Source organism: Coregonus clupeaformis, chromosome 33 (assembly GCF_020615455.1).
Source record: "Coregonus clupeaformis isolate EN_2021a chromosome 33, ASM2061545v1, whole genome shotgun sequence".
In the NCBI taxonomy this organism is placed as follows: Eukaryota; Metazoa; Chordata; class Actinopteri; order Salmoniformes; family Salmonidae; genus Coregonus; species Coregonus clupeaformis.
The window spans coordinates 30,957,561-31,029,649 of NC_059224.1; the positions used below are offsets into that span (position 1 = coordinate 30,957,561).

General features: G+C 43.2%; 1 protein-coding gene across 1 annotated transcript; it reads left to right on the plus strand.

Annotated features, from left to right (window-relative positions):
* Positions 1-934: 934 nt before the first annotated feature.
* On the plus strand, positions 935-23,515 carry LOC121549013 (tyrosine-protein kinase SRK2). Its single transcript, XM_041860782.2, has 8 exons — positions 935-2,082; positions 5,459-5,580; positions 7,568-7,731; positions 8,082-8,250; positions 15,448-15,606; positions 22,123-22,304; positions 22,524-22,689; positions 22,979-23,515. Exons 1-8 carry the CDS (start codon positions 1,706-1,708, stop codon positions 23,188-23,190), a joined length of 1,551 nt encoding a protein of 516 aa, XP_041716716.1. The 5' UTR covers positions 935-1,705; the 3' UTR covers positions 23,191-23,515.
* Positions 23,516-72,089: the final 48,574 nt, after the last annotated feature.

Genomic DNA, 72,089 nt, shown 5'->3' on the forward strand with positions numbered 1-72,089 from the left:
TTGCTTCATCGAACTGTAAGGCAAAACGTTTGTCTTTGAGTTTATCTACCAGCTGTTCTTTAAGATCGTTAGCAATGTCATTTATACACGTCTGGCGACAGTGTCATTGGACAGAGGGATAGTTTTTATTTTTGCAGCACTTGCGTCATCCAGCATGACAGAGACCATGTCTAATGCTGCAGGCAGTATCAGCTCCTCTGCTATGGAGTGTTTTTTTGTTGTTGCACTGAGCAATTTGGTACGCCACCTTATATGATGCTAACAGTGCTCGCTGGTTTACTGAAGTAGCATTCACAAAGCGGGACGATTGTTGGCAATATTCGGCACGTTTTCGCTGAAAAAACTCAAGTGGCTTATCAGCGTGATTGGGGTGTAATGTCTTTAAGTGACGCCTTAATTTATTTGGCTTCATGCTGTCCGCTGCCAACATTTTTAGACACAGAAAACATACCGGTCTTTCCTCTTCTCCCACCGTAGTCACAGTGAAGCCAAGCGCTACATACGCTTCGTCATATTTCCTCGTCTTAGCTTTCGGGAGACTTACGTTTTGTCTCATTATCTCCGTCTCTCTCCGCCTTTCTTTTCATCCCTGTTAAATATGTTTCCATGGTGTCTCTTAAGGGTTTGTTATCTGCACTTCATATCTCCTGCTCTGTGCTCTTGTTCGGTGCAACAAAAAAAAACTACTCCCTGCGGCTAAAAAAAGCATGTTTCCCGGGGTCACACGAGCCCCCCCAGGGGGGCGCGCCCCACTATTTGAGAAGGACTGGTTTAGCTCAAAGCTTTTTTTGTCAAGGGAGGCAACGCTCGCTGGCTTACCTTGCCTTCAATGCTACTGGCGGCAACAATGTCATACTCGTTTGGACCAGACAGCATCAGATAGATGGCCTACACGTAGAGAGACAGAGGGCGCTGTTTCGCTTGCTCGGATGCTTTCTCGTGTGAGATACATTCTTGCAAATTGATGGAAAATTAGAGACGATAGATGCATCATTTTATGTTTATATATATTTTTTCTTGGTCAATTTTTTGGGGAAGCCTGGCTTCCCTTGGAATCCATGAATACACGCCACTGGTTGTAACATGTAGGTATGGCCATGTGGGAACACTAACTAAAGGCGTGTAGTATTTTAACCTTACGTTTTTTTAAAATTATTTATCGCCGATATGAAAGGTAGCCCACATTCCTTATGATTCCAAACCGTACCGCAAGCGCGTGTTTGTGTTCAGACCGAGCTCCGGAGCTCTTAACAAAAGTCCCCGGGAAGAAGATACCTTCGGCAATATAGACCCAAAAGGTAGTTGTCGTCTATGAATGGGGTAGGAATGATACAGGTATGCTATTATTGCCCTGCAGGCGGTACAATAAAGTAAACACCCCTGGGTAGCGCTCAAAGTGCACACAGGTCTCCCCAGCAGCAAATTAACGATCATTTAAAGTAGGCTAACCAGGAAACATGGTGACAGTTGGCATCGGGCAATACATCACTTTATTTTACTGCTGGTCAGGGTGTTTTTGTGCTATTCCAGTCCAAAGACCAGGTTTGACAAGACGTTTCGGGAATGAGTGAAACTTTCTAGGATCCAATCCATGATGTGAAATTCGTTCTAACCGAAGTGGAAAATAAACGCCAAAAGAGACCGCTTACATTTTATTTTTTTTATCACAAAATGGTTTAGTGTGATAAACCTGGGAGTATTCACAATGGAAATTCGAGGTAAGTGCTTGTGGTGTTGTCAGACTGTTTTCCCGTGTTTTAATAAACCGCCGTCAGATTCAGATCCGGGGAAGGAGAAGCGAGAAATCGTGGTGATCAAAAACATTCATGCGGAGGAGCCCACCAACAGGGCTTTGCCACCAATACCCCTTGAGAAACCGGGATACGTTTACATCGCTCTCTACGATTATACCGCCCGAACCGTGGAGGACTTGAGTTTCAATGCTGGGGACAAGTTAGACGCTCTAGACAAAAGTGCTGGCGATTGGTGGTATGCAAATGCACTCACTGGAATTTCAGCTGACAAGAAGGGTTACATTCCAGCCAATTATGTGGCACCTGTGGAGAGCCTGGATGCGGAACCGTAAGTAGCCTACCTTCACCATTTATATCAATTCAAAATTAAGTGCTGGATGAATTATTCTATTGAAGTAGTTGACATAGGCTACTGTATAGACTAGAACAGCACCAGGTCAGGTTTGAATAATGTTTCTGTGGCTTCATTCAATGAGGTGAAGAACAGAATGGGCTACAGAAAATTACTTATTTAATAAATCTTCCATTTATAGGGTAGCCTATTAAAATTCAGTCTACATCCTTTAAAACCTTTACTTATTCTTGGGCTACTTGAGGCCAGAGTAAAGCATTAAAGACTCACACACACTTGAGGCATGTTCCAGAGCTGCTTTACCCCTGATCCCACTGATCACCTAACCATCATTTTAGAATGGGACACTAGCTATCTGACACTCTTCTGTTGTGCTTATTTGATTAACCATCATAACTGACCTGTTGGTATCCCTACACCACTGGACCATTCCAAGAAGATTTGGCAAATATTTGTATACATTCACAGTTTATGAGAATGAGCATGCTCTATATAGCCTTGGTGCATTCTGTTGTGTAATGTTTATTGTGCCAATCGAAAGATTAGCTAAATTCAGAGTTGCACATTGACTCAGTGTTGTGGAATATGATGAGTCACAATACTGTAAGTGCTTTATTTATTCCCTGCACTTCCTCATAACCTAGTCCTTGATGTGGCCTCAGATTTGAGTGACTGCTCTCTAACAAACACATGACACATGACTAACCAACAGTTGACATAGGCTACAGTAATGTCATTATTTTGTTTAGTTTAATGCATGCCAACTTTGGATATTGTGAACAGATTTAATCAATAGGTAAATGCTAAGTGGTTGGTCAAACTAGTTAATGATTGTCAATGATGAGGAAGCACAATGGATTAGTTAATAATTATCCAGATCAGAGGAAAATATATCTGTAAAAACCAAGTGGTTCAACCCTAAAGAGATTCAATGTACATGTAAATTTTTTGTTTAGTTTTACAGTAGCTGTATTTACAGTTGAAGTCGGAAGTTTACATACACTTAGGTTGGAGTCATTAAAACTCGTTTTTCAACCACTCCAGAAATGTCTTGTTAACAAACTATGGTTTTGGCAAGTCGGTTAGGACATCTACTTTGTGCATGACACAAGTCATTTTTACAACAATTGTTTACAGACAGATTATTTCACTTATAATTCACTGTATCACAATTCCAGTGGGTCAGAAGTTTACATACACTAAGTTGACTGTGCCTTTAAACAGCTTGGAAAATTCCAGAAAATGATGTCATGGCTTTAGAAGCTTCTGATAGGCTAATTGACATCATTTGAGTCAATTGGAGGTGTACCTGTGGATGTATTTCAAGGCCTACCTTCAAACTCAATGCCGCTTTGCTTGCCATCATGGGGAAATCAAAAGAAATCAGCCAAGACCTCAGAAAAAAATGTGTAGACCTCCACAAGTCTGGTTCATCCTTGGGAGCAATTTCCAAATGCCTGAAGGTACCACGTTCATCTGTACAAACAATAGTACGCAAGTATAAACACCATGGGACCACGCAGCCGTCATACTGCTCAGGAAGGAGACACGTTCTGTCTCCTAGAGATGAACGTACTTTGGTGCGAAAAGTGCAAATCAATCCCAGAACAACAGCAAAGGACCTTGTGAAGATGCTGGAGGAAACGGGTACAAAAGTATCTATATCCACAGTAAAACGAGTCCTATATCGACATAACCTGAAAGGCCACTCAGCAAGGAAGAAGCCACTGCTCCAAAACCGCCATAAAAAAGCCAGACTACGGTTTGCAACTGCACATGGGGACAAATATCTTACTTTTTGGAGAAATGTTCTCTGGTCTGATGAAAAAAAAACAGAACTGTTTGGCCATGATGACCATCGTTATGTTTGGAGGAAAAAGGGGGCTGCTTGCAAGCCGAAGAACACCATCCCAACCGTGAAGCACGGCGGTGGCAGAATCATGCTGTGGGGGTGCTTTGCTGCAGGAGGGACTGGTGCACTTCAGAAAATAGATGGCATCATGAGGAAGGAAAATTATGTGGATATATTGAAGCAACATCTCAAGACATCAGTCAGGAAGTTAAAGCTTGGTCGCAAATGGGTCTTCCAAATGGACAATGACCCCAAGCATACTTCCAAAGTCGTGGCAAAATGGCTTAAGGACAACAAAGTCAAGGTATTGTAGTGGCCATCACAAAGTCCTGACCTCCATCCTATAGAACATTTGTGGGCAGAACTGAAAAAGCGTGTGCAAGCAAGGAGGCCAACAAACCTGACTCCGTTACACCAACTCTGTCTGGAGGAATGGGCCAAAATTCACCCAACTTATTGTGGGAAGCTTGTGGAAGGCTACCCAAAACGTTTGACCCAAGTTAAACAATTTTAAAGGCAATGCTACCAAATACTAATTGAGTGCATGTAAACTTCTGACCCACTGGAAATGTGATGAAAGAAATAAAAGCTGAAATAAATCACTCTCTACTATTATTCTGACATTTCACATTCTTAAAATAAAGTGGTGATCCTAACTGACCTAAAACGGGGAATTTTTACTAGGATTAAATGTCAGGAATTGTGAAAAACTGAGTTTAAATGTATTTGGCTAAGGTGTATGTAAACTTCCGACTTCAACTGTACATATTGACAACCTTTTGTAGCGTCAACACACACACAAGTGCACTGGCTATATATAGAAAGAAACTGGTTAAGCAAGGCAATTGCACTTGGCATGACATGACGGAGAGTAAAACTTAACTTTGACAACCAAACAGACCTGGGTTTCTTGGTCAAAAGTAATGTTGGGGTAATGGTTTGAAATAATGGAACAGGTACCATTCATAAATGAGCTGTTCAAGAATGATGGAAATATTGAATCTTATCATATCCTATGAAAAACAACTAACCACACCTTTTTATTCAATGTATCAATGCCATTGAGACATACAATTAAAAGTAAAGGGTTTCATATGTAATGAGGGGTCCATCTTCTGAACAAAGTCAGTCATATTATCTTGGGTGTGACTCAAGAGTATTGTCCTGGTGATCATCCCCTGAAACTGGTTTTAGTTAAGCTGCAGTCCTAGTTTTTGCCTTTAACAACACACTGTCTGTGGGAACCTTGAGAGGGTTTTGTCTTGGTAATCAGGACTTGTTTCACGGTCTCATAGTGTACATAACCTGATTTAACTTGATTAGTGGATGGATATAGTATAGTATCAATCATATTGATCTGTTTGATGTATTGGTAAAAACCCTAAGCTAGGCAAACACCTTAATGTACCTACCCACCAACTCAATATCACTGTGCAGTGCAAGTGAATATCTATGATGATGCTGGTGTTGACAGTTGTTTCCTCCTGTTCTGCTATACAGATGGTACTTTGCGGACACCAAGAGACTGGATGCTGAGAAGCTGCTTCTGTCTGAGGGGAACCAGCATGGAGCCTTCCTCATCAGACACTGTGAGAGTCAGAAAGGAGAGCTCTCACTCTCAGGTAAATCTCAGCGTCATGTTCTTGAACTTGTTGCATCTGCAAGAGACTAAAGCTCAGATCTGTATCCCACCAAATATGTACTCTCACAGTATGCTCACATTACTGGTAACAGGTTTTGAATTACTTTGTGATGTTTGACACATTTTGTGACTTCGCTTTATTGTTCAGGATTGTATTTTGTGGTTTTATTGTTCGATCAATCTATTTCCTTGTGCTCCCGGTATGAGGAGGGAACTCGATGCACAAAGAACACAAGTTGTTTCTTCATTCCTGAACAATCCCCACTTTGCTCTGGGTAAATCACAGTCTCCCATAGTGCACTGAAATGTTTGAAGGTTCAAGGTCATAAAATTAAACAAATAGGGAGACCTCTCTTCTTATAAAGAGACTGTGATAACATCACTTAAGGCCACATGATTCTGGCTGGCCATTTCTGTCGGAAGGAAAAAGTCCCTTGCTTATACATTTACAGTGGTCTATTAACTTAGTCACGACAGATGCAATAATCTCATAGTAACATGATTACAGGAAAGTTCAACGGTGTTGCTATCTGCCTATGTATTGTTCATGTTTATAATAGTACATTAGTCATAGTAGTCACAAACCAAAGTTGGGTCACCTGCTACTGTCCTCCCTTCCACTGTTTTCTTTCTCTTTCTGTGGTGTGGTGGTCAAAGCAAAAGTGTGAAAACAGTCTGGAAAACGTATCTCGCCCCCTGACGGTTATAATATAATAATAATATAATATGCCATTTAGAAGACGCTTTTATCCAAAGCGACTTACAGTCATGCGTGCATACATTTTTGTGTATGGGTGGTCCCGGGGCTCGAACCCACTACCCTGGCGTTACAAGCGCCGTGCTCTACCAGCTGAGCTTACTGACACTTACCCATGAGCCCCCTCTCTTCCCATTTTACAAAACATTTTCTGTAACCAGCCTTCTCACCCACTGGACACCGACACCGACATCGGACATCCATGGATGTTGAAAAGTAGTTGAAATTTGGTCAGTCCAAATCTGAACCAATCATAAGTGTCTGTTTTTCAACTTTCGGCAGCACAGTACAGAAAAGTAGAGTATAGGTCAGTACAGTAGTGTTTAGTACAAGAGTAGAGTACAGTATAATTTACTGAACTGTACTTTACTGGACTATACTCTATTGTGCTGTACTCTATTGTACCTTACTGTACTCTACTATGCTATACTGTGATGTCCAAACTTGTGAAAGATAGACGTCTATGATTGGTACAGATTTGTTCCGGTCCAGACCAACCAAATTTGGTCTTGTTTGAGCTCATTAGAATAATAGCCAGTGTTTAGAATAATACCCAAACATGCAAAAGAGGATATTACATTTTTCTACCTTTGTGTCCTCGGGGTTACATCACCATGGAAGAGAATTCATAATGATGCATTTCTGTTTAGTACAGATCAGGGACCCACGATTTCATTCTGTTAGCGGGTGTTAATCCACTTCACTTACTGTAGTTAAATAACCAAAAAGAACCCATAGCTTTTTTTTTTTTTGTGTGTGTCATGTCATAACTGACACCCCATTCTTTCTGCAGACATTTTTGAATCTTAATTCGGAGTAGATATTTAAGAGTTTTTGGAAAACGTGGTCACGTAGAAAAAACTGAGGGAGATTTTCCTGTCATTCTGTTACCAAAATTTACATCTGCGCTGTTCTTCGAGTAAATACGTTTTTGTTAACTTTTCAGTAAAAATTGTTAAAAGTAGTCCTTGTGCATAGAGTTGTATGGTTTGTTTAACTTGGCAATCAATATTTTTTGTTTAGCATTGAGTCTGTGTCCTTCTGTTACCATGGACTTGGCCTTATGTAATTTCTGAATGACAGATTTTAACATGGTACTTTCCCAATTTTTTTACTCTTCGGCGCACATTTTCATGGCCATGGTTGATTTTACTGTCTTTATTCACACTTTTTTAGTATTGTGCCCTTATGCTTTGTATGTATCTTTCAGTACTGGACCAGTGCAAAGTGAAGCACTACAAAGTAAGGAAGCTGGACACTGGAGGCTACTACGTGGCAAGGTCGAAGAACTTCCTAACTCTGAGGGAGTTGGTGGAACATTACTCAAAACTGGAGGATGGGCTCTGTGTGCGGCTGCTTGAACCATGTAAAAAGGTATGGTGTTCCATTTACTTTCTTTATTAACTATCATGTGATTGCGATAAAGCAGATTTGTTTAGTGGCCCTTTTGATCTGAATTCATGTACACACACTTTATGGAACAAATGTGCCTGGCAAATTTGCTAAAGATTATCCAGATCACAGAAACCCTGTTCAAATATTGGGCCTAATGCATTAGCCTGATAATGTTCCATGTCAACCATGTATAGCACCATTAACCGCTCACAAAGGACAATAGAACAACTGTCATGTGGTTTTCCTGAACAGTAGAGAGGACAGTGTGTCAGGTTCTACTTTGGGCCAGTTCCTCTGTCTCGGCTGATGCTGTATCTCTCTCCTGTCAGATGGAGGTGCCTCAGACCCATGGTCTGTCCTACAACACTGCCGACCATTGGGAGATTGACCGGACGTCTGTGAAACTGCTGAATAAACTGGGCGCTGGGCAATTTGGAGAAGTTTATGAAGGCCTCTGGAACGAGACCACTGCAGTAGCAGTGAAGACCCTCAAACCTGGTAAATAGCCTGTTCCACACAAACACAGGATTCAAACCCATAAAATCACTTTATTTTCAAATCCTTGATTTTGTTATACAGTGGGGGAAAAAAGTATTTAGTCAGCCACCAATTGTGCAAGTTCTCCCACTTAAAAAGATGAGAGAGGCCTGTAATTTTCATCATAGGTACTGTTAAGTTGCGTCAATTCAAATCTGGTATTAGGAACAAAAGAGGTCAATACACGTCTTCTAAATAGACTAGTATTTTAATTAATGCAAAACCTTCAATGGTAAATATGATGTTCGTATATACGGGTCCACTGAAATACCACGCAGGGCATTCAGAGAACTAATCCATTGTTACAGGCTCCACCGTTGCACACTGTTGCCAGTCATAAGTTCTTATCATAACAACCTGTAGAGCCAGCTCCCATAGACACCATTTCTACGTCCAAGGACGGTTCACAGATCACAAAGAAGCAGTGTAGTCTAGTATTTGGAGACACAAATTCTTATCTTCCCCTACTCCCTAAAACAGCTCCTCACATTAATCACAGCATGTTAGGTGAAACAATTTATATCAGTACAGTACAGACCTTTTTATGCTTTAATCATTAATGCATTCTTTCTAAGTTAGTCATCCCATCCATTTATGAGAATAATAAATCCCCACAATCCCCCTTTTCACACCCACTGGGTGTGAACCCAAAATAAGAAAACACAGGGTTTCACTCATTAAAATACAATACAAACAAAAATAATCACACTTTTATTAATAGGCAATAATGATACTGAAAAATAACAACCCTCAGGCCTTCCATCTACACCTAACTTGTACTGAGTTGGCTACAAGTCACCCAGGAACTTCAAACCTTCACATAAGGAAAGACAAACATTCACAATGGTTAACTTGATTAATAAAGCATAAAACACAGGATTAATAGAACACAAAACACAAGATTATTAAAACACAAACAGGGAAGTACATTTTGGCCCCCTTTAGACACCCTCTAGGGTGTCACTCCACCAAGCCTGGTAGGTCATATCCTTCATTCCTTAGGTCGGAGTCCGGGATTGGGCCGTATCTCACCATCTGTTGGGAAACCACCTTCTCCATCTCCTTTTCTCACCAACCCTCAGACACAGGAAATAAGACAACATCCACAAAGAACAAGTATACCCATAGAAGCTATAACTTCACCCAGAATAGTTACAACAATAGTTTTCCATTTACCAAATATGTTATCAAACCAACCGTTTATGGAGCTATCAATACCAGAGTTCTCAGCCAGTTCGTTCGCCAACGTGGTGAGTCCCTGAAGCGCTTTGGTCACGGACCCGTCCGGTGCTATATTGTTTGAGGATGAAAGTACAGCACATAGATCCAAACAGAACACAAACTCCGCCCCGCTCAGCCAAAAGCATATCTAAAGCTATTGTATTCTGCCATGTCATTAAGCTAGTTGCCGCTGTCTGCTCAGCTAATCCCTTTATTGCATCACGAGTGTGGTTTATAAATCTTTGCTGGTTATAGTAAATATAATTAATCCAATCTACGTTTTTATTAATTGTTGACCACCAGAAAAGACTTGATTCAAACCCAGCTGCGATCTGATTCCTAGCTTTGAATTCTATTGGAACCCCTCGAGGTACTGCTATCCCATCAATATATATCCTTTCATCAAAGGATCCCGGGAGGAGGTCCTACTTTCTACGTGACAACTCACCAGTCTCTGACACGTTTGATTGTTTGCGTATGTAGGTGAGTTCACAATCTGTTATCACCACACAACCATCAGATGTCAGCACGGGCCTGGTTTTGGTTCCTAAAATCCTCTGGCTGCAACAAAGAGGAGAGATTAGTCATGGTCTCTTTAGTTGTGATATTCTCTGTGTGGGAGCAGGAGCTAAGATGCCCTACCCTGTATCCTTTCTTACTAGTCCTAGAAAAACAATAAGAATCCCCTGTGACTTCAAACAGAGGCAACCTAGGTCGGGATGACTTTGTTATCGGGGGATACAGATAGTGCAAGTTACTACAAGACTCTTTCACCACATTCCCAGGTGGCTTGCATGGAGGATAAACCTGACAGAGAGTCAAAGCCTGTCAAGGGGAACGGAGTAGTTGTTAACCTTGGTTTGGCTGTCCCACAGGCATAACAGTCCTCTTTAGACATAGTTCTTGCCGTATACTGAATCCATTCCAACCACAGGTCAAGATATCTACACCCCGTCTCCACCTGTCCTACTTCCTTCAGGTCTATAGTTTGCACTATCTTCACCACAGCCCCGGTCTCACTACCTCCCTCAGAGAGGTTTACTCTATAGGGTGCCCCAGTTGAAGAGGATATCTCACTTGTCAGGTCTGTAACCTGTTTTAGCGTAATTCAGACTTTCAGACAGTACCTACCCTTATATGGGTCGCACTGCCTTTTCTGGTAATTCCCTACTTTCACAATACTACACCTGTCCCTAAACTGTGTATGGAGATTGACATATCCCCCCCCCGCTCGGTATGAGCAACTACATAGTCCCAGGATGTACATGGTGACATACATATGGTGATGTCCTTCCCTAAAGTCCCTAGTACGTCCCCTTTCCCTACGTCTAGCTGTCTCCTATGCCTTTGTAGACTGTGCTCAGGTATTATTTTATCAACTTGTGTTAGGTTAACTACTACTTCTGGCTGATCAGGAGGGTTTGAGTGTGCTAGGAATATGGCCCCCACAATCAGACAGCTACCTACCGTCGGGAGACCTGTGAATCCCCACCCTCGCCCTGAGAACATGTCAGACGCCAGAGGCCAACCCATTGCTTTACCTTTTATCGAACTCACACAGGGATGATCAGACAGGGTAAGGGAATCTTCGTTAAGGAGCCAACCCCAGAGCCCTAGTGGTGATCGGTTCTTTCTCCTAACTCTGTGTTTGTTCGTCAGGTGTAACTGGGTTTACCTTTTTGCCGTGTGTGACATGCACCCAGGTGGATCTAATTGGACTTGGTAGGGCCCTTCCCAACAGGCCTGCTTCCAGTTTTTCTTCTTTTAGGGACTGGATCCACACCCAGTCTCCTGGTTAGATAGAGTGGGTTACCTTCTCCTTTAGTTCACCTGTGGGGCACAAAACCTCTGACATACGGGTGTGGTTAATAAACTATCTTCACACATACATGTTCAGCTCTCAATTTCTAATCTTTTGTTTTTTTTTGTTGTTTTTTTAAAAGTATTTTGTCCTCTCCTTCGTATATATTTATTATTTAATCCTACCATCTCCTACCATACCATCCATCCCCCATTTGACACATGATTTGCCCATGTGTCAATATTACCACCTACCTAAACAATCACTTAGGTAATATTGGTAATTCATTATCCAATTGCCATCCCATAGTATACTAAACATTACCATTATTCTAAATATTTCATAAATGTTAGTTATCCCAAGTGTTCATTAAGTCCTCATGACATTCATTCTCATAAGAAATCATATGTACCCCAAACTCAGCCAAAACCTAAAAAACTCCATAAAATTCACTGTGTGTGCTTCTCTAAGATCTATCACCCTTGACCTGCTGAAAACCCAATTTGAAAAACAACAACCACAAATAGCCAGGCCTCACTTAATTTGGTAGCTCACTTTTATGACCTAAATACTGCCTAACTTCACTACTGCTCCCCTAGCCCTGGGCAACATTCCAACGAGATGAGCTAATCTCTTTCTCCTGGTTATAATCTAAAGATGGTAGTACACACAAAACATGATACAGATATCCCCAGTCCTAACCCTACTATCCTTCTATCATTACTGGATCAATGATAATGACTGTAATAACTATCAATAATAATTGTAATAACTATTTCACATTAAATTGTGCCTTTTTTCTGATAATGTTATAATTGTAGCCTATTCCATCACTTTAGTTTAAAATATAAGTTTGTTTATGTAACAAATCCATAACCCACCACAGGCTGGCGCTATTCCCCCAGCACAACAGCCAATGCCACTTGCTTCCCCGTAACCAAAATAAATTATCGTTCTAAAATGTACCAACTATTTATATTTTCCCGCTAACCCATTTCAGTTGGCTATTCAATTTCTTTAACTGTTCTCTCTGATTACGCCCTAATTAATAAAACAAATACTTGCTATCGTTGATAAGCATACATTTAATTATGTTCCTAACATTTGAACTCTCTCTCACCCTCCCCTTGCTCCTTCGGGGAAAGCGCATGGGGACCTTGTAACATATTTTCATAGACCTTTCTAGAATATTTCTACTTAAGCTATCTAATTCAACCTTTCACATTTCTCAATCCACATAGTAATCTAGGTATATAGCCCCAATACGAAAGCTTTACTCACTGTCCCTACCTTTTTTCGAACCAGGAACCCTCTACATACCATCTGTCACTCCACACCATCTGCGATGCTTTCAAAGCACGCCAAACAACAACAACTTCCATGTCGCACAACCAGCCACGTCATCACTCACCATCTAGCCAGCCCTCTCATCTCAAACACCCTAGTAGGAAAAATAAAACACACTCTCTAACAGCGTTCTGCATTTACTTCTATCATCGGGTTTAAAAACTAACGTAACAACATTAACCATCCTCTATTGCTGTAGTAAAGTCTTGTTTGGTTCAGTTTATTTATTACGGAGTGTCCATAATACTATAATAATACATAATCGAATTCCTCTCATACATACAGATTTCCCCTTATGCCATTGAAATGCCAAATAAACCATAATAGTTCAATGGAGCCCCCTATCGGCTCTCCACTATTGATACATTACTTCCATAACCACATTAGTTATGGTCCGATTACCCATTAAAACCTTATCAAATGATCAAACAACGGCACAACCTTAAACTCATATGGGGCGGCAGGCAGCTTAGTGACCAATAGCGCCGCGCCAACAACCGAGAGGTCGCCGGTTCCAATCCCCGAGCCGACCAGGCGAAAAATCTGCCGATGTGCCCTCGAGCAAGTCACTCAATCCCAATTGCTCCTGCAAGTCGCTCTGGACAAGAGCGTCTGCCAAATTACCAAAAATGCAAATGTAAATATTCTCTACTTTCTCACCCATGATGTACGTCTACGTTCGGGTGAGCAAGCCCATACATATATATCGTTATAAATTTATAGGCACCTCTCAAACAATCGCCCCGTTGTGTTCCCAGCCAACTCCCAGTCTTTCCTGGCTCCAAAAGCCACACTTCCGCTGTCTCCAGCCCCTCCCTTTGCAACTCTCTCTTCCTCTCCTCTGGGAGTAGGCTCTTTTGAGGAGCTGTGTTTTGTTTTAGTGTTTTCAATATTCTGCCGTTAATTAAGGTACTTTAGTCTATTTATTTAAATCAAATCATTCCCTCCTAATTAGTTAAAGTTGGTGCATGTTTATATTTCAACGATAAACCAAATTATTTCAGTCTAATTGTTTAACCAGTATTTTGCAGGGTCAAACATCAAACGTTACATTAAATAATCAACCAAAAAGCCTCAACCCAAGCACCTAAAACCAGTATTATGCTATGTCAAACATCAAACGCCACAGTTCAATCATATCAGCTCAAACGTTTCAGTTCAGTCACACAATTCATCACTTTAGCTTTATGTTCCCAATTGTTATTAACGGGTTATATGGTTTAAGCAACCACAAACCCAACAGTTATCCCCAAATTATACAGTTTGGACAGCCACAGACGTATTTGATTCCCAATTAGTTTTCTATCAATGTATACAGGTTTATCATTCACACGCTCATGCATACGACAACACTCGCACTGTCTAACTTTTTATAGTACCTCCTATGGGTGTCTTTTGTTAACGTTTGCACAATTTAAACTTTATTTCCTAATTGTAATTCTCATTATTTACTGTTTTAAAATATTATTTGTATTCACAGCCAAAAATGGTACACAGTTAAACATAGTATACAGTTATCACACAGCAAAAATAGTACACAGTTATCGCACTCACTCACAATACACAGTCATAATCCTATCACACAGTCAAATATGTCACACAGTCATAAATGACACACTTACACTCCACACACAATCTATTTGGGCACACAGCCTCTTCTATTTGGGCACACAGCCTCCTCTACTATCTTCAAAATACTCCGCTGAACCTAGCCGTACCCTCGAAGTTACGGACCTTGCCAGTCGCTAGTATTTATCAAAAATTTCCCGAACCTAGCCGTACCCTCGTAGTTACGGACCTTGCCGGTGTAATTCTTCGAACCTAGCCGTATCCACGTAGTTACGGACCTTGCCGATAGCAATTACTAAGTCAATTATTCCCTGTATCTTCGAACCTAGCCGTATTCTCGCAGTTATTTTGTGATATCCAATTGCGATCTTGTCTCATCGCTGCAACTCCCCAATGGGCTCGGCCAAGGTCGAGTCATGCGTCCTCAGAAACATGACCTGTCAAACCGCGCTTCTTAACTCCCGCCTGCTTAACGTGGTCCTCTGTAGCTCAATTGGTAGAGCATGGCGCTTGTAACGCCAGGGTAGTGGGTTCGATCCCCGGGACCACCCATACGTAAAACATTTTTTTGATGCAAGCATGACTGTAAGTCGCTTTGGATAAAAGCATCTGTTAAATGGCATATTATTATTATTATTATTATTATTATTATTATTATTATTATTATTATTATTAACCCGTAAGCCAGCCGCATCAATGTGTTGGAGGAAACACAGTACAACTGGCGCCCGGCCCGCCACAAGGAGTCGCTAGAGCACGATGAGCCAAGTAAAGCCCCCCCGGCCAAACCCTCCCCTAATCCAGATGACGCTGGGCCAATTGTGCGCCGCACTATGGGAGTCCCAGTCACGGCCGGTTGTGACACAGCCTGGGATTGAACCCGGGTCTGTAGTGACCCCTCAAGCACTGCCTTAGACCGTTGCGCCACTCGGGAGGCCACCCCTACATTTTTTAAAGGTATCTGTGACCGACAGATGCATATCTGTATTCTCAGTCATGTGAAATCCATAGATTAGGGCCTAATTAATTTATTTCAATTGACTGATTTCCTTATAATCTTTGAAATTGTTGCGTTTATATTTTTATTCAGTATATAAAACACAATCACGTTTTTGACTGCACTGGACATTTAAAAAATGTCTACGTCACAGTGCAGGTTGGATTGAATTCCAGCTAGTGTTAGAGTTCAATACAACGTATACATGTTCTTGTTATCCTAGGCACCATGGACGTAAAGGACTTCCTACAGGAGGCCCAGATCATGAAGAAACTGCGGCACCCCAAACTGATCCAGCTCTACGCTGTGTGTACTGTGGAGGAACCCATCTACATCATCACAGAGCTCATGAAAAACGGCAGTCTGCTGGAGTACCTCCAAAGTAAGAACACACTAGTGTATTGCATTATAACCTACCTACGTACAAGACCACTGCACTTTCCTCAATGGACCAGACCCTGGATGTTGTCGGACGTGTAGATTAGAACACCACCTCAACAATGTGCCAACTGTAACAAGAGTTGAAATACAGTACAGACGTTTCTTTAACTTATGTAACAGAGTGAAGTGAAAGTTTGGCAACAACCAAAAAAAGCTACAGTTTTGCTCCCTCTTCACTTTATGTATAGGTGTGATACAGTTGCCTCTACAAACTATGCAAAATGCATAATACGTGCCAGGCTTCTGTATTTTGAAAGTTACATGCAGTGCATTCGGAAAGTGTCCAGACCCCTACCCTTTTTCCACATTTTGTTATGTTACAGCCTTACTCTAAAATGAATTAAATAAAACAATGTCCTCATCAATCTTCACACAATACCCCATAATGACAAAGTGAAAAAACAAAACAATTGTGCAAATGTATTCCAAATAAAAACAGAAATTCCTTATTTACATAAGTATTCAGACTCTTTGTTATAAGACTCGAAATGGAGCTCAGGTGCATACTTGAGATATTTCTACAACTTGATTGGAGTCCACCTGTAGTAAATTAAATTGATTGGACATTATTTGGAAAGGCACACACCTGTCTATATAAGGTCCCACAGTTGACAGTGCATGTAAGAGCAAAAACCAAGCCATTAGGTTGAAGGAACTGTCCGTAGAGCTCCGAGACAGGATTGTGTTGAGGCACAAAACATTTCTGCAGCACTCCACCAATCAGGCCTTTATGGTAGAGTGGCCAGACTGAAGCCACTCCTCAGTAAAAGGCACATGACAGCCTGCTTAGAGTTTGCCAAAAGACATCTAAAGGACTCTCAGACCATGAGAAACAAGATTCTCTGGTCTGATGAAACCAAGATTGAACTCTTTGGCCTGAATGCCAAGTGTCACATCTGGAGGAAACCTGGCACCATCCCTACGGTGAAGCATGGTGGTGGCAGCATCATGCTGTGGGAATGTTTTTCAGCGGCAGGGACTGGGAGACTAGTCCGGATCGAGGGAAAGATTAACGGAGCAAAGTACAGAGAGATCCTTGATGAAAACCTGCTCCAGAGTGCTCAGTACCTCAGACACCTTCCAACAGGTCAACGACCCTAAGCACACAGCCAAGACAACGCAGGAGTGGCTTCGGGACAAGTCTCTGAATGTCCTTGAGTGGTCCAGTCAGAGCCCAGACTTGAACCCGATCAAACATCTCTGGAGAGACCTGAAAATAGCTGTGCAGTGACGCTCCCCATCCAACCTGACAGAGCTTCAGAGGATCTGCAAAGAATGGGAGAAACTCCCCAAATACAGGTGTGCCTAGCTTGTAGCGTCATAACCAAGAAGACTCAAGGCTGTAATCGCTGCCAAAGGTGCTTCAACAAAGTAATGAGTAAAGGGTCTGAATACTTATGTAAATGTGATATTTCAATTTTGTATTTTTAATAAATTAGCAACATTTTCTAAAAACCTTTTTTTGCTTTGTCATTATGGGGTATTCTGTGTAGATTGATGACAAAATGAAACAATTTCATCAATTTAAGAATAAGGCTGTAACGTAACAAAATGTGGAAAAACTCAAGGGGTCTGAATACTTTCCGAATGCACTTTATTGTAAGAATATTAGAAGATAAATATACACCACAGAGGACTAGAGGTCAAGAGGACTAGAGAATAAGAGGGAATTAAAGATCAATGGAAATAGTTGTTTTGATTCATAGCTACATGTGGCAAGTTCTAATTGGTCCAAATGGTCTATACATTGAACCTGAAACAAGATACTTGGGGGGTTGGCCATTGGCCCAATTTTATTGCAAGGAATTCTAATTGGTCAGCCACATGCTAGGCTTGAGGCTATAAACTACATCCTGTCTCTTTGTTCAGAGGAGAAACATTGAGAACAGGGAAGAATGAACATCTACCATCTACTTCACAGCATAACAACTATGATTTGTTCTCTTTGAATAAATTATATTTTTCTCCCCCTGATTTTCTTTGGGGTCTGTGTTATTGAAGAATAACATCAACTGCTAACAGTATCTTAAAAAATGTATTGCTGACATGCAAGACATTTTGGGACTATATCAACAATGGACTAATGAAACAAATAGCAAACGTTTTTGGGTGGAATTTTCCTTTAAGGGAGAAGGGATCAAAGTCTGACTGAAGGAGAGATCTTAATGTACAGTGGGGGAAAAAAGTATTTAGTCAGCCACCAATTGTGCAAGTTCTCCCACTTAAAAAGATGAGAGAGCCCTGTAATTCTCATCATAAGTACACGTCAACTATGACAGACAAATTGAGAAAATAAAATCCAGAAAATCACATTGTAGGAATTTTTTATGAATTTATTTGCAAAAAATGGTGGAAAATAAGTATTTGGTCACCTACAAACAAGCAAGATTTCTGGCTCTCACAGACCTTTAACTTCTTCTTTAAGAGGCTCCTCTGTCCTCCACTCGTTACCTGTATTAATGGCACCTGTTTGAACTTGATATCAGTATAAAAGACACCTGTCCACAACCTCAAACAGTCACACTCCAAACTCCACTATGGCCAAGATCAAAGAGCTGTCAAAGTCATAATAATAATAATAATATGCCATTTAGCAGACGCTTTTATCCAAAGCGACTTACAGTCATGCGTGCATAATTTTTTTTTGTGTGTGTATGGGTGGTCCCGGGGATCGAACCCACTACCTTGGCGTTACAAGCGCCGTGCTCTACCAGCTGAGCTACTGAGAACCACAAAGGACACCAGAAACAAAATTGTAGACCTGCACCAGGCTGGGAAGACTGAATCTGCAATAGGTAAGCAGCTTGGTTTGAAGAAATCAACTGTGGGAGCAATTATTAGGAAATGGAAGACATACAAGACCACTGATAATCTCCCTCGATCTGGGGCTCCACGCAAGATCTCACCCCGTGGGGTCAAAATGATCACAAGAACGGTGAGCAAAAATCCCAGAACCACACGGGGGGACCTAGTGAATGACCTGCAGAGAGCTGGGACCAAAGTAACAAAGCCTACCATCAGTAACACACTACGCCGCCAGGGACTCAAATCCTGCAGTGCCAGACGTGTCCCCCTGCTTAAGCCAGTACATGTCCAGGCCCGTCTGAAGTTTGCTAGAGTGCATTTGGATGATCCAGAAGAGGATTGGGAGAATGTCATATGGTCAGATGAAACCAAAATAAATATAACTTTTTGGTAAAAACTCAACTCGTCGTGTTTGGAGGAAAAAGAATGCTGAGTTGCATCCAAAGAACACCATACCTACTGTGAAGCATGGGGGTGGAAACATCATGCTTTGGGGCTGTTTTTCTGCAAAGGGACCAGGACGACTGATCCGTGTAAAGGAAAGAATGAATGGGGCCATGTATCGTGAGATTTTGAGTGAAAACCTCCTTCCATCAGCAAGGGCATTGAAGATGAAACGTGGCTGGGTCTTTCAGCATGACAATGATCCCAAACACACCGCCCGGGCAACGAAGGAGTGGCCTAGCCAGTCTCCAGATCTCAACCCCATAGAAAATCTTTGGAGGGGAGTTGAAAGTCTGTGTTGCCCAGCGACAGCCCCAAAACATCACTGCTCTAGAGGAGATCTGCATGGAGGAATGGGCCAAAATACCAGCAACAGTGTGTGAAAACCTTGTGAAGACTTACAGAAAACGTTTGACCTGTGTCATTGCCAACAAAGGGTATATAACAAAGTATTGAGAAACTTTTGTTATTGACCAAATACTTATTTTCCACCATAATTTGCAAATAAATTCATTAAAAAGCCTACAATGTGATTTTCTGGAATTTTTTTCCTAATTTTGTCTGTCATAGTTGACGTGTACCTATGATGAAAATTACAGGCCTCTCTCATCTTTTTAAGTGGGAGAACTTGCACAATTGGTGGCTGACTAAATACTTTTTTTCCCCACTGTACTTGAGGTCAGGCTGACTGTCCTGGAAAAAAAAAAATATATATATATATATAATTATTTACTGCACAGCTCAAGTACAGAGGGATGATGTGGTTTAGGGAGTGGGCTGGAACAAACAACCTCCGGCTTTTATCCCAGAGCTGTTATGACCGCAATAGAACAGCATCATGGAATAACTGTTTAATTTCCTTTATGCCAACCAGATTAATATGACTCATTCTATGAATAATTTTGTGTGTGTACGTGTGTGTGTGTGTGTGTGTGTGTGTGCTCGCTCGCAGCTTGCTCGCATGTGTGTGAACATAATTAAATGTGCCAATGACCATAGAACCATGTATGGCTGACGTGCTATGCCATGGACTAGCAACACGTGTAAAATGGGAAGGAGATCATCCAAGCAACCTGTATTGTACCATCTTTCTTTTTTAGCTATGCTACACCACAAAATGCTTACCTTTTTTAAGCATGATTGTGATTATAATGGTATTCAACACTATTGCTACGTAATCACGTGCATTTCATCATTGCTCTAAATGAGTATATTGAATTTCATCTACAGTGCTTTCAGAAAGTATTCAGACCCCTTGACTTTTTCTACATTTTGTTATGTTACAGCCTTATTTTAAAATGGATTAAATTAATAGATATCTTCATCAATCTACACACAATACCCCATAATGATAAAGCGAAAACAGGTATTTAGAAATTTTTGCAAATTTATAAAAAATGAAAAACAGACTCTTTGCTATGAGACTTGAAATTGAGTTCAGGTGCATCCTGTTTCCATTGATCATCCTTGTGATGTTTCTACAACTTGATTGGAGTCCACCTGTGGTAAATTCAATTGATTGGACATGATTTGGAAAGGCACACACCTGTCTATATAAGGTCCCACAGTTGACAGTGCATGTCAGAGCAAAAACCAAGCCATGAGGTCGAAGGAATTGTCCGTAGAGCTCCGAGACAGGATTGTGTCGATGCACAGATCTGGGGAAGGGTACCAACAAATGTCTGCAGCATTGAAGGTCCCCAAGAACACAGTGGCCTCCATCATTCTTAAATGGAAGAAGTTTGGAACCACCAAGACTCTTCCTAGAGCTTGCCGCCTGGCCAAACTGAGCAATCGGGTGAGAAGGGCCTTGGTCAGGGAGGTGACCAAGAACCCGATGGTCACTCTGAAAGAGCTCCAGAGTTCCTCTGTGGAGATGGGAGAACCTTCCAGAAGGACAACCATCTCTGCAGCACTCCACCAATCAGGTCTTTATGGTAGAGTGGCCAGACGGAAGCCACTCCTTAGTAAAAGGCACATGACAGCCCACTTGGCGTTTGCCAAAAGGCACCTAAAGACTCTCAGACCATGAGAAACAAGATTCGCTGGTCTGATGAAACCAAGATTGAACTCCTTGGCCTGAATGCCAAGTGTCAAATCTGGAGGAAACCTGGCACCATCCCTACGGTGAAGCATGGTGGTGGCAACAACATGCTGTGGGGATGTCTTTCAATGGCAGGGACTGGGAGACTAGTCAGGATCGAGGGAAAGATGAACGGAGCAAAGTACAGAGAGATCCTTGATGACAACCTGCTCAGGATCTCAGACTGAGGCGAAGGTTCACCTTCCAACAGGACAACGACCCTAAGCACACAGCCAAGACAACGCAGGAGTGGCTTTGGGACAAGTCTCTGAATGTCCTTGAGTGGCCCAGCCAGAGCCCGGACATGAACCCAATCGAACATTTTCAGGAGAGACCTGAAAATAGCTGTGCAGTGACGCTCCCCATCCAACCTGACAGCTTGAGAGGATCTGCAGAGAAGAATGGGAGAAACTCCCCAAATACAGGTGTGCCAAGCCTGTAGCGTCATACCCAAGAAGACTCAAGGCTGTAATTGCTGCCAAAGGTGCTTCAACAAAGTACTAAGTAAAGGGTCTGAATACTTATGTAAATGTGATATTTGTTGTTATTCTTTATACATTTGCATAAATAAACTGTTTTTGCTTCATAATTATGGGGTATTGTGTGTAGATTGATGAGGGGGAAAAAAACTATGTAATCAATTTTAGAATAAGGCTGTAACGTAACAATGTGGAAAAAGTCAAGGGGTCTGAATACTTTCTGAATGCTCTGTATATTTAAGATTATCTGATGTTGTCGACTCCCTGGTGACTGCCAGCACTCCTTGAGTTTTACTCCCCATGAGAGATGCTGTGCCATAGTGTGAAATATGCAGTGTCATTGCCTGTTAGAGTGATGGTCACCTCATGGAGCGGCCATGTGAAATTGATGTTGGTTGCCCCGAGACCGCTATATTTCACTAGATGCCCTTATACACTGGCTCAAATTCAGACATTCAGCCATTACTAGCAATTTTTTGGGGGGGGAACTCTAAACTTCAGAAACTTTTACAAGGAATCGCATAGTCATACTTTTGCATGCAGACTGTTATTCTGAAAATTGTACTATAACATTTTACTTAAGCACTCATTAGAATGAAATATCAGTTCTCTCACCATGGTACTTTATTTCTCTCCTCCTCCACAGAGGACAAGGGTACGGAGCTGGTCATCTCAGACCAGCTAGAGATGGCGGCCCAGGTGGCTGCTGGGATGGCTTACCTGGAGCTGCAGAACTACATCCACAGAGACCTGGCGGCCCGGAACGTTCTGGTGGGAGAGAACAACATTTGCAAGGTGGCTGACTTTGGCCTCGCCAGAGTCTTCATGGTGGGTATCTCTTTATCTTTTTGTAAGAAAAACAAGAAAAGAGGATATAGTTGGGACTGTTTGTCAAAATTTCTGCGCCAAGGCCTTTATCAAGACCAGTCTCCATTTCTCTTTCTAAGACATGAAATCAAACTGTTGGAGGCCCACTAAAATTATTTATTCTGCTCTTTAAAGTATTGAGGAGTCAGATTTGATTCCTGTTGTTTTCTGGTGTTTTAGATGGAGAATGAGAATGTGTACGAAGCTAAAGAGGGCACTAAATTCCCTGTGAAATGGACCGCCCCGGAGGCCATCCACAGCAGCAAGTTCACCATCAAGTCTGACGTGTGGTCTTTCGGCATTCTGCTATATGAGATCATGACCTTCGGCGGAATGCCCTATCCAAGTAAGACTTTTACATGCATGTTTAATGTATTACTCTATAGAAAATAAAGCTGGTGTAATCAGTCAGTGTTAATCCTGTTATTTAATACCGTGGAATGTTTGAGTGTATAATAATGTAAGCAGGCGGGGTAGGAATATTGTATGAGTAGCATGCCCTACAGTCAACAGTTAAAAATACACCTGGCACACAAGGGAACATTCATAGTTTATCCACACTAAACGCACAGCAGCAGGTTAGATTGTGTTACTGTGTGAGATCAAAACTATAATCCCCTCTGTTATTGTTCCAGCCATGACCAACTACCAGGTGGTCCAGCGTCTGCCCACAGGCTACAGGATGCCCAACCCACCACGCTGTCCCATGATGATGTATGAGATCATGTCTGACTGCTGGAAGGAGAATGAGATGGACAGACCCACCTTCGAGACCCTACAGTGGAAGCTAGAGGACTTCTTTGACCTGGATGTGACCTCCTACGATGACGGCAACCGTTACCAGTAGTGTACTATATAGAGGGATCAATTATGCTCTGCTCATGGGTCAGCAGAGGAAAGTACGGTATGTCCACTCTGCCACAAGTAATATAATCAAATACCAAAGATAAATGCAATTTTATACTCCCAACAGTTTGTATCTAGCATACCGGTAGCATTGCTTTTAGCATAGTTGAACTGCCCTCTCCCTGATCACATTATGGTTGAATATCTATTTATTAGGATTATATTATGTGGTCGAACATGTGGGACCATAAACGGTTTGATCGGAAAAGTTTGTGGAGGTTTTATTTGGCTGCTCATGTATTGTCATTAAAGAAAGTCCAACATGACTATGACGGGTAATCCTCTGTTGTAACTGTAGTTTGTGAGACTCCCACTAGTTCAAATTTTGTTTGTCAACTTAATGCACTTTTAAATGGGTGATACTGAGGCTGACATCTCAGATCCAGCTAAACTCACTAGATGCTCTTGACGAAGTCACAAACCCAGTCCATGGCCCGGTTGGGCTTGCACAACAACAGCTGTTCTCCGGTAAGCCTGATGGATCTAGATTGGCGAACTAGTTCTGCATTCACTCCGCATAGAAGGCCTTCTTCCACTGCTTGGCTGCCAAGTATTCATCAGGGGTATTTTGTTTGTTTTACTTTATCCACTCTGAAGCATGGTGAGAGAGGGCACTATTATCACTGAACACTCATGAATACATAGGAATGACAGAATAATGTTGATAGAATATTTTCACAGAAAGATATGATTCAACTGGACAGACTTGGATTTGGGGGAGGATTTGGAGAGTAAATCTTATTGTGCATTCACCTAATGTCTATGTATGTCATAGTGGGGATGCTGTTCTTGTGCAATAGGAACTGGAATTGAATAAACGGACAGACTGCTTGCTCTCCACACTGCAGTAGTCTTATATTGATTTAATGATGGATCAGAGGTGTTGGAATGTGCCACCTCCTTTCTCGCTCTGTAACATGCCTCTTTTATGGATCAATGACTGAAACGTTTTGACACTGGAATTATTAGGTGAGACCGGAATTGTACAGGTGCTTGTTGATAATTACTTGTTTTAATCACTTTGTAAAATACACTGCTCAAAAAAATAAAGGTAACACTTAAACAACACAATGTAACTCCAAGTCAATCACACTTCTGTGAAATCAAACTGTCCACTTAGGAAGCAACACTGATTGACAATACATTTCACATGCTGTTGTGCAAATGGAATAGACAACAGGTGGAAATTATAGGCAATTAGCAAGACACCCCCAATAAAGAAGTGGTTCTGCAGGTGGTGACCACAGACCACTTCTCAGTTCCTATGCTTCCTGGCTGATGTTTTGGTCACTTTTGAATGCTGGCGGTGCTTTCACTCTAGTGGTAGCATGAGACGGAGTCTACAACCCACACAAGTGGCTCAGGTAGTGCAGCTCATCCAGGATGGCACATCAATGCGAGCTGTGGCAAGAAGGTTTGCTGTGTCTGTCAGCGTAGTGTCCAGAGCATGGAGGCGCTACCAGGAGACAGGCCAGTACATCAGGAGACATGGAGGAGGCCGTAGGAGGGCAACAACCCAGCAGCAGGACTGCTACCTCCGCCTTTGTGCAAGGAGGAGCAGGAGGAGCACTGCCAGAGCCCTGCAAAATGACCTCCAGCAGGCCACAAATGTGCATGTGTCTGCTCAAATGGTCAGAAATAGACTCCATGAGGGTGGTATGAGGGCCCGACGTCCACAGGTGGGGGTTGTGCTTACAGCCCAACACCGTGCAGGACGTTTGGCATTTGCCAGAGAACACCAAGATTGGCAAATTTGCCACTGGCGCCCTGTGCTCTTCACAGATGAAAGCAGGTTCACACTGAGCACATGTGACAAACGTGACAGAGTCTGGAGACGCCGTGGAGAACGTTCTGCTGCCTGCAACATCCTCCAGCATGACCGGTTTGGCGGTGGGTCAGTCATGGTGTGGGGTGGCATTTCTTTGGGGGGCCGCACAGCCCTCCATGTGCTCGCCAGAGGTAGCCTGACTGCCATTAGGTACCGAGATGAGATCCTCAGACCCCTTGTGAGACCATATGCTGGTGCGGTTGGCCCTGGGTTCCTCCTAATGCAAGACAATGCTAGACCTGATGTGGCTGGAGTGTGTCAGCAGTTCCTGCAAGAGGAAGGCATTGATGCTATGGACTGGCCCGCCCGTTCCCCAGACCTGAATCCAATTGAGCACATCTGGGACATCATGTCTCTCTCCATCCACCAACGCCACGTTGCACCACAGACTGTCCAGGAGTTGGCGGATGCTTTAGTCCAGGTCTGGGAGGAGATCCCTCAGGAGACCATCTGCCACCTCATCAGGAGCATGCCCAGGCGTTGTTGGGAGGTCATACAGGCACGTGGAGGACACACACACTACTGAGCCTAATTTTGACTTGTTTTAAGGACATTACATCAAAGTTGGATCAGCCTGTAGTGTGGTTTTCCACTTTAATTTTGAGGGTGACTCCAAATCCAGACCTCCATGGTTGATACATTTGATTTCCATTGATAATTTTTGTGTGATTTTGTTGTCAGCACATTCAACTATGTAAAGAAAAAAGTATTTAATAAGATCATTCATTCAGATCTAGGATGTGTTATTTTAGTGTTCCCTTTCGTTTTTTGAGCAGTGTATTTTATGTTTAAAAAAATGTCTGATTGTACTTGTAGGTCATAACCTGTATGAAAGTGTACACTTGATCAGAAAAACAAGATTATTTCCTTTAATTTGTTTATTGTAAGGTTAATTGAATGTCATGTTTGATACATATTTCATGTTTTTTATACGTTTGTTTTAATTAATCTGTGGTGAGAATCTACACTGAACAAAAATATAAACGCAACATGTAAAGTGCTGGTCCCATGTTTCATGAGCTGAAATAAAATATCCCAGAAATGTTCCATAAACACAAAGCTTCTCTCAAATTTTCTGCACAAATTTGTTTACATCCCTGTTAGAGAGCATTTCTCCTTTGCCAAGATGATCCATCCACCTGACAGGTGTGACATATCAAGAAGCTGATTAAACAGCATGGTCATTACACAGGTGCAACTTGTGCTGGGGACAATAAAAGGCCACTAAAATGTGCAGTTTTGTCACAACACAATGCCACAGATGTCTCAAGTTTTGAGGGAGTATGCAATTGTCATGCTGACTGCAGGAATGTCCACCAGACCTGTTTCCAGATAATTGAATATTTATTTCTCTACCATAAGCCGCCTCCAATGTCGTTTTAGAGAATTTGACAGTACGTCCAACCTACCTCACTACTGCAGACCAAGTGTAACCGCGCCAGACCAGGACCTCCACATCCGGCTTCTTCACCTTCGGGATCGTCTGAGACCAGCCACCTGGACAGCTGATGAAATTGAGGAGTATTTCTGTCTGTAATAAAGCCCTTTTGTGGGGAAAAACTAATTCTGATTGGCTGGGCCTGGCTCCCAAGTGGGTGGGCCTCCACTCAGTATACATAATATGAATATACAGTAACATTGTGTGCCATCCCTTGTTTTGAATAGCTAATTTTAATTATCATTTTGAATTATTTGATAACATGTTACCAACAGTTTTGGTCAAGAGACACTAAATCCTCTGATATATTCTGTTTTCTAATAAATTGTTTTAAAGAGCCACTGAACACTCCGATTGGCACGTTTTTTCTGTTGCTCATTAGAAAAACGCGATTTCAACGGGCCTCCCGAGTGGCGCAGCGGTCTAAGTGCTTGAGGTGTCACTACAGATCTGGGTTCGATCCCGGGCTGTGTCGCAGCCGGCCGCGACCGGGAGACCCATGAGGCGACACATAATTGCCCCAGCGTCCGGGTTAGGCCGGCCGGGATGGCCTTGTCTCATCGCGCTCTAGTGACTCCTGTGGCACGGTCGCCAATTGTATGGTGAGGCTGGCTTCCGGGTTAAGAGAGCAGTGTGTCAAGAAGCAGTGCGGCTTGGCAGGGTCATGTTTCGGAGGACGCATGGCTCTCGACCTTTGCCTCTCCAGAGTCCGTACGGGAGTTGCAGTGATGGGACAAGACTGGAACTACCAATATCACGAAAAAGGTGTAAAAAGTAAAAAATTAAAATATATGCGATTTCAGTCTTCCTGACTGATTCCGCGTTTGGTTAATGTTTATCCCCCATGAGACACTAGAAGCGGAAGACTATTTCACTTCCTCAAAATCCCCTGAATGAATCTAAGATAACTCAAGAGATCTAATTCATTTTGACATTTTTGCAAAGGATGTTTTAGTTGCGCAATTTTACATCTAACTAAGGTGTTTGGTGCAGTGTTTCTTAAGTAAAAAAATGTATGAGGTGTTGTCTTATGTAAACAAAGTTGGCCTGCTGGTCAGGTCTGTCTCACTGTGCTATTGGATAGAGAGCAATCAACGCAGCTTTTCATCCCATCCCAGAGGGCAAATGCACATCTTCAAATCAAAACCCAACCTTCATTTACCTGTTGTGACGCACGGATGTTCCAAACTCCGTTTTAGAGAAGACTGACTTTATGACCAAATTAATCATATTTTCAATTTGTAGTCAATTTTGACACTAGAATGACTGTTTGACTCGTATCGGGCCGTTTTCAAAGGGCTTAGTTGGTTTTTAAAGGCAGTTGCTCTTTAAAGTTATAATATTGCAAAGCAATAAGTCATTTCAACCTCATTCTTCCAAGGTGTAACTTACCATCCTTACCACATGATGGTGCTAAAATTCTCTTTGTACTTAGAACTGTTCATAACTCTGCCATTGCCTTGCTATGACATGAAATCAGTTTAAAGCTAGAATCCTTAGGTGCTACATCCATTTTTGGACTAAAATTAATTATATATACCCATTAGAATATAACCTGTAAATGCTTCATGAGCTTAGTTTAACTGTCGTACCCCATCCGAACCCAAAATATAAGCTTGTTTTACTCAAATGTTTGTAAACAAAGTAAATGTAAACAAACACTGTATAGCCTCAAAACATGGATAAAACTATTTTTAAAAATTACATCATGGGATGGTCAGTCCTTGCATCTATAGCCCTATCTATGAATTGAGAGTGGTTACATTTCTCGAGGCCCGTCCTTCAGCTTTTAACCAAAACAGAGGTGGGTAGATGCTTTGTTATTGTTGCAATAAAATATGGAATCAGCAGCGACACTGGCCGCCCTACCAATGTTGTTATTGTTTTGTTGCGGGCAGAGCTGAGGAGCGTTGCGCAGCATGGTAAAACATTTTTGCAGTACATAGTGCCCTTCTATCGCACGTGCACTGATGTCCGAAGGGTAAAAAAAGTGTTTGTTGTCGTAATATCGCAAACGAACATGTCTGTTTCACCATTAAGGATTCCAGCTTTAAGGATTCTAGCTTTAAAGATTCCATATCTGGTGAGTGGTTAACCTAGCTATAACTGAACCAAGACATTAAATAATACTAAATACCTCTCCATAATAACAGGTTTCAGGTAGTCCTAACTGTTGAATAGTTTCCCCAGCGTTCCTGCTGAAATCCCAGCCTGTGTGTATTCAGTTAATCAATGCTGTCACCTAGGTGTGTTCTCTGCATAAAGATTAGGGCTGCCCGAGAGCCTCAAACAAGCTGGATGAGTTCCAAATGGCACCTTATTTCCTATATAGTATACTAGTGTACAAGCTCTGGTCAAAAGTAGTGCACTGTATAGGGGATATGGTGCCATTTGGTTTTTCTTGTTATAAACAAGCTCCCCCACGACGCCAGGACAGCGGAGTCACTGACCACCTTCCGGAGACACTTGAAACCCTACCTCTTTAAGGAATACCTGGAATAGTATAACAGTAATCCTTCTACCCCCCATAAAAAAAGGTTGTCCCACTGGCTATCCTAAGTTGAATGCATCAATTTGTAAGTCGCTCTGGATAAGAGCGTCTGCTAAATGACTTAAATGTAAATGTTATCGAAAACAAAAATGTTGGTTACAAAAACATTGAGTTTTATTGCATATATCTGCTGGTTTTGAGCCACAGATTTGCAGATTGACTGATAGGTCAACTCTTGGCTTGGCTAGCTAGCTAACTGGCTAATGTTTTTGTTTGAAAAAATGCATAACTGAAATGCTAATAATGCACTTTGAGATTATTCTGTATAATGAAAAGTGCTTTACAAATGTAATACATTATTACAAATGCATCTGGAAACAGTACCCAGTTTTTTATTTCACCTGGCTGCCAGTTCCTGATCTTTTGAAAACATAATGTGAGGAGTTGCTTGAAGCGTGAAAGGAATGGGAGATAGAGGAATCCAGCAGTACTGAGGCAGAGGGCTCGTAGAGAGGACCACTGGCTACTATTCGGAACTTTGTGTGGATAGCATTCTGGTGCCCAAAGCTGCTGAGGCATCACCCAAGTGGGTGCTACACAGAGTGGAAGAGGAGAAGTCCAGTGGCTATAAGACTCAGGCTGGTTCCCAGAAAATCATCAGCAGACTCCATCACCATAATTTACCATCCTCTGACCAGCTGCCTCTGCTCAAGCTATGAACTGACCCTCTCCATCTGCAGAGGCATTCAAAGACTTGGCCTCTATTGGATATATTGCTTGTTTGTTTCTGCTTGTGAAGGACTTTGCGTTTTCTATTATGAAAAGTGCTATAGAAGTTTAAATTAATATTTGTTGGGATGCAGACGCTGTCACTGCCACAGTGACCCCTGTGACCTCAATGTCACTCCTTGTGAAAATCCTGTTCCATAGAGCGCAGTTTGTGAAACTAAGAATTCATATGGCTTTTAAAATTAATACCATGTTATAGTATCTTATATTTACAGCAGGTGTAATAAGGTTGCATATTGGAATACAGTCCCTTTCCTGAGGTAGGGGAGCAGAGTCCCTGTCCCATTGTCTTACGTCAGATAGCGCGTTGATCTGTCTTGCATCTCGCAAAGGGTAATGGGATAGCTCGAAAGTAGGTCCAAATATTTTTATAACTAACTGCATGTCTACATCTTCAGGGTCATTTAAACAGGCTAAGCAAGCTTTTTAGGTCAGTGACGGAAGAGGTAGCTAACTAGTTAGCTACACAGCTGATCAACGTCCTTGCACAGAACGTCCTTGCACAGAATCTGTGCAGGAGATGGCTTGTTTTAATTTTCTCACAATTGCAAACTATAAAATCACTAGAGAGCTCAGTGATATAAAAAATTGGTAACTATGTATTCATTTTAGAATGGGGGATGCTCAATAGCAAATTTTTATACTATTTCCACGTCCTACAAGACAGATCGGTCACAGAGTTTCTAAACCCAGAGACAAACCCAGAGGCAACGCTTGCGAAACAGACCAAGCAGACCAGGCCAGGGTTTGGGGTTTGAGAAGTCAATGAGAGAAGTGAACAATTCTTAGTTGTTAAAGGCACAATCTAGATTCAAGCCAATGTCTTTAGTTGAACATGTTATTACTCAAACCTCATGAAAGTGACAAACTGACACGTTTTCATTTGTCAAAGCTTAGCTAGGCAATGTCGCCATGACATCGCCTACAAGTGTGATCTGTGTTTTCTTTTGGAGAAACAGTGGACAGAACAAGCAAGGAGGGGGGCAGAGCCAAGCACGAGCTAGTGAGATCATATTGGCGCATTCTAGCATGTATTTGCATATTTCCGTTAGGGAATGCCTACTCTGAAGTGCGCATGTGCAATAACTCAATTCGCCCTTGCACTCCTTCTAAACGCAATTTTTTAAATCTACAAAACTTTGCCCAATCTATTTGTAACAGATTCTACTGAACAAAAATATAAAACATGCAACAATTTCAAAGATTTTACTGTGTTACAGTTTATATGAGGAAATCAGTCATTTGAAATAAATTCATTAAGCCCTAATCTATGGATTTCACATGAATGGGAATGCAGATATGCATCTGTTGGTCACAGATGGGCCTCAGGACTTCGTCACGGTATTTTTGTGCATTCAAATTGCCATCGATAAAATGCGATTGTGGCAAAATTAACATTAAATTCTCTGGCAACAGCTCTAGTGGACATTCCTGCAGTCAGCATGCCAATTGCATGCTCCCTCAAAACTTGAGACATCTGTAGCTTTGTGTTGTGTGACAAAACTGCACATTTTAGAGTGGCCTTTTATTGTCCCCAGCATAAGGTGCACCTGTAATGATCATGCTGTTTAATCAGCTTCTTGATATGCCACAACTCTCAGGTGGATGGAATATCTTGGCAAAGGAGAAATGTTCACTAACAGGGATGTAAACAAATTTGATTTGTGCACAGAATTTGAGAGAAAAGCTTTTTGTGCGTATGGAAAATTTCTGGGATCATTTATTTCATCTCATGAAACATGGGAAGAACACTTTACATGTTGCATTTATTTTTTTATTCAGTATAGTTTTGGGAACAGAAAACTGTATTGAGATCAAATGTTTCATTGATGAGAAAATTATAATAAAAAATATATACTTAACAAAAATATAAAAATCCAACATGCAACAATTTGAAAGATTTTACAATTCATATAAGAGTTACAATTCATATAAGGAAATCAGTCAATGGAAATACATTCATTAGGCCCTAATCTATGGATTTCACATGACTGGGAATACAGATATGCATCGGTTGGTCACAGATACCTTAAAAAAAGGTAAGGGGGGCCTCCCGAGTGGCGCAACGATCTAAGGCACTGCATCGCAGTGCTTGAGGGGTCACTACAGACCCGGGTTCGATCCCAGGCTGTGTCACAACCGGCCATGACTGGGACTCCCATAGGGCGGCGCACAATTGGCCCAGTGTCGTCCGGGTTAGGGGAGGGTTTGGCCGGGGGGGCTTTAGTTGGCTCATCGCGCTCTAGCGACTCCTTGTGGATTTCACATAGAGTTGATCAGGCTGTTGATTGTGGCCTGTGGAATGTTGTCCCACTCCTCTTCAATGGCTGTGCGAAGTTGCTGGATATTGGCGGGAACTGGAACACGCTGTCGTACATGTTGAACCATAGTATCCCAAACATGCTCAATGGGTGACATGTCTGGTGAGTATGCAGGCCATGGAAGAACTGGGACATTTTCAGCTTCCAGGAATTGTGTACAGATCCTTGCGACATGGGGCTGTGCGTTATCATGCTGAAACATGAGGTGATTGCGGCGGATGAATTGCACGACAATGGGCCTCAGGATCTGGTCCCGGTTTCTCTATGCATTCAAATTGCCATAGATAAAATGCAATTGTATTCGTTGTCCGTAGCTTATGCCTGCCCATACCATAACCCCACCATGGGGCACTATGTTCACAACATTGACATCAGCAAACCGCTTGCCCACACAACGCCATACACGTGGTCTGCGGTTGTGAGGCCGATTGGACGTACTGCCAAATTCTCTAAAACGACGTTGGAGGGAGCTTATGGTAGAGAAATGAACATAACATTCTCTGTCAACAGCTCTGGTGGACATTCCTGCAGTCAACATGTCAATTGCACGCTCCCTCAAAACTTGAGACATCTGTGGCATTGTGTTGTGTGACAAAACTGCACATTTTAGAGTGGCCTTTTACTGGCCCCAGCACAAGGTGCACCTGTGTAATGATCATGCTGTTTAATCAGCTTCTTGATATTCCACTCCTGTCAGGTGGATGGATTATCTTGGCAAAGGAGAAATGCTCACTAACAGGGATGTAAACAAATTTCTGCACAAAATTTGAGATAAGCTTGTTGTGCGTTTCGAACACTTCTGGGATCTTTTATTTCAGCTTATGAAACATGGGACCAACACTTTACATGTTGCGTTTATATTTTTGTTCAGTGTAGTAGAATGTCGGCCAAAAGCCATCTCCTCCGACTGCCGGCCACTGGGCTTCCTCTCATCCCCATATTTGGTAGTGAGTGGAAAGGCCAACTGGATGCTTCACACTTCTACATCCGGGGAAATATCTGGCTCATTGTTCTGTGGTACTGTCTTTATATCGGTTGAGGGACGAGCATCGCAAAGGAGTGACACCATCTGACGTGCGACAATGTCCCTGTCCTTAACACTGTCATGGTTCCAATGCAGTCTCGGTCCAACTCTCTACATGGATAATTTGGAACATTAGGTATTCTCCAAACAGGGTGTTAGTTATCCTAGTCTGACAGGACAAGGCTGTGAGAGGAGAAAAGTTATCTTAAAATCTCCTACTTTGTGGGGCAGCACTCATGTGTTCATCATATGGCACCTTGCGTAAGGATTCCTTGTGATGGTACACAATGTTTCACCCTCGTCTTTCCAGACAACTGTATGTGGTTCTAAAACTAAGGTGCACTAATGCATATAGACTAGTTATGGCTTATTACTAATGGAAAAATATGCCCAGAAGTATTTTAAAACTTTTTTTCCACTTGGTTATAGGTTCAGATGAGACAATGCACTTTAATGTACAGGAGTGATACTGTACATGAACACAGCCTGTCCTTAGGTAATTGTAGGCTGAATATGTCATCCGAAATCCAGACAAAACATAACTGTAGATATGCACAGTCTAAAAACTGTTCGGATTGATAAGCTATTTGCATATTTTGGATATGATTTATCGAGGATGCACAAGTGAGCAACGCACAACAATCAATCTTTTTAGTGTCTCAAAAAAAGGCATAAGGATGGAAATCCAGCATGAAAACTACCTGTCTGTTCCCATTAAAAAGTGTATTTTTCCTCATTTACCATAACACTTCACAATAACACAGAGTATAGGTCTTCCTTAGCATCCCTGTAGAACCATGGTGGATTTGACTGTGGTCATAAATTACAAGCAGACAAGGGGTGATTGCTCCTCAAAGGGAAAACAAATGGATGAGACAGGTTTAGTGTTATGATTTACCAGTATTAGAACCCAAATGCAGACAAGTACACCAAGCCAGAGAAGGTTTAACAGGTTTATTTAAAATGTTCAATAGTCCAGGTTTCCAATAATAGGGGAAGAGCAAGTCCAGGTTACAGGGAGGGTAACAGATCCAGGTCAGGGCAGGTGTGGTACCGTAATGTCCTAGTGTCCGTGGTGAGTCCAAAAGAGAGGTCCGGTAGTGGAGAGCAGGATGGTGGTGGCAGGAGTGAAGCGGAGGCAGGAGTTAGGTTCCAAATATATGGTCGTCTTGACTATGATCTGACGATGAGTGGTAAGTTTGACCGGGTCTTAAAGGCTGAGGTGATTATGGTGAATGAGCTGCAGCTGGAACCCTGACTCCCGCACACCAGACTTCACTCCTGCAATCAAGGACAGACAGAGGGGAGGGAGAGAGCAGAGAGAGAGCTACCTAGCAGCAGTAGTCCTAACAGTACCCCCTCTACGGACGCCACCTGGCGGCCGACGGGGTTTATCGGGATGTAACCTATGAAACTCTCGGACCAGAGCAGGATCCACAATGAAGCTCCTGGGCACCCAGGAACGTTCCTCAGGACCATAACCCTCCCAATCCACCAGGTACTGGAAACCACGACCCCGGCGGCGAACATCCAGAAGTCGCCGGACAGTGTAGACCGGACCCCCACCCACGATCCTGGGCGGAGGAGGGGATGAGAGGGCGGGCACAGAGGGCTAACCGACACAGGCTTAATCTGGGAAACATGAAAGGTGGAATGAACCCGTAGGGAGGCAGGAAGCTGTAGCTTAACCGCGCAGGGGTTAACAATAGACAGTATCTTGAACGGTCCTATAAAACGAGGCGCCATCTTCTTAGACTCCACCTTCAATGGAAGGTCCCGTGACTTCAGCCATACCTCTTGACCAGGAGAGTAACCGGGAGCCTGGGACCGGTGACGGTTGGCTTGCCTCTGCATGTACGCCGAAGCTCAGGACAGAGCTACCCTGGCCTTCCTCCAGACCTTGAAGCAGCGGCGCATGTGGGACTGCACCGAGGGTACCGCCAGTTCCCTCTCTTGAGAAGGGAACAGGGGAGGTTGATAACCCAGAGCACACAGAAAAGGAGACAAACCAGAGGAAGCGTTAGTCAAGGTGTTATGAGCATATTCCACCCAGGGGAGCATGGAGCTCCATGACCCAGGGTTAGACCCTGTGACACAGCGAAGAGCGGTCTCCATCTCCTGGTTCGCTCTCTCGGCTTGCCCGTTGGTCTGGGGGTGATATCCAGAGGACAGGCTGGATGTAATGCCCAAAGCTTTACAGAAAGCTTTCCACACCTGGGAGACAAACTGGGGACCCCTGTCAGAGACAATATCCGTGGGTAGACCATGAGAGCGGAACACATGTTCAACCAAAATATCAGCCGTCTCTCTGGCAGTGGGCAGTTTAGGTAGGGCCAAAAAATGAGCGAACTTAGAAAAACGATCAATCACCGTAAGAATTACAGTCTTTCCAGACGAGGGGGAAGTCCAGTGACAAAATCCATAGCGATATGCGACCAGGGCCGGCTGGGTATAGGTAGAGGTCGTAGATGACCAGCGCTGGCCTGGGTGGAGTTCTTACTTCGTGCACATACCGTACAAGCAGCAATGAAGGCTCGAGTGTCCGCCTCCATCGTGGCCCACCAGAACTTCCGTCGCACAAAGTCAAGGGTCCGCGAAACTCCAGGGTGACAGGTAAGGGGGAGACGAGTGAGCCCACTGGAAGTACCTGGGAGCGAGCAGACTCAGGGACAAACATCCGGTTAGGAGGACCCCTCCCAGGGTCAGCTTGATGATGTTGAGCCTGTCTAACAATCCCCTCGATGTCACATGTGACGACCGCAATACTGCAGGTAGGAGGCAAAATGGGTTCAGGGTTACTACCAGTATCAACAGCCGAATGAACACGAGACAGGGCGTCAGGCTTGGCGTTGCGTGACCCAGGACGGTAAGACAGAGAAAAATTGAATCTCCCAAAAAATAGTGCCCACCTGGCTTGACGGGGGTTGAGCTGCTTCGCTGACTGGAGGTAAGCCAGATTCTTATGATCCGTCCAAACGATGAAGGGTTGTTCCGCCCCTCCAACCAATGTCGCCACTCCTCGAGAGCCAGCTTAGCAGCGAGCAGTTCACGATTGCCAACATCATAATTCCTCTCTGCCTGAGAAAGTTTCCTTGAGAGAAAAGCACAGGGATGCAGTTTGTTATCTTCAGGAGAACGCTGTGACAACACCGCACCTACCCCAGTGTCGGATGCATCCACCTCCACGACAAACTGGCGGTCGGGGGTCCGGCTGCATCAGAATGGGAGCCGAGGCGAAGCGATGTTTAAGTTCTTCGAACGCTGATTCGGCCCCTTCATTCCAAGCGAACGGTCGTGAGATGGAGGTGAGAGCGGTGAGTGGCGCGCTAATGCGGCTGTAGTCCTTGATGAACCTCCTATAGAAGTTCGCAAACCCCAGAAATCGTTGAAGTTGTTTTGCGGGTAGAGGGGCTGGCCAGTCCGTGACAGCAGAGATCTTAGCTGGGTCCATCCGCAACTCCCCCTGAGCGATGATGTAACCCAAAAGAGGTCTCAGACACATGAAATTCACATTTCTCCATCTTCACAAACAGTTTGTTCTCCAACAACCTTTGCAACACCTGGCGCACATGCAGTTCATGTTCCTGGGAGGACTCTGAGAAAATCAAGATATCATCCAGATAGACAAAAACAAACCGATTCAACATGTCCCGAAGGACATCATTGACTAGTGCCTGAAAAACAGCAGGGGCATTAGACAACCCAAAAGGCATAACCAGATACTCAAAATGTCCCAAGGGTGTGTTGAAGGCAGTCTTCCATTCATCACCTTTACGAATGCGCACCAGGTGATACGCATTTCGTAGATCCAGTTTCGTAAAGATGGTAGCACCATGAAGGAGGGGAAAAGCAGAATTAATCAAAGGCAGAGAATACTTGTTCTTAATGGTGATGTTGTTAAGTCCACGGTAATCAATACAGGGTCTGAGGGTCTTATCCTTCTTAGCAACAAAAAGAATCCCGCTCCTACAGGTGACGAGGAAGGACGCATAATACCTGCCGCCAAGGAGTCCCGAATGTAGTTCTCAACAGCCTCCGTCTCCGGCCGGGAGAGATTGTACAGGCGACTGCTGGGGAGCGGGGCTCCTGGCTGGAGGTCAATGGCACAGTCGTAAGGGGCCGGTGAGGAGGAAGAGAAGTAGCTCTGTGTTTGCAGAAAACGGATGCCAGGTCATGATACACGTCAGGAACATTAGAAAGATCCATGGACTCCAGTGGAGGTCGAGGCACAGTACTGGCAGGAGTCAGAGCAGAACACAAACAATTCACATGACAAAATGTGCTCCATGAAACAATTCTACCTGTCACCCAATCAATGTGTGGATTGTGTCTTATGAGCCAGGGGATACCAAGGACCAGAGGGGGTCTGTGGGCAGTCGATAATATGGAATTGAATGTTCTCCTGATGATTTCCCGACACTCTAAGACAAACAGGAACAGTCTGATGGGTAATATGGGTCAACAATTGTCCATTCAGACCCTTAGCCTGCAGCGGACAGTCCATAGGAACAGTCTCCAAATCCATTTGTTGAGCCCACTCTCTATCCAAAAGCTTTCGTCTGCACCAGAGTCAATCAGCGCACTAACAGAGAGATTCTGGAACTGCCACTGGAGGGATGCCTGGAGCAGAATGCGGGAGAGAAGAGGAAGAATCCGCTGCTCGGCTCACCAAAACTTCTCCCATTAATGATGAGCCGGCCCCTTTTTCCCGGACGAACTGGGCAGGAAGGAACGAAATGACCAGCTTCTCCACAATACAGGCAGACCCGAGCCTGAATGCGACGTGCACGCTCCTCTGAGGACAACCGTGCACGACCCACCTCCATGGCTTCGGGTTCAGTGCTCCTCGTATCGACTCGGGAAGACACGGCTTTCTCCGTAGGGGAAGATGCGGGGAGGAGTTTGTTGATGACAGACAGGTTGCTTGGAACTAACACTCCTCTCCGGCGGCGCTCCCGAATCCGATTATCCAACCTGATGGTGAGTGAAATAAGATTATCCAGCGTAGGCGATTCATCATATGACACCAATTCATCTTTTAAAGTCTCAGACAAAGCATTGATGAACACTCCTTGTAATGCCTCGTCATTCCAACCACTCACTGCTGCTAAAGTCCGAAACTCCACTGCCATCTCCGCCACACTGCGAGCCCCCTGCCGAGAGAAAACAACCGTTTCGCAGCCTCCTTGCCTCGTGCGGGGTGGTCAAAAACCTTCCTCATCTCAGTGGTGAAGGCAACGTAAAGCGTTGCAAATGTCCGACTGACTCTCCCAGACCGCGGATCCCCAGGCACGAGCGGAACCGCTAGTAGAGTTGATAAGGTAGGCAATACGGGCTCTTTCTGAGGCGTAGGTGAGGGGGCTGTTGTTCAAACACTAACGAGCATTGAGTCAAAAAATCGCCACAGGTTCCCATGTTCCCGTCATAGCGCTCTGGAGCAGGAACAAAAGGCTCTCTGATCTGGGCTGAAGGGGTAGTAAGGGCAGACACTTGATTGGTGAGTAATTGAACCTGATTAAGCAGCACCTGACTGTCCTCAGCAATCGTCTTAAACAGGGTATCATGTTGGCCAAGTAAAATGCCCTGATTGGCTATGGCAGTCCAAATTTGAGTGCACTCTGGGGTGGTATCCAAGCTACTGTCTGCTGGGTTCATCGTTTGGTCAGATCATACTGTTATGATTTACCAGTATTAGAACCCAAATGCAGACAAGTACACCAAGCCAGAGAAGGTTTAACAGGTTTATTTAAAATGTTCAATAGTCCAGGTTTCCAATAATAGGGGAAGAGCAAGTCCAGGTTACAGGGAGGGTAACAGATCCAGGTCAGGGCAGGTGTGGTACCGTAATGTCCTAGTGTCCGTGGTGAGTCCAAAAGAGAGGTCCGGTAGTGGAGAGCAGGATGGTGGTGGCAGGAGTGAAGCGGAGGCAGGAGTCAGGTTCCAAATATATGGTCGTCTTGACTATGATCTGACGATGAGTGGTAAGTTTGACCGGGTCTTAAAGGCTGAGGTGATTATGGTGAATGAGCTGCAGCTGGAACCCTGACTCCCGCACACCAGACTTCACTCCTGCAATCAAGGACAGACAGAGGGGAGGGAGAGAGCAGAGAGAGAGCTACCTAGCAGCAGTAGGCCTAACATTTAGGGAGAGTTATCCAAATGAATTGCTCTTGTTTGCATGGAGAAAGAGGATTGTAAAAAATTGGGCTCCATATTTACAGTGCCTTCAGAAAGTATTCATACCTGTTAAGGCAGGTTGCCTATTTTAAATGCACTGGGTGAAGGTAGGAGATGATACAGGTGCCCTGGTTAAAGGACAAGGATAGGGATAGGGAGAGAGAGGCTTGAGGTCCCATTTATTTTCTCCAATCAAACATAATCCATCTTAATTTCATTGATTTATGTGCTACAAATAAACAGAAACAAATACATTAGGATATTTTACAACATAATAATATTCCTTGTCATACACTTTAACACAATCTCAGTGTCTCCTCCCGTTGCTCCCCTTCGGTGCTCTGATTCGCCGGTCTACTGAGCCACCGGTCTGAGCGCACCACCTCGTCAACACTGGAATGGAAACCCGACGCACCCTAATCACCTCCAGCGCACCTGCACCTCATCATCTCACCACCACCCCTATTTAGCCCTGGACTGTTCTGGATGATGTTGTGTGTGATTGTTTAGCTTCGTGTCGTTTACTCTCTTTGTTATTTGTCTTTGTCATTGTTAAGTAAACCTTGACCTTGTTAATTCCTGCGTCTGCGTCCTGCCTCTTCGTATAATCAGTACTCGTCACACAGAGAGCCAGTAGCCAAACCATAATTATAATTCTCTCCGAAGCATTTACAAAATATATTAAGGCATATCCAACATTACTACCCATACACAGTGACATCAAAACATTCTACCACTAATAAACAGTGCATCTAAATGCACATAAATTAAAACATGAAAAATAAAGTACAATGCAGACAATATTTTGGGTTACCTACATTTGGGTATTGGATGAACAGATATCAGAAATAAAATGGATAATGATGGAGAGGTTCTTCTTGCTAAAGTTTTATGGCAGACTACACCTGTTGGGATAATACAAAAATAAATCAAAACAACCAACCCACTCCTTCGGTCACATTCGAACCAAATCCCTACACAAGCTCAGGTGCCTGTGAGGACAGAGCATTCATCGACAGGATTCCTTGTAATGCCTCTGTAGAAAAGTTCCTGAGTCCCAGAAAATGCTCAGCTGCACTCACAATGATGCCTATTTTCTCAGATTTCCTCTCCGTTTGCGCTGTGCAGTTAATAACAAAATTAATAAACGCTACAAAGTCCACTTTATTAACATGCAACATGATCCCTCTGTTGACAAGGAACATAATCTTGTGTTTCTACTCCTACTACCATTACTTCTTCAACTTCACACCTTTCTTCCACTCTTCTCAACGCCACCTCTGGATAGGAGACATTCTGGACAGCCCTTATTCTTGCCAGCTCCGTCTCCTTTACCCTAACAGGACACTTCAGAAATGCTGGAGAGGTTATTTACAACTGCCTGGATTGTTTGGCACTGAACTGAAAGACAAAGTAACTCAGGTATTTAACAAGTGAATGGGTGGCAGGTGCGCTCAGAGCATAGCAATGTATAACATGGCCAGCACCATTGTGGACTGATATGGTGTGCTCTCTATACATCTCTATGGCTCAGAGATGCCTGCAATTAAAGGGACAGTTAACTAAAAAGTGTCTGAAAAATTAGAGCCTTTTCTACAGTTGCCACCAAAAGCAGTCTCTGCTGGTTTTGCTATTGCTCCACAAAGGCTCTCCCAGTGGCCTGGTTTAATTTGTGTTATCCTTGACCTCAGGTAAGTGAATCAGACGGGCCCCCGGTCTGAGGTAAGTTTTGAAGTTGGCCCAGAAGTTGTCAGCCGTGATTGGCTATGGCACCAGTGCCGTCAACCAACAAGATCACTGTCAGCATAGATAGCTTGGGGCAGAGAGCTGTCACGCTGCCCCATGAGGAGCAATTTGGGAGTGACTGGGTCTGCTCAGGTAGGAAAATGATGAAGGGGAGTGGTACTGCCCCCCCATGGAGCACCATGGGTGGTGGTTCTTGAGGAGGGCGGCGTGCCTGAATTGCAGTTGGAGGAAGGGGGTACGGTTTGCCATCTGTCGGAACAATACAATGAGGATCTGACCCCTCTGTCCCTTGAGGAGGAGGGGGAGTTGGTTTGAACGCCACAGAAAATGGCCTTGCAGGGTCCTCTTCCCTAGGAGCCAGGTTTAACTCAGGTGAGAGGGTGAGATGACTGTTTGGAGACAGATGTGGCCTTGGGAGTCCTGGGTACGGAGATAAGCTAAGGCCCCATAGGCTCGCTCTGATGAGTTACAGAAATTGTGCAGTTCACGTTCTACCATCTGATTGTCTGCCCTTTGGGGCACATAGCATCTGGGCATGGTTATGGTGGAGAGGTCTGAGAGCTCACTTTCACATGTCTTCCATCTGTCCATCAGGCAGTCAGGCAGTATGGGGTCATCTCAGCCCCTCTTGATGCACCAGAGGTCCTGTACAAGAACCTTCGCCCGGGTTGTGAAAGGGAGGATGTAGCCTAAGGGATCATATTGGCTGGCCAGCACTCTGTAAATGACCCTCAGGGTCAGTTCTTCTTCTCTCCGAACAGGTCCATGTTTGTAGCCAAGGGTGTCTGGCTGACAGCTCCAGTGCAGGCCCAGAGTTGGTTATTGTGGATCAATGGTGGTCTGGGAGAGCCATAGCTCACTGCTCTCTGACCTCGCTTCTGGAAGAAGGTGTTCCACAACAGAGGGTATGTTACTAACCCATTACCTGACCTCGAACCCCCCAGCTATGAGGCAGCAGCGCAGCCTGTCCACCAATGTCCTTGCTTCTGTCTTCTTGGGTAGACTTTGAAGACAGTTGTCAACATAGAAGGCGTGCTTGACCAACTCCTGAACATCCGTGTTGCCATCGTAGTGGTCCCGAGCATGTCTCTGGAGGGCATAGATGGCACAGCAGGGACTATACATCGTTTCAAAGGGTAGGATCTGTCATTCATAGGTGCTGGGCTCTGCTTCTCGGTCGAAAACCCTCCAAATGAACCTGAGGAGTGACCTGTCGGAGGGGAGAAGGGAAACCTGGTGAAACATGTATTTGATATCGTGGCTTATAGCCACTGTGTGTTGCCTTAACCTGAGGAGCACTCTGATCAGGGAAGGGCCAAGGGTTGGTCCTGGTAGCAGGCATTCATTCAAGATCTGACCGTTGTGCTGATAAGAGCAGTTGAACACTAGTCTGCATTTGCCGCTGTGTTGCTCAACGAGGTGGTGTAGCAGGTACTCTGACCCACCAGGGCACTGAAACCCCTCACGGTATGCAGGTGGCAGTTTACCCAGCAACCTGTCCACATGTGAACCACACTTGAGCACAGTGCCCTGGTCACCTTCCAATGTCCACAGCATGCCTATCAAGGATTGGATGGAGAGAGTGAATTCTTGGAAGGCTGTGTCATCTTCTACCCTCACATGTAACACATTGAGGATGTTGCCAATTTCACTCTGCATGAGCTGATGGGGCTGTCCATACTTGGCATTCAGGGCATTGAGAGCTGAGGTGTATGGCCTGGTGTTGTACATGTATAACTTCGCCAGTTTCTGTGCACTTGGCAGTTTCAGATGATCCAGGAGCACTTGAACCTTGTACTGCTCTGAGAGGTGACCATGGTTACCTAGGAGGCTGTCTAGGACCATCTTCAAGAGGATGAAATCGCTCTCTTTCCCACTTTTGAAATAAGGCAACTTAGGTCTTGGTATACCATCAGCGTAGGCAACAAGGAGCTCCATCATGTTGGCCCCATTGTCTGGCTGTGGCAGTGATAGTGAGAGAAAGGGGTCAGGGTGCTCCACCTCTGTCAGTTGCTGAGTGGAAGGCCGGGAGGATAGCTGTGCTGGTGGATCAGAGCTAGGGCCAGACTGGGCCCCCTGGCCTTCTTCTGGTGGGCGTGGCCCAGAAGGTTGATGTGGGTTTCGAACCCAGCTAAGCAGGGTAGGTCACCAATTTGGACCCCACTGGTTATCATTGGAGTCTGAGATGAGTCCGGAACCTTGCTTGGAAGCACCGGCTGAGGTGGGGTTTGAGTTTGGACCCCAATGGTCTGCGGAAGCTGAGGAGGTTTTGGAGCAGGGCATGGCGTAAGAGAAGGTGGGGTTTGGGTTTGAACCCCACTAGTCTGTGGACGAGGAGGTGGTTTCGGGCCAGTGTAGGAAGAGGCCTATAAGGTGATGGTGAGGGAGATTGTGGGGATGGTGACTGATCCTGCGCTCCATCCAGATCTTGAACCCCCAACTCATCCTGATCCTGATCTCAATCTTGAACCTGCAACTCCACATTCTGACTCTTCACTGGCAGAGGATTCGAAACGTGCTTCTACATCTGCATTGCTTGCTGTCTGGGGTTTTAGGCTGGGTTTCTGTTAAGCACTTTGTGACATCTGCTGATGTAAAAAGGTCTTTATAAATACATTTGATTGATTGATTAATTGAGAGGAGAATGACAACATGACAGGTTGTGGTGATATGCCTGCTCCTGTAGGCCCCTCCTCCCGCTGTTGAAGAGGGCAATGAGCTCTATGGTGTGGGTAAGGCTCAACCGTTTGTTGTTGTCACTCAGGGTCAGATTCACCACTTTTCTGTTGGTTCCTTTCTAAGGTTGCTATCATCTGAGCCTCCTCCAGATCCGTTTCAGCTTGATGTAGACATCGCTGTCTTTCTAGCTGTTTGACTATGGTTTCACGTGCTTCTGAGGCTTGTCGTGTTTGGGTGTCCAAGCACCTATACTCCTTGTCAGCTTGAGTGTCCTCTATCATTTGGTGTTTGACGTCCTCTAGTTTAAGGCGCATCATACGCTTCCGGAGAGCAGCAGCTTGTGAGTCACTCAGGTCCTCTGATGGGACTCTACTCCATCCATTCCCACTAGGGTTGAATGGCGGGAACCCGGTTACTGAGATTTACCGTGATTTACCACCCAAAACCACTCCCTTTTCCCGGGATAAATAACTGCGAGAAACCGGTAAATTTTAATACATTATTTATATGAACAGCATAGCGTGAAATGGAACTTTTCAATTATATGCGATGTCTAAATCTGGCTTCTCTACAGCCTCTGCATGATGAATCAACGCTCAGGGTGGGGACAGACAGCCCATCTCAGTATGGAGCACAGTTCACAATGCATGTAGACCTATCACCTCATTATGGTGATTGGTAGGCCTACATTTGCTGCAGCATAGCCTATGCTACAGTAATATAAAGACAGAATGCGCGTCTAATTTACCCATCTGGCTTTCGGGGGTCACCTTGTTTTTTAATTGTAAATATGTTTTATTTTTATTGCAGCTGCAGAGTTTTAAAACAGCCTCCAAGGTCATTGTTTTAAATCAGTGCACGCGCGAGCACTCCCTCACAGTCTTTCTCTCTCTCCATCAACTCCATTCAAATTGCATCCAAAACAGATAATCATGTTCTAGATTGATATATAGCCCAATATATAGATGTTCTAGTCTGCCTTTATCTGGTAATACATTCAATGCAGTATTAGCCTTACATTTAGCGAATTAATGATGGGTTATGCATAATAAGCTTCTAACTTACAGGCTCTGTCTCTTGCGCAATATGCAAGCAACTGTGCTCCGCTGGCCTCGCCTTAGAAAATGCTTGGAGTCCCATGCAGGAAAAGCTAGACTAGAATAGCTTGCTGGACATTCTGTTTTTATAATTGTTTTTACCAATAGACTATTCAAAGAGGGACGCAAGCTCTTTTTTGCTTAATGTTAAATACAGAACTCATGGGTAGTTTGAAAGAAGAGCAAATGAGCGATAGCGGTAGGCTATAGCAGTTATTTATTCAGACCCATAACCATTCAATCTTTGTGAAGGAAAGCCTTCTGCATCTAATTCTAGTCCTATTATTCAAGGATGACATTAGAATGATTAAGATAAGGACAACAGAACATATTTAATTTAACTGTTGAAAGTGAGGAAGGAATTAAGCAACAATAGAGAGAGAAAGAGGAGGTAGGCTAATAACATTAGGGGAAATATTATGAAAGGTATATAAACTCAGCAAAAAAAGATAATTCGTAAAAATCCAAATAACTTCACAGATCTTCATTGTAAAGGGTTTAAACACTGTTTCCCATGCTTGTTCAATGAACCATAAACAATTAATGAACATGCACCTGTGGAACGGTCGTTAAGGCAATTAAGGTCACAGTTAACTTAGGACACTAAAGAGGCCTTTCTACTGACTCTGAAAAACACCAAAAGAAAGATGCCCAGGGTCCCTGCTCATCTGCGTGAACGTGCCTTAGGCGTGCTGCAAGGAGGCATGAGGACTGCAGATGTGGCCAGGGCAATAAATTGCAATGTTCGTACTGTGAGACACCTAAGACAGCGCTACAGGGAGACAGGACGGACAGCTGATCGTCCTCGCAGTGGCAGACCACGTGTAACAACACCAGCACAGGATCGGTACATCCGAACATCACACCTGCGGGACAGGTACAGGATGGCAACAACAACTTCCCGAGTTACACACGGAACGCACAATCCCTCCATCAGTGCTCAGACTGTCCGCAATAGGCTGAGAGAGGCTGGACTGAGGGCTTGTAGGCCTGTTGTAAGGCAGGTCCTCACCAGACATCACTGGCAATAACGTTGCCTATGGGCACAAACCCACCGTCGCTGGACCAGACAGGACTGGCAAAAAGTGCTCTTCACTGACGACTCGCGGTTTTGTCTCACCAGGGGTGATGGTCGGATTCGCGTTTATCGTCGAAGGAATGAGTGTTACACCGAGGCCTGTACTCTGGAGCGGGATCGATTTGGAGGTGGAGGGTCCGTCATGGTCTGGGGCGGTGTGTCACAGCATCATTGGACTGAGCTTGTTGTCATTGCAGGTAATCTCAACGCTGTGCGTTACAGGGAAGACATCCTCCTCCCTCATGTGGTACCCTTCCTGCAGGCTCATCCTGACATGACCCTCCAGCATGACAATGCCACCAGCCATACTGCTCGTTCTGTGCGTGATTTCCTGCAAGACAGGAATGTCAGTGTTCTGCCATGGCCAGCGAAGAGCCCGGATCTCAATCCCATTGAGCACGTCTGGGACCTGTTGGATCGGAGGGTGAGGGCTAGGGCCATTCCCCCCAGAAATGTCAGGGAACTTGCAGGTGCCTTGGTGGAAGAGTGGGGTAACATCTCACAGCAAGAACTGGCAAATCTGGTGCAGTCCATGAGGAGGAGATGCACTGCCGTACTTAATGCAGCTGGTGGCCACACCAGATACTGACTGTTACTTTTGATTTTGACCCCCCCTTTGTTCAGGGACACATTATTCAATTTCTGTTAGTCACATGTCTGTGGAACTTGTTCAGTTTATGTCTCAGTTGTTGAATCTGGTTATGTTCATACAAATATTTACACATGTTAAGTTTGCTGAAAATAAAAACGCAGTTGACAGTGAGAGGACATTTCTTTTTTTGCTGAGTTTATATGTGTTAGTCTACTAATTAGCCTATACAAATAGCCCCTATTATATTTCAAAATTAAAATCAAATTTGCTAGCCTATACTTGTACCTTTGTGGGCCTCATGTGCTGCACCAGAATCGCATGTTCTCTTCTGCTTTATCATGGTTTCAACTATGTGAGTAATTCCAGTCCATATAATACAGTATAATACAATACAGTACAGTAATACAGTTCACACTCAAAAAGATTAGGCTACTGGAGCCAGTTTCATTTATTTACCCAAGAAAGCATATAGCTAGCTACATCTATGGGTTTTTATGTTTTTCTGTGTTGCGTAATGTCTTGGAAATTGCCACCAGGGTCACCTGAAGTCAATCTTAAAGGAATCATTCTTTATTATCAGCAAGCTGGAGAGGTTCCAACAAACCTAATGCACCAAGTAGTATATGTCTGCCAGGAGCTCCGCCGGGGCAGTCCCGTTAGTTGTCTTACAGTTGAAGTCGGAAGTTTACATACACTTAGGTTGGAGTCATTAAAACTCATTTTTCAACCACTCCACAAATGTCTTGTTAACAAACTATAGTTTTGGCAAGTCGGTTAGGACATGTACTTTGTGCATGACACAAGTAATTTTTCCAACAATTGTTTACAGACAGATTATTTCACTTATAATTCACTGTATCACAATTCCAGTGGGTCAGAAGTTTACATACACTAAGTTGACTGTGCCTTTAAACAGCTTGGAAAATTCCAGAAAATGATCATGGCTTTAGAAGTTTCTGATAGGCTAATTGACATCATTTGAGTCAATTGGAGGTGTACCTGTGGATGTATTTCAAGGCCTACCTTAAAACTCAGTGCCTCTTTGCTTGACATCATGGGAGAATCAAAAGAAATCAGCCAAGACCTCAGTTTTTTTTTTTTAGACCTCCACAAGTCTGGTTCATCCTTGGGAGCGATTTCCAAACGCCTGAAGGTACCACATTCATCTGTACAAACAATAATACGCATGTATAAACACCATGGTACCACACAGCCGTCATACCGCTCAGGAAGGAGACACATTCTGTCTCCTAAAGATGAACAGACTTTGGTGCAAAAAGTGCAAATCAATCCCAGAACAACAGCAAAGGACCTTGTGAAGATGCTGGAGGAAACAGGTACAAAGGTATCTATATCCACAGTAAAACGAGTCCTATATCAACATGACCTGAAAGGCCGCTCAGCAAGGAAGAAGCCACTGCTCCAAAACCGACATAAAAAAGCCAGACTACGGTGTGCAACTGCACATGGTGACAAAGATCGTACTTTTTGGAGAAATGTCCTCTGGTCTGATGAAAAAAAATAGAACTGTTTGGCCATAATGACCATCGTTATGTTTGGAGGAAAAAGGGGAATGCTTGCAAGCCGAAGAACACCATCCCAACCGTGAAGCACGGGGGTGGCAGCATCATGCTGTGGGGGTGCTTTGCTGCAGGAGGGACTGGTGCACTTCACTAAATTGATGGCATCATGACGACTGAAAATTATGTGGATATATTGAAGCAACATCTCAAGACATCAGTCAGGAAGTTAAAGCTTGGTCGCAAATGGGTCTTTCTAATGGACAATGACCCCAAGCATACTTCCAAAGTTGTGGCAAAATGGCTTAAGGACAACAAAGTCAAGGTATTGGAGTGGCCATCACAAAGCCCTGACCTCAATCCTATAGAAAATGTGTTGGCAGAACTGAATAAGCGTGTGCGAGCAAGGAGGCCAACAAACCTGATTCAGTTACACCAGCTCTGTCAGGAGGAATGGGCCAAAATTCACCCAACTTATTGTGGGAAGCTAGTGGAAGGCTACCCAAAACGTTTGACCCAAGTTAAACAATTTAAAGGCAAAGCTACCAAATACTAATTGAGTGTATGTAAACTTCTGACCCACTGGGAATGTGATGAAAGAAAAAAAAGCTGAAATAAATAATTCTCTCTATTATTCTGACATTTCACATTCTTAAAATAAAGTGGTGATCCTAACTGACCTAAGACAGGGAATTGTTACTAGGATGAAATGTCAGGAATTGTGAAAAACCGAGTTTGAATGTATTTGGCTAAGGTTTATGTAAACTTCCGACTTCAACTGTATATACTGCTTACAAAGACAAGTTATATTTGCATGATTTAGCTTATTCATTATTCATAATTAATTAATTAACGTTTGGTTCATGCATGTGACCGACCAATACCTCACGAGGCTTCTTCTCTCCAAGCTGAGACCTTGAAACTGAGACACCCCTTTCGGTTCTCAAAACAATGTTCTGGGCGTACTGCCAAATTGCTTATACTGGTTGTGAGTATTCCTCCCAGACACGATCAATCAGTCACTTGCATGAACCCAGTCGAATTGGTTATTAGAAAAGCACAAACATAAAATGTTCCTTCACAGTAATGTGCAGTAGCCTATATCATATAGCCTATATGTATTGGATAACGACACAATCATTTGGGCGTTTTTGGCCTTGGGCTCATTAAGTGTCGTTAATGTAGGGCTCATAAAATACATTTCAGATATGGCTCATCAGGCTCAGGTAGCATCAGGTTAGCATTTTATTGCTGATCAAAGCTCTAATCAAATCCAGACATACAGTATTTATATGCTTTGTAATGTTTTTGAATTACACTTCCGGTTTTGACGTGAAATACTGGGTTACCTGGGAGAAAGGGATTTATTCTCGGGATGGGACATTTGTAAAATACCTGGAAAATATTCAACCCTCTGTTCTCACTGAATAAGATGATTTTGTGGATCTGAGAGATTCAACAGAATGTCACTCTGATCCCCTCGTGTACATCCTCTGTGAGTTGTCCAGAGACTGGTCAATGGCAGGCATTCTTGTGTTAGGGCCTCCATAGGCTCTGAAGAAAAGGCCTTGGATGGAGAATATAGAGCCAGGTAAGCTGCCACAGATAGCTGCTTTGGTTGTGTGGATCATCTCTTCTGAGCTAGGGTTATGTGGGAGAAAACCTCATTGTCTCTCAAATGGGCTGGGGGCTGTTTCCCCCTCTGGATTTTTTCACCCAAAACAGGCTCTTCTTTAGCTCCTGCTGGATGTGCACTTGTTGAACTTGGCTGTGAGACAGTGAAGGTTCCACTTTCTTGCATCTCATATGTGCGATCCCAGCTATGGCGGAGTCAGGCTGAGGTTCGCCAGTGAGGGTGGAGGGAAATGAGGTCCCCATCCATGGGAACACCTGTATCCCACTCCATATCCGGCTCAAAGGACCACTTGTTAAGGCAGGTTGCCTATTTTAAATGCACTGGGTGAAGGTAGGAGCTGATACAGGTGCAGGTGTCCCGGTTAGAGGACAAGGGTAGTGCCATTGTGGACTGATACATTTTGCTCTCTGTACATCTCGATGGCCTGCAATTATTAGTTAACTAAAAAGTGCAATTAAAGGGACAGTTACCTAAAAAGTGTCAAACAAATGATAGCCTTTTCTACAATACCCCTTGACTTATTCTACGTTTTGTTGTGTTACAGCCTGAATTCACCGATCTACACACAATACCCCATAATGGCAAAATAAAAACATGTTTTTAGAATTTTTTGCAAATATATTGAAAATGAAATACAGAAATATCTCATTTACATAAGTGTTCACACCCCTGAGTCAATAAATGTTAGAATCGTCTTTGTCAGCGATTATAGCTGTGAGTCATTCTGGGTAAATCGCTAAGCGCTTTGCACACCTGGATTGTACAATATTTGCACATTTTTATTTGTACAATTCTTCAAGCTCTTTCAAGTTGGTTGTTGATCATTGCTACACAGCCATTGTCAAGTCTTGCCATAGATTATCAAGCCAATTTAAGTAAAAACTGTAACTACGCCATTCAGGAACATTCAACGTCGTCTTGTTAAGCAACTCCAGTGTATATTTGGCCTCCAGTATTTTAGGTTATTGTCCTGCTGAAAGGTGAATTTGTCTCCCAGTGTCTGTTGGAAAGCAAACTGAACAAGGATTTCCTCTACGATTTTGCCTGTGCTATATTCAGACTTTCTTTGATCCTAAAAAACTCCCTAGTGCTTGCCAATGACAAGCATACCCATAACATGATGCAGCCACCACCATGCTTGAAAATATGAAGAGTGGTACTCAGTGATGTGTTGTGTTGTATTTGTCCCAATCATAACGCTTTATATTCAGGACATAAAGTCAATTTCTTTGCCACATTTTTACTTTAGTGCCTTATTACAATCCGGAAACATGTTTTGGAATATTTGTATTCTGTACAGGCTTCCTTCTTTTCACTCTGTCATTTAGGTTAGTATTATGGAGTAACTACAATGTTGTTGAGACATCCTCAGTTTTCTCCTATCACAGCCATTAAACTCACCATGCCCTCATGGTGAAATCCCTGAGTGGTTTCCTTCCTCTCTGGGAACTGAGATAGGAAGAATGCCTGTATCTTTGTAGTGACTGGGTGTGTTGATACACCATCCAAAGTGTAATTAATAACTTCACCATGCTCAAAGGGATATTCAGTGTCTGCTTTAAAAATAAAAGTTTACCCATCTACCAATAGTTGCCCTTCTTTGCAAGGCATTGTAAATCCTCCCTGGTCTTTGTGGTTGAATCTGTGTTTGAAATTCACTGCTCTACTGAGGGATCTTACAGGTAATTGTATGTGTGGGGTACAGAGATTAGGTAATCATTCAAAAAATCGTGTTGAACACTATTGCACACAGAGTGAGTCCATGCAATTTATTATGTGACTTGTTAAGCACATTTTACTCCTGAACTTATATAGGCTTGCCATAACAAAGAGGTCGAATAGTTATTGACTCAAGACATTTGTGACTTGTTTCAGGAAACTATGTGTATGTTGTGCGTCACTACTTCACAGGAGCGCCATTTGAACATAAACTTTTTTTTTTTATCAAAATGTGTTTTCTGGCAGAAATGCCTTCTGGAACATGTGAACTTTCATGTGCCTTAATAACTTGTATGCCATCTGTAAATACGAATACAATTGTTAAATTATGAGCCTAGTTGGTTTAGCCATGGAAAAAGACAGCAACCTTCCCGCTAGCCATGATTGGCTGAGATAATGAGTGGGCTGGACATGCCGAGAGATGAGTTCGGATTGGTCTGCCATGTAGCCCGCTTCTGTATATAATATGACCTGGTCAGTATGTGTAGGTAATCCTTTCTAAAGTGACTTTTCTGAAAGATATCACATAGTAGAACTGCATAAGTGTTGCTCTCCACTTTCTGGAGGACCGAGTTTTGAAATCAGTTGAATTAGAATATGATAGCTAAGGAGATGGAGAAAATTCTGGCGTTTGATTGCAAATATGCAGACGGAGTCGAACAGAGAACACACAGAACGCTCCGGATTACATCTTCAAACTAAGGGCAACCATGGCATCCGTGACAGAGAGGGAGAAGCATCCATCCATGTATATGGGTAAGAGACTCTAGCAAGCTACATTTTCAGATATTAAAAGTTTCAAATTTTGTCAGAAAGTTGTTTTCTTTTCAAGTTAAAGTGTACTGTTAGCTAGCTAGCTAACGTTAGCTGGCTGGCTAGCTAGCTAACGTTACGTGTATGATCTGTGTAGTAATATTATTCGTATCTCAGAGCCATTTGCATTGCTAGTTATAGCTTAATGTTAGCTAGCTAACATTGAACCTGGTTGGTTAGCTACCTGCAGATTCATGCAAGGCAGTAACATTATGAGTTGGGATTGTGGTTCATTGTTTAGCTAGCTAGCTACATGTCTAAACAAAATAATCCACAATACAAGTAACTATTTCAATATAATGTTTATGATGTCACTGCGACAACTGTCGATAGATGTAGCTACTCCGATTTTCAGAGCACTCTCGTCTGAGTGTGCCAGAGCACAAAATAACTAACACATTTACAAATGCTCAACACCAGTTGAATATGGCCGGTGTCAGTAAACGTTGGCAAAAAAGCATAATTAAATTGTTGCCAGCAGCACCAATGCTCTGGATAACATAAAAACAGCCTAACCAGCTCTGCTAGGGCGAGTAAAATGGTCAGAGTGAGCTGTTCTCTCATTTGTGTCTGGAAGTAGCTAGCTAGCTAGCCAACGTTAGCCAGTTAGCTTGGGTGCTTGACTGCTGTTAGATCAGAATGCTCGGCTCAACCCTACTTTTCGGCCAAGGTGTCCAGTGTGCGCTCTGAGTTTACAAACACCCAGAGCACACTCTGGCACTCCAGATTAAATTTACGAAGACACCCATTGTATAAGCAAGCCTGTAGTCTTGAAATCTTTGGTTGTTTAGTACATATCCTCACATGTGAATCCTTAAAGAGATGGGACAGGCTAAAGCTTAAAAGGGTGTGAACGATGCTGAATGGGTGTAGACAAAGAAGAGCTCTCCAGTAGATCCAAAACATTCAAGGGCCATTTTCTCAAAAGTGAGGTTAAAGCAGAATTACTTTCCCATTGTTCCTCAACTGTAGTGTATGATATACCATTGTCTAGCTCTCTACTTTTATCCAATGTAAAAAACACCATTTCAAATGTTGCTACATAAGACCATATCGAGCTGGTCGGTCACATTTCTGCTTTTCATGTTTTATTAATTTGTAAAAAAATCGACAAATATAATCCCATTTAGACATTGTGAGGTATTGTGTGTAGGCCAGTGACAAAAAAATCTCAATTTAATCCATTTTAAATTCAGGTTGTAACACAACAAAATGTGGAAAAAGTCAAGGGGTATGAATACTTCCTGAAGGCACAATGTGTATGGCGTTAATTCCCTTATTCATAGAGACAAGCTCGGAGTTACTCGCCCTGTGCATCTCCTCTCCTCTCCTATGTCTGCAGGTGTCTATGATTGACTGTGACAGAATAACAGTATAGAGGAGTGAAACGGAAAGCATTTGGAACTCAATACAGAGTCTAATTCAGCTCTATGACTTACATGTCTTGCGTCAGCATTATAAAGCCTCCATATCAAAAAATCTATTTGAGAGACAATAAAACAGTATTGAAGTGAAAATCCCCTTTCATGGTGTAAAGATGGAAATTGTTATGGTCATCTAAATCTTTTTTTAATTGTTCGCTTTTAAAAAGAACATAAATATAAAACATTGGGATTAAAATTAGGCCAGAGTTGCGATGCTTGCTCATAGGATTGAAATACATACTGTAGGTCTAGCTTTACAAAATAAACTATTTTGATCCTCAATTATTATTATTTCTGCCAGTTCTAAAATGAAACTATTTGAATTAGCATATTCAAAAGATGCAGTGTAACCTCCAGGTGGAATCAACAGTTACCTCCTCAGCATCAAGAGCCAAAACTTGTCTGGCGGATGGTTTATTTGTCTGCTCCAATTAGTTAACTCCCTGATTAATTCTCAGAAATCACATTCTGCCCATTTTCCTGCAGATCAATCAATCATTTAAAGTCTTATCTGCAAATGTCACCGTGCGTCTGAGGCAATTGCCCAGGGAGGAGAGACAATCAGACTCACACTGTCACCATCCAAATGGTGGCATTTCCTGATCACAGGAAAAAAGGCACAGGAAGGCTATTTCTCAGAGCACCTAATGTGCCGGCCAAATTGAAGGAGTAAAATCTTTAGGTATTTCCAGGAGTGTTTCATGATAGAAATTGACAAGTGTTTTGTAAATAATAAGCAGCTAGTCTACATGATGTATTGCATTTTCTTGTATTCTACTACCGCCCTGGTAAAATGGATGTTTTTGATGGGATGAAAAAAAGAACACTGCCGATTAAATGAGCTTGCAATGGTCAAGGTTGTGTCGTATAGAAATTGGATTCGGACATGAATGTCCATCTTGCATCCTTTTTACACAAAATCTTTTCCAATCCCAGGTAGCAATCTAGATGAGATCAGAGGTGCTGGTGACATTACACTCTTAGAAAAAAAGGTGCTAAGTACAATCATACAGGGTTCTTCAGATTGTCCCCATAGGGGAATGCTTTTTGGTGCTGTGTAGAACCCTTTGCAGAGGTTTCTATCTAGAACCTTCTATGTAGGGTTCTTCAAAGAACCCCCTGTATATGGTTTTAACTAGAAGCCTCTATGAAGGGTTCTGCCTAGAACCCTCTATGAAGGGTTCTACCAAGAACCATTTAATCATCTAAAGGTTCTTCCTAGAACTGTCTGTGAAGGGTTCTACCAGCCTTATTAGCCTTTCAAATGTAATAATTTACGACAATACATTACATATATCATAACGCCTTTATTTGAGGGCCTAATTATACCCTAACACAGTGGTGTTAGGAATCTCCTGGTTTACAGGCCACATCATGCCTGCAAGTCACATTATGCTGGTTTGCAAAGTGATGTGTAATTCCTATTGGATTCCAGCAGGAGTTAGGATATCCAACAAGTGGAATTGTTAATCACCTGCAACCTGCATTCAGAATGACTGCCAGGGTAGGGAATATTGAATACTGAGAATACCTAGCTCAATCATCTAAACTGGAACAACCATCTCAGTAATGGTGCAAGAAATCAAATTACTAACAGATTGGATTAGTTAAAAAACTGTATGTTATTTATCTTTGTGTAGCATGAATCAACCAAGCAATGCAAAACATAGATATTACAGTCAAACAAACAATTCAGAAAATCTCCATGCAATAGAGCATGCTGGGAAATATTATATGGTTCTATGTAGAACCCTTCTTGCCTTCCAAAGAATCCTTCTTTCCTTCCAAAGAATCAAAGAACCCTTTCTTCCAAAAAATGTTCTTATGATATTAAAGGTTCTAAGTAGAACCGTTTGCCTTACAAAGAACCCTTGTTCTTCTGATCAAAACAGTTATTGGTAGAACCCTATCCCTCCGCAAAGAACCCTTTTGGAACCCTTTTTTCTAAGAGTGTAGAGGTGCTGTGGGGGGGAGCTTATCAACCAATCATGTTTCACAATCATATCACTCCTCCTCTGATCCACTCTATGTACACTGCAAGTGAATGTGGTGCTCGATTTCTAATCTGATGTAGCCCTGCAGATATGCCTGATTCTAATCCTGAACGCTGCTGATTTTTACAAGGGCCTGTAGGGAGTTGAGAGGAAACCAAGCACTCTAATCATTGTATATGTACGCCATTCCATGTTACCTATCAGAGGATCAAAGTCATTAAATACAGATATAGTATGAGCTGTGCTGCATGTGGCAGAACAGAACTACAGTAAGACAGAGAAACACCAATTCTCTAGCAAGCATATGATTATAATTCCCTCTCATCAGTTCACCTTCGATCAGTTACATTTCCTTTGTTTACCAGATGACAATCAACAACTTACAACAACAACAACAGTGACCTCTGTTGTCTTCAAAATATGAATGTCCTTAATGAATGCAGTGTGAGATGAGGAGTCAGAGAGAGACTGAGTGTAATTACATGTGTGGTGTGGGGTCAGGGCAGGTTCACGGGGCCAGCTCCAGAGGGGACATCATGGGTGTGTGGCGGCTGACATGATGGATGGACTCCTCCCTGGCTGGCCCTGCCTGGTCACATTGATCCCGCCAGCCCTAATGGCCCAGGGAGAGGGGCAAGGGATGGGACTGAGAGCATTCAGCCTCATCGTGGAAATGGATGGCCCTCCTACCCCCATCCCCCAGAGTCCCAGTCCGTGTCCCTAATGGCACCCTATTCCCTATTAATTGCACTACTTTTGACCAGGGCCACATCTTCATCACGCATCGATTGGCGGCCGTCGGAAGGGAAGAGGACACTCCCTGGCCATGCGGTGTCCTTCATTAGCACTGTTAGCCAGGCCACTGTGGTCTTGACGCGCCATAAGGGATCTGTTATTTAATTATCTCCCTCTCTGTGGTTGGGTCTGAAGAAAGCCAGAGCAGGTTCTGCTTTTGTAAGATCAAGGTCATCATCACACAGGACAGGACAGAGCTGGTTTAGTGCTGACGTGAAACAGAAGCCAGCCCTGTGACTGCGTATGCCTCCCAAATGGCACCCTATTCCCTATATAGTGCACTATTTTTGACCTGAGCCTTATGGACCATGCTGGTCAGAAATAGTGCACTATAAAAGGAATAGGGTTACATTTGGGATGCAGCCTGTGTGGGACAGTGACAGCTGACACGCTGGCTGTAATATGAGCATCTGGAACCACATAAAATCTGCACTCAGGAGAACCGGCAATATGATCTAAGGATGTAAATGAAGATTGATCTTATTTATTATTTGATTGACACAACATAACACAGACCCCAAATATACTGTACTTTCAGGCACCAGTTCTAGACTACTAAACCAATCAGCAATGCTATTTAACATTATGCTTTTACAAAAATAGTTGAAGATTAATATGAAGATATTGATAGTGCGGCAGACCAGGGGATTTCATCAAGACGTTTACCCAGATCAGACACACGTGTGATACCTCCGTTTCAAGGGTGTTTATTTAAAACAATAAAGAAAAAGAAAATAAACAGGTCTCCTCCAGGAAACCTCTTCCAGGTTACCGCCTTCTGGGCTCCGGGGAATGCTATCTCCTCTGGGGTAGAACACCAAGCCCCTCGGTTCTATCAGACCGTGAGGACGTCAGTCCGGTAGCAACCTCTCACTACCCCCAACCCTCCTGTTTGCTGCCCTCCTGGCAGCTTTATGGGCCCAGTACGGCTGGTGAGCAATCAGCCCCTTGATTACTCACCAGCCTCAATCAACCCCAATTAGTCCTGGGCGGAGGAGCCGTCGCGTGATGTAGACTCCGTCTGTCACCAGGCCTCGACGAGTCTCCCCCTGGTGGCTTGTCAGCGGTACGCCACAATAGATACAGCATAGCATACTGCTTTTAATAAACCCAAGGTTCAAACTAAGTAAGCCCTATTAGAATCCTGGGGCCTCATTTATCACTCATGCATAGGCACAAATCTGTGCATAAACCATGCGTGGAAATGCTTGAGAGTGTGTGTAAATTTACGCACAGCCATGACCATGAGTACGCACAGTGCCAAGTGGTGGAATAAGGGAACTGCTTGTCAAGCGTAGCCTAGTGAATGGGTACAATTTAGAAAATGTGTGAAATTGTGAGAGTAATAATTATGTTTTAAAAAATCAATTTCATTGTATTTCCATTGTGAATTCGTGCAACATATCTTGACAGGCTATATCATATAATTTGACCACATCAGTGCATATGCTACGATAAAAATCCATATAAAGTACAGTCATTTCTTAAATTAGAGGTACATGTGAAAGTGAAACCATTGTTGAAATAATATTACATTGGAAATCAAATGAGAGATGGTTGATTTTGCTCTGTTCGAAGATTTGGCACACATTGCATTCCGCAGAGAGTACATTTTTAGAGACAGGTGTTTCTTTTTGTAGAAAGTACAGATTGGCTCATCAGATATTGTTTCCCAAAACCAATCTTATAGGATTTTTGAAAGGATTTAAGACCTACTTTAGAAAGGGAAACACATGCCATTCCGGTGCACATCAAGTGCTACACTGAAAAACTTTCCCCTGTAAATGTACAGCATTATACTGGCAGCAGAGTTGCCAGCTTAATACTGTATTTTTATTTTACAGCATAGATGATGTAATATATTTTACAGTACTATTCTCCTTACTGTTAAGCTATATTACAGCATCGTTGCTGTACATTTACAGGGATAGTGTAATGTTTTACAGTAAGGAAAATAGTACTGTGAAATATATACAGGATCTCTGCTGTAAAGCACAATTAGTATTAAGCTGGCAACTCTGGTGCTAGGATAATGCTGTAGATTTAGTGAAATTCTTGCTGAAATCTAAATAAGAAAAACAATACATTTGTACATAAAGTGCATTTATTCCAATTGGTAATAACATTATCCTTAAGAGTCTATTGTTGCACCTGTGCGTCAATCTAAGTAACATAATTTTAAAAAATCACCATCAAAATCCGTCAGTTTAAGCTAGCGATATCATGTTTTTTGCATGGGCTGCTGATGGGCTGGTCTGTCTTTCGCATCTGCGGTGGAAGGTGGCCAAGCTACAGCAGTGTTTGTCAGATCTGTGTTTGTTTTTACCAGGGAAGACATATTGAGACCTAGGTTGACTGAATAATCTGCTTCCTACTGCTTAGAGAAGGGCACGATATGTTTCTGTAGAAAAAGCCAACTTTAAATCTTAGCTTCTTAACCAGCTCATCTATATGTTTTTTTAAACGTCAAATCCATATCAATTCAAATTCCTAAGCATTTATAGGCTTGATCACGTTTAATGCAATTGGAGAACCATCTAATGAGTGAACATGTAGTTCATCTGCAACATTCTTACGAGAGTTTAAAAACAACTTATATTTCATTTTGCCAGCATTAAGCACAAGCTTTAAATCAGCAAGGGATTCCTACATAGCTATACAATCTGACTGTAGTTTTGATACAGCCAGATCAACAGTTGGGGCAATAGCATGCATAATAGTATAATCCGCATATAGATGAAGTTGGCAATTTTTAACAGTTTGACCAATGGTGTATATACACTGCTCAAAAAAATAAAGGGAACACTTAAACAACACAATGTAACTCCAAGTCAATCACACTTCTGTGAAATCAAACTGTCCACTTAGGAAGCAACACTGATTGACAATACATTTCACATGCTGTTGTGCAAATGGAATAGAGAACAGGTGGGAATTATAGGCAATTAGCAAGACACCCCCAATAAAGGACTTGTTTTGCAGGTGGTGACCACAGACCACTTCTCAGTTCCTATGCTTCCTGGCTGATGTTTTGGTCACTTTTGAATGCCAGGCCACTGTGGTGGATCAGGTAGTACAGCTCATCCAGGATGGCACATCAATGCGAGCTGTGGCAAGAAGGTTTGCTGTGTCTGTCAGCGTAGTGTCCAGAGCATGGAGGCGCTACCAGGAGACAGGCCAGTACATCAGGAGACGTGGAGGAGGCCGTAGGAGGGCAACAACCCAGCAGCAGGACTGCTACCTCCGCCTTTGTGCAAGGAGGAGCAGGAGGAGCACTGCCAGAGCCCTGCAAAATGACCTCCAGCAGGCCACAAATGTGCATGTGTCTGCTCAAACGGTCAGAAACAGACTCCATGAGGGTGGTATGAGGGCCCGACGTCCACAGGTGGGGGTTGTGCTTACAGCCCAACACCGTGCAGGACGTTTGGCATTTGCCAGAGAACACCAAGATTGGCAAATTCGCCACTGTGCTCTTCACAGATGAAAGCAGGTTCACACTGAGCACATGTGACAAACGTGACAGAGTCTGGAGACGTTGTGGAGAACGTTCTGCTGCCTCCAACATCCTCCAGCATGACCGGTTTGGCGGTGGGTCAGTCATGGTGTGGGGTGGCATTTCTTTGGGGGGCCGCACAGCCCTCCATGTGCTCGCCAGAGGTAGCCTGACTGCCATTAGGTACCGAGATGAGATCCTCAGACCCCTTGTGAGACCATATGCTGGTGCGGTTGGCCCTGGGTTCCTCCAACAAGACAATGCTAGACCTCATGTGGCTGGAGTGTGTCAGCAGTTCCTGCAAGAGGAAGGCATTGATGCTATGGACTGGCCCGCCCGTTCCCCAGACCTGAATCCAATTGAGCACATCTGGGACATCATGTCTCGCTCCATCCACCAACGCCACGTTGCACCACAGACTGTCCAGGAGTTGGCGGATGCTTTAGTCCAGTTCTGGGAGGAGATCCCTCAGGAGACCATCCGCCACCTCATCAGGAGCATGCCCAGGCGTTGTAGGGAGGTCATACAGGCACGTGGAGGCCACACACACTACTGAGCCTCATTTTGACTTGTTTTAAGGACATTACATCAAAGTTGGATCAGCCTGTAGTGTGGTTTTCCACTTTAATTTTGAGGGTGACTCCAAATCCAGACCTCCATGGGTTGATACATTTGATTTCCATTGATAATTTTTGTGTGATTTTGTTGTCAGCACATTCAACTATGTAAAGAAAAAAGTATTTAATAAGATTATTTCATTCATTCAGATCTAGGATGTGTTATTTTAGTGTTCCCTTTATTTTTTCGAGCAGTGTAAATAGTGAAGAGAACAGGTCTAAAAACTGACCCCTGTGGTACACATTTATGCACTTCAAGTAATTCAGACTTAACCCCATCAATCACGATGACCTGAGTTCTGTCACTAAGATAATTTTTTGGGGGATACCTAAAGGGGTCCTAAAATTCTAAATCAAATAGTTAAATAATCTATGGTATGATCATCTTAAAACAATTCCAAATGTTAGCTTAGTATCCGATATTATAACAGTACATGGCCATTAAGGCCAGATTTTTCTCCAAGACGTTCAAACGTTCATAGATGACCAGCAGGGTCAAATAATAATCACAGTGGTTATAGAGGTTGCAACAGGTCAGTACATCAGGAGTAAATGTCACTTGGCTTTTCATAGCCGGGCATTTAGAGGTTGAAATAGCAGGTGCGGTAGAGAGAGAGAGTTGAAAACAGCAGGTCTGGGACAAGGTAACACGTCCGGTGAACAGGTCAGGGTTCCATAGCTGCAGGCAGAAGAGTGGAAACTGGAGCAGCAGCACGACCAGGTGGACTGGGGACACATATGTAACCAAATAAGAGCATCATGACAACACTAATGTAATAATGATATTGTATGCCTGTGTGTGTGTGAGAGAGACAGACAAAGAGAGAGAGGGTGACAGAGTTAAAAAAGGGATTGGGTACAATCCTAGATCTATGATCAGGGGCAACTCTATTCGGGGTAAGGGGGTTCAGAGGCGGTGAAACACATAACGGGACAGTTTGGGCAGGAGAGTCAGCACAGCATAAAGTGTTCCTCGTGGGTCTTTGTAACAATCCTCATCAGTTCTGATTTGTCAGCTCTTCTCACTCCTTGGACAAGCATAAAAAAAAGAAAGAATAGAATGAGAGACAGAGAGCACCATGGCTGTTACTCTGTGGGTAAAAAGACAGGAGACAAGGGACATAATCAAGCTGGTGTCGTGTGTGTTTATGTGTGTGCGTGTACTTACCTCACTAGAGGTCTTCATTCAAACTCAGTGAGCTCTTGGAAGAATGGGGCAATGTAGGGATGAAAACAAACAGTGTGTTACTGTTGAAATTAAAGAAAGGTTTTACAGTGTATCCACCCTTGATGAGACTATTTTTTGGTTGCAATCACCAGCAAAACGAACAGTTACATACAATTTCCATACACCATCGCACAACAGGTTGAAGTCAAGAGGGGTTTCTTTGCCATCAATTGGTTCCGAAATACGAACGGAGCAAATAGACGGCACCCACATCACCATAAAAGCACCATCCCAAAACGAGTTCAACTACGGGAACAGAAAAGGCTTCCACTCTTTATGTGCAGATGATAGGTTATGTGATGCGCAAAATATGCTGCTGAATGTGGTGGCCAGGTGGAACGCATACTCGTTCATTCTGCAGAACAGCAATGTTGGCCTAAATGCCTACAGGAGGGAGCTGTTGAGGATGAATGGCTTATTGGTGAGTGTTCCCTACTCATTTGAAGAATATTTGTCATTGCTAAAGCAACTAATGGTCCTCTCTTTGTAACTATCTTTTTATTTTTTACTGGTCAAGCCACAACTGAGCGAGCCAAATAAAACGTTTTAGTTGTACTCAACCTCTGACGCTACACCTCTATTTTTTTCCGTAGCTTTTTTGGGTTGCGACGTTTGTATTTTATGGTACGGCATTGTATATTCCCCGCAGGCTTTAAAGGGATGATTTTGACCATTTATGTTTAATTAGGGGCGTTTTGAAAAGCAAATAGCCAAGGCCGTGCACCAGCCCTGAGATTGAGAACAATTGGTATTTATAAATGGTTATGACACTAGTAAGATTATTTGATAAATCACACTTTTTCTATGCATATGTACATTCTAAATTATGTTCACAAAACAAAAATATAAACGCAACATGTAAAGTGTTGGTCCCATGTTTCATGAGCTGAAATAAAAGATCCCAAAATGTTTCCATATGCACAAAAAGCTTATTTCTCTCAAATGTTGTGCACAAATTTGTTTAAATCCCTGTTAGTGAGCATTTCACCTTAGCCAAGATAATCCATCCACCTGACAGGTGTGGCATATCAAGAAGCTGATTAAACAGCATGATCATTACACAGGTGCACCTTGTGCTGGGGACAATAAAAGGCCACTCTAAAACATGCAGTTTTGTCACAAAACACTATGCCACAGATGTGTTGAGAGAGCGTGCAATTGGCATTCACCAGAGCTGTTCCCAGAGAATTGGAAGTTCATTTCTCTACCCTAAGCCACCTCCAACTTTGTTTTAGAGAATTTGGCAGTACGTCCAACCGGCCTCACAACCGCAGACCCCCTCCAAATCCGGCTTCTTCACCTGCGGGATCGTCTGAGACCAGCCACCCTGACAGCTGATTAAACTGTGGGTTTGCACAACCGAAGACTTTCTGCACAAGCTGTCAGAAACCATCTCAGGGAAGCTCATCTGCGTGCTCATCGTCCTCACCAGGGTCTTGACCTGAATGTAGTTTGTCGACTTAACCGACTTCAGTGGGCAAATGCTCACCTTCGATGGCCACTGGCATGTTGGAGAAGTGTGCTCTTCACGGGTGAATCCCAGTTTCAAGTGTACCGGGCAGATGGCACATGATGTCGTGTGGGCGAGCGGTTTGCTGATGGCAACGTTGTGAACAGAGTGCCCCATGGTGGCGGTGGGGTTATAGTATGGGCAGGCATAATCTACGGATAACGAACACAATTGCATTTAATCGATGGCAGTTTGAATGCACAGGGATACCGGGACGAGATCCTGAGGCCCATTGTTCTGCCATTCATCTGCTACCATCACCTCATGTTTCAGCATGATGTCCCAGTTATTCCATACTGCATACTCACCAGACATGTCACCCATTTGAGCATGTTTGGGATGCTCTGGATCAACGTGTACAACAGTGTGTTCCAGTTCCCACCAATATCCAGCAACTTCGCACAGCCATTGAAGACGAGTGGGACAACATTCCACAGGCCACAATCAACAGCCTGATCATCTCTATGCAAAGGAAACATGTCGCGCTGCATGAGGCAAATAGTGGTCACACCAGATACTGACTGGTTTTCTGAGCCACGCCCCTACCTTTATGTTATGGTATCTGTGACCAACAGATGCATATCTGTATTCCCAGTCATGTGAAATCAATAGATAAGGGCCTAATGAATTTATTTCAATTGACATTTTTCCTTATATGAACTGTAACTCAGTAAAAATATTTTAAATTGTTGCATGTTACATTTATATTTTGGTGTTCAGTGTAGTATTTTAGAATAGTTTCTACACAATATTGATAAATGAGGCCTCTGACCTCTCAGAGATCCCTATCTCTCTCTGTTTAAACATTCAGAACATCCACTCCAATCACTCACTTTCCCAATTAAAGATCAAATATCTATGCATGTTAATTGGAATTATATTAGGCCATTTAACAGTTCATGTCATAAATTTTTTAAGTCTCATCTTAAAGAAAAATTGTTTCCTGGTGACATTTGGTTAAATGGGGCAGATGACATTGGGGTTGGTTAAGCAGTAGAAAAGTGTCATTTGTCCAAAATCCCAGTTACACCTACCCAGGTCCTGCTCTTAGCGTATCAAGCTGTTAGCTCTGTGTGTGACCATGGCCACCTGCTCCATCCATCGGCCACCAGACCCCAGCGGACCCCTTACAGAGAGCCATGGCTAAAGGAGACACACCTCAATGATAACACAATACATTATCAGGCTACTTGTCCTGAACCATCGAAAAAAAGGTGGAAATTACCCCTAAGGAGCCCACCATTATAGCTACTGTTTGAATATTAACAATCATAGCAACCTTCATAAGATATGAGAATGTGCTGCTGTAGGCCTACAAACAGAAAATGGCTGAAAAAACAAGCCCCTCCAATACATTTTCATAAATGTACAGATGTTGTTAGACTGTGGTGTGAGGGGCATGATGTTTGATTACTAACTGTTTATAGGACAAAAATGTGAACTCCGGAAGAACACAGTTTCTCTGCTCCTCGTAGCCAGGCTTCGTTTTCATGCCGAGCAGTGGCAGCAAAGGGGGTGAAAATACCCAGAATCCTGCTGTGTGACCATATGGTTGATCCATTTTGTCAGAGGCTCACATTAAGGAGAAGTCTGCTGCTAACTGGATGAGATCAAAGGAGGAAGAGTCTCGCGGAAAGAGGTCCATTAGCAGGGAGCGAGAGACTAACAGACTGGAGCAAAGGTTTACATGCTGAACACATCACACTACTTCCCTAGGATACTGACTTGGAAAAATTAAATTTTTGTCATGGCATGTCATCTAGTTCAAAGTACTGTTTTTTAAAATCTACTTTCTGGTGGAGTAATGAAAACAGTGGAAGTATGCAACCTGTCATGAGAATTTTTAACTCCCTTGAATCATTTAAAATGGTCTGGCCATTCTGACCGTGACAACGCAATGTAGGAGTCCATAAACCTGTAATCAACTTCTCCATTTGACAAATGAACTTGACAACAGATGTTGATCAACAGTAAGTGTTTCTTCCAGAAATGAGAGACCTGAACTAAAGCCAGAAATGTCCCTCTCCAGCCCTGGACAATAAAGTATCAGCTTTGCCAAGTACTCTCTGACATTGACACAGATGTCCAAGTCTATCAAATGGTGTTCAAGGACTGCCATGATCATTGACAAAGCTGGCCAAGAAAGCACTCGCATATTCTAATCTGACCACAAGGAAATGTTCTCACTTTGAATAAAAAGGATAATGCCCTTCGACTTGGATGTCCTCTTATTTTTCATTTGATAGAAGGGTGTTGGATTTGACACAGTCAAAAACCATGGAATAACCCACTGGACTCCCCCTGCTGGCAGTTTTCTATAAGCAGTATTCTTACTTTTATGACCTTGACCTTAACTGTCATGTGAACTTAGTAAACAGGAAGTTTGTTTCTCTAATGCCAGGAAGAGGCGAAGCGAGAGGGTCCACTCCAGTCAAAATGTGTCCTTGCGGGAATACATAGATAAGCAAAACAATAAGCAGATCGCCTGCCTTTGGGACAACGACTCCCATTGTTAGGGTGGAGACCATCTTGTCATTATATACAGTATCTCTGCTAATACCCTCTGCAAGTGAAGCGTTCCTACGTCATACTTCCGTGTTCATGTCCCTGGGGTGTATTCATTACACCGATTCTGTTGCAAAATGTTTTGTCTGTTGTAAAAGCTGTCAAAAGTGAGACATATACAGTTGAAGTCGGAAGTTTACATACACTTTGGTTGGAGTCATTAAAACTAGTTTTTCAACCACTCCACAAATTTCTTGTTAACAAACTATAGTTTTGGCAAGTCGGGTAGGACATCTACTTTGTGCATGACACAAGTAATTTTTCCAACAATTGTTTACAGACAGATTATTTCACTTATAATTCACTGTATCACAATTCCAGTGGGTCAGAAGTTTACATACACTAAGTTGACTGTGCCTTTAAACAGCTTGGAAAATTCCAGAAAATGATGTCATGGCTTTAGAAGCTTCTGATAGGCTAATTGACATCATTTGAGTCAATTGGAGGTGTACCTGTGGATGTATTTCAAGGCATACCTTCCAACTCAGTGATTCTTTGCTTGACATCATGGGAAAATCAAAAGAAATCAGCCAAGACCTCAGAAAAAGAATTGTAGACCTCCACAAGTCTGGTTCATCCTTGGGAGCAATTTCCAAATGCCTGAAGGTACCACGTTCATCTGTAGAAATAATAGTACGCATGTATAAACACCATGGGATCACGCAGCCGTCATACCGTTTAGGAAGGAGACACGTTCTGTCTCCTAAAGATGAACGTACTTTGGTGCAAAAAGTGCAAATCAATCCCAGAACAACAGCAAAGGACCTTGTGAAGATGCTGGAGGAAACAGATACAAAGGTATCTAGATCCACAGTAAAACGAGTCCTATATCAACATAACCTGAAAGGCCGCTCAGCAAGGAAGAAGCCACTGCTCCAAAACCGCCATAAAAAAGCCAGACTACGGTTTGCAACTGCACATGGTGACAAAGATCGTACCTTTTGGAAAAAAGTCCTCTGGTCTGATGAACAAAAATAGAGCTGTTTGGCCATAATGACCATCGTTATGTTTGAAGTAAAAAGGGGGCTGCTTGCAAGCCGAAGAACACCATCCCAACCGTGAAGCACGGGGGTGGCAGCATCATGCTGTGGGGGTGCTTCGCTGCAGGAGGGACTGGTGCACTTCACAAAATAGATGGCATCATGAGGACGGAAAATTATGTGGATATATTGAAGCAACATCTCAAGACATCAGTCAGGAAGTTATAGCTTGGTTGCAAATGAGCCTTCCAAATGGACAATGACCCCAAGCATACTTCCAAAGTTGTGGCAAAATGGCTTAAGGACAACAAAGTCAAGGTATTGGAGTGGCCATCACAAAGCCCTGACCTCAATCCTATAGAAAATGTGTTGGCAGAACTGAAAAAGCGTGTACGAGCAAGGCAATGCTACCAAATACTAATTGAGTGTATGTAAACTTCTGACCCACGGGAATGCGATGAAATAAATAAACGCTGAAATAAATCTCTCTCTACTATTATTCTGACATTTCACATTCTTAAAATAAAGTGGTGATCCTAACTGACCTAAGACAGGGAATTTTTACTAGGATGAAATGTCAGGAATTGTGAAAACTGAATTTAAATGTATTTGGCTAAGGTTTAACTTCCGACTTCAACTGTACAACTGGTGGGAGTTGTAGTTCATGCACAGATAGAACAATAAGACATATTTCAACGGATGTATAAGTGTGAAGCATCCGGTTGGCATTTCCACTCACTACCAAATATGGTGATGAGAGGAACCCCAGTGGCCGGCAGTGGGAGAAGATGGAGCGAGATGGATTTTGGCCGACATTATGCACATTTACTCATCAATGAAACATTTGATCTTAATACAGTTTTCTGTTCCCAAAATTATAATCTGTTACGAACAGAGTGGACAAAGTTTTGTATATTTTACACTTTGCCAAAGTTTTAAAAAATTGCGTTATTTAGAAGGAGTGCAAGGGCGAATTGAGTTATTACACACGCACACTTCACAGAGTAGGCATTCCTTAATGGAAATATGCAAATACATGCTAGAAACACGTAAACATTTTAATATACAGTCTGGTCCGTAATTAATGGCACCCTTGATAAAGATCAGCAAAAAAGACTGGATAAAATAAATACAAATATTGAGCTATATTGTACGCTGAAAAAAAAGAGAAATTATATTATTTTATACTAATACAGTTGCTCAGAGAAATATATTTAGTTTAGCAAGTAATTAAAAAAAATCTAAAAAAGATAGGGGTAAAAATGATTGGCACCCCTGTTTTCAATACCCTAGCACCCTCCCCTTGTGAGCCTTACTCCCGAGTGGTGCAGTGGTCTAAGGCACTGCATCGCAGTGCTAGCTGTGCCACTAGAGATCCTGGTTCGAATCCAGGCTCTGTCGTAGCCGGCCATGACCGGGAGACCCATGGGGCGGCGCACAATTGGCCCAGCGTCGTCTAGGGTAGGGGAGGGAATGGCCGGCAGGGGATGTAGCTCAGTTCGTAGAGCATGGCGTTTGCAACGCCAGGTTTGTGGGTTCGTTTCCCACGGGGGGTATAATAAAAAAAGAAAAAAAAGAAAAGTAATGTATGCACTAACTGTAAGTCGCTCTGGATAAGAGCGTCTGCTAAATGACTAAAATGTAAAATGATAACAACACTGAGACTTTATTTTTTAATTATTTTTTTTAAATATGAGATTGGAGAACACATTGGGAGGGATCTTAGACCATTTCTTCATACAGGATCTTTCCAGATCCTTGATATCCTTCTTCTGCTCAGATGGACTGCCCTATTCAATTCAAATCACAGGTTTTCAACAGGGTTTAAGTCCGGAGACAGATGGCCATTGCAAAATGTTGATTTTGTGGCCAATTAACCATTTCTTTGTGTATTTTGATTAGTGCTTGGGGTTATTGTCTTGCTGGAAGATCCACTTGTGGCCACGTGTCAGCCTCCTGACAGAGCCAACCAGGTTTTTGGCTAAAATGACCTCGGCCCGGTTTCCCGATAGCGATGGAACTTAGGCTTACGAGTGTTTTAACGATGCAGCTTTCCTAAAATGGACGAATATGTAACATGCATTTCCCAAAACACCACTCAGAGAGAACATTGGTTAAGTGCCTTGATGAGGCATGTGTCGATACTGATAGTATCGAATGAAAGGCAGCGCTGCTCTCGGATCAGCTTTTTCCATTCAAATCTTACCTTAACAGTAAAATTATTCAGAAATAATGACAACGGATCAGCTCATATTCATATGGTTGGAAATATTGAGGCAGTGTATTCTAAAATGTAACCCATAATAATGCACTAAATCAAGATTTGGCAGATCATTGCGCACATGACATGATGACATGAAAATAGAGCTCTTTGGCCACGCAGTGATGGGTTTTCGGCATCGAAAGTACCTCATACCTACGGTAAAAAAATGGTGGTGCATCTTTGACTTTTTTGCTTCCACTGGTCTGTGGCCCTTATTTCATACTGTATGGAAAAACTATGTTTGATTCTACATACAGTACCTTTGTAATCTCCATCAATCTGCAAGAGTATTATGCCTTGATAGTATTTTTAGTACGTAAGACATTCTCTAACGTCTTTCCTGATGTTGTGGATGGTTATTTTGGTGAACTTTGATATATTTACATGGTTATTTTGTAGAGATTGATGGTGATGAAACATGCTAGCTTAGCTTGACTCTATAGCTACTGTAGCTACACATTGTTTCCTCATGTCAGACAATGCTAGGTCTTATTTAGGAGAGTGTAAGGCCAAGATGAACGCATACTGACGGAAGCAATCTCTTGGATGTTTACCATCAGCCTGTAAACGGGTTGGACAAGCAAGGTTAATGACAAAGGCTGATTCACATAGCTTTGGGAGAATTAATCAAATCATTCTACTCTCCTTATGTGTGACCCTGAAGTTTCTGAACCCTCTAGCCTTAATTTTGAAGAGAGTGAGACTAGAGGCCTAGCTTGCAGTGCAGATGTTTGTAACACAGTAAAAGAAAGATGGACAATCATTCAGCAGATCAATAAACTCAATCATTCCATAAACACTGAATATGGAATACAATCATTTTTTACTCCACTTCTCTGCATAGTTCTTATTCAGCATTGTTGCCTGAAGTGTCTATTTCTCCACAAAGCTGGTGCACATGAGATTCTTCACAACCTTTCCCAAATCCATCTAATGCTATCAATCCTGCTTTTCCTCATTCCACTTCATTGTCACTTTATTTCGGCACTTTCCTGCATGGGGAAGCTTGATTGATTCGGCTTTATAGGCCGGGAGACAGGGAAGTTGGGGGAGCTAGGCAAAGTGTTTGGGAGCATCGCATAAACTCTGACACAGACAAATGGCTTGCCTGCCTGAGATGAATCATTTGACTTGAATTGCACTTGTTCCCTCTCAGACAAGTGTCCTCGTCATGTGTTTTCAACCGGGTGGTGACACGCACATCTGTTTTCCTTGGCCCACATTAGTTAGCACTTAGCACATGATGATATCCTAACCTCCCGGGCCGGCGGAGTAATTTCAGAGTGACCACGAGAAAGTGAGGAAATGGCTCCCAAAGGGGAAAAAACAGAACTCATTTGAAATCACATACTTCTATTGATACAGTGATGTGTCTAGGGAAAAAAGCAGTTTGGTCAAATTCAGGTTGTGTGTGTGCGGGAGAGAGCGAGAGAGAGCGGAGAGGAGAGGAGAGGAGAGGAGAGGAGAGGAGAGGAGAGGAGAGGAGAGGAGAGGAGAGGAGAAAAAGAGAGAAAGGCACAGAATATCATTAAAATGGGAAAGGAATATTTCTGTGTGCTTGCAGGATTAGCCCATTTTACAAAAGTCCATGCTCTTGTGGCCCACACTTTCCCTTTTCTATGCTCAACTATTTCATCTCCAAGAAGAATAAGTTTCAAGTCTAAAGCACAAAATACATCATGTCACTAGACTTTGCACAATGTATTAAATCGACACCACAGTGAATGTTAAATCACACACACACTCTCATCGTGTAGTTTGCCTTTTTATAGAAATCCCAGCGGCATTGATTAACACTGTGTGCAGATTAGTCCAGAGGAGCAGAGAGGCTACAGAGAGCCACGGTGTTGAACAGGGACATGGACGCAATTAACAGCACTGACACCATTTTGTGTGTTCTGCCTGAGCTCGCATCACACAGAGAATCCATGCAGGCAGGGAGGCGCCTTCCAGCCCTCCCCTACTAATCCTCTGCAAGATTTCCATTTTTAATGAAATTCATTTATTTTAGTTACAAGCACTTTAACATTTCAACAGTTTTTCTTCCCAATGCAGAGACCTTGCTTGGCCCGATGCTTTTCTAAGTAAATAAAGAGTAGAGTCGGGGCTTAGGCAACAAGATGCATGATATCCTCCAGAAATATGGCAGAACGCTAAGGCTTTGGTTCGCACTCGGTCATGTGTCTTTGATGATACGGACACAGTTTGCAGTATATGTACCTACTGTTACAGACTCATATTGCTCTGTGACCGATTAAGTCATAATTCAAATACTTATATTGCTACACAGTGTAGTCTCAATGTGGACAGACAGGAAGCCATTCTGCAACTGTGAATGTGTTGGCCTCATATTAAACTGGGCTATTTAATAGTCCCCACTGCATGTATAAATCATTATCCACATGCAACGTGGGCCTAATCTTCTGGCTGGCTGATAGGGACCTGAGGCTTCTGTCTGCTATCAGTGTTTGACAGCCAACACACAAATTAGGAGGGTCACTGAAAGCAAATGAAGCTCTGGTCCAAGTGGAGAGAGGGAGGAGAGTAGCGGGGAGAGGAGGAGAGATGAGCCCTGTGTTCCCATGTGGCCTCCCCCTCTTGCCTGACTGAGGGGTCTGCTAGTGTGTGGGTGTGCTGAGGCTGAGGGGGGAGGGAGGGAGAGGCCGAGCAGAGCTTGTGCCCACTAGCAGAGCATGGCATGGCAAGGCAAGGCTGCCCAGGGCAGATGGGCGATGAAGGCTAACAGGGGGCACCATCTGTGGAGGGCCAGGTTGTGCCCCATCCATCCCCTGGGCTCAGAGGCCAATCAAAACATTTACTGTCTCATCCCTCTGCCCCTCCCGCTCCGCTCAGTGCCTCAGCCTGTTAAGAGGGGCAATTGGCTGAATGGAAAAACAAAGCATTATGAAAACTGGAGGTTTTGGGCAGGAGGCCGAAACAACACCCGAGACACGGGGCTGCATAATGTTTCCTTCTAAAAACACAGATTTATTAATGTCCTGTCATGTTTATGGGATTGAAGT

Coding starts and splice junctions, on each gene's coding strand:
- LOC121549013 (XM_041860782.2), top strand. CDS start 1,706: ATGGAAATTCGAGGTAAGTGCTTGTGGTGTTGTCAGACTGTTTTCCCG. Junction 7,732..8,081: donor TGCTTGAACCATGTAAAAAG/GTATGGTGTTCC, acceptor CTCTCCTGTCAG/ATGGAGGTGCCTCAGACCCA. Junction 15,607..22,122: donor TCTGCTGGAGTACCTCCAAA/GTAAGAACACAC, acceptor CCTCCTCCACAG/AGGACAAGGGTACGGAGCTG.